Source organism: Vidua macroura, chromosome 8, assembly GCF_024509145.1.
Source record: "Vidua macroura isolate BioBank_ID:100142 chromosome 8, ASM2450914v1, whole genome shotgun sequence".
NCBI classification, from domain to species: Eukaryota; Metazoa; Chordata; class Aves; order Passeriformes; family Viduidae; genus Vidua; species Vidua macroura.
The window spans coordinates 36,445,979-36,518,067 of NC_071578.1; positions in this window are offsets into that span (position 1 = coordinate 36,445,979).

Below are 72,089 nucleotides of genomic sequence, written 5' to 3' on the forward strand. Positions count from 1 at the left end.
TTTCGCTTGTATTTAGCCCACAGGATTTGAGAAAAGGTCCCTGACTGGGTAGGATACCTGGAATAGCCTGAGGCTGGCACAAACAGGTCCCTGAAGCACCTGGATGAGCAGGACAAGGCACAGCTATGGAGAGAGCTGACCAGGCAAGGTGCCCTCCGTGACCTGCTGCTTGTTAACAGAGAGGCTCTCATGACTGACGTGGCCATTAGTGGCCATCTTGGCCACAGTGACCACAAAGCAATTGAGTTGAAACTCCCTGGCTACAGCAGGGAAAGTACCACCAAGACTCCAGCCTGTCATGGGATGGGAGAGCAACTGGGCCCCAAGGGTTACAGTGAGAGAGTCACATCAGGCTGGTGACCTGTCACTAGTGGGGTTCTGCAGGGCTCTACCCTTGGCCCTGTGCTCTTCAGCATCCTTCTCAGCAATGCAGGACTAGGAGATCTTCAAAGTGAGCTTACCAGCACCATCAGACTGGCAGGAGCTGACTCCCTCGAAGGCAGAGGGACCTCTCCTGCACAGAGACCTCAGCAAATCAGGGACTTGGGCAATCACCAAGTGCAATGTGGGCAAATATAGCACACAGGAGCACACAATAATTTCTGCAGGGATGCCCAATTACTTCATGCATGAGTGCCCTTGTGGGTCCCTTCCAAGCCAGGATATTCAATGTTTCCTAAAAAAACTGGCCTCCTTCCTTTACACCACCATGCTGCCTTTTACTGTGACTCCTCTTCACTCAGAACATCTCTATTACATCCCAAAGTCTTCCAACAAGTCTTTGAAAACACTGGAAAATACAACATGACCAAGATCCAAAATTGAAACTTGACAGCAGATACAGCAATAAGCTCTGGAAGCTTTGAGCCCATTTATGGTCACTGTGCTTTGCAAAGAAAGGCACAAAACAACAACAGGTGAGTAGGAGCCCATCAGTCCTGGCACAGCAGCACTCATGCTTGCAGCTCTCAGATGGCACTGCCTGAGCAGCAGCGTTATGAATAGCCTGGCTTTTTTCTTTTACTATTCTTACTGGTGTTCTTATTATGGCACATCAACCAGGGTATAAAAAAAATGAGGACATGATATATCCCGATGAAAATCCTGCTATGGGTTTCAGTTTTGTTAACGCATAACTTGGCTGCACAGAATCTCATCTTTGGGAGCTGCAAAGCCATTTTCTGCTCCTAGACATCCCATCCAACATGCAGAGAGCAGATTTACTGGCACAGAAGGCATTTTGTCATGGGGTACTCCTCACATATTTGCTGCTCTACTTGACCATGCAAATCAATAGCTCTTCACAGAACACACACTGTGAGCAGTTAGAAAACAGAGCATTTTCTTCAATCCAGCACATCATTGCAACTTCAAATTCCTGTCATTATTTTTTCTCAGTTACAGAATTATTCGGTTGATCAATTTTGCTTCCTTGGCATAAACTCATCTACACTTCTACAGAGATTTAATATAGCAAATAAACTTTTTTTGTTCTTGAACTTTTCCACAGAAAATTAAAATATTCCTGAGAGATTTTTTTTTGTCTGTAACAAAATGTGTCTGATTTTTAACCTAACCTTCCTGACCTATCTCCTCAAATATGTTTTTTTCTTTAATTGTTGCTTTCCTTGTTTCCACAGCAACCTTTCCACAGCTCTCATTAAGCCTTTTTTCCTGTTTTCTTCTAATTCTATAAGGAAACCATTACTTTAGAGTTTTGCTTTATTTTGTTCTTTGTGTTGTAACAAATGCAGAGATATTTTTTATTTATGCCTTAAAACAGAACAAGGATTCCAGTGCAATGATCATCTCCATCTCTCTTGCAGTAATTAGATAATTCAATAAAATTTCATTTAAATCAGTAGTAGTATCATCAGCCTGCCATTTCACCAGGCTCCACAACCGTCACAAGCTTTTTACAGTCCCAAGTGGGGCAGGAATCTTCTCTGGGGCCCTTTTTAAATACTTCATTTGAGAACATAAGTCAGCAGGACTGAAGGATGGCATCCATCTCATTTGAAAATTTTCAATAAATATTAAATAGAGGAAGTCTCCAGTGATTACTATAACCGGGTTTGCACCTAGGGGTGAAACACTGAAAAAACATTGCCAACATCACAGTTGAAAATGTTGATGGTAATCCACATAAAGACTGCTCACTCTCACCCAGGTTGTACTATTTCAAAGGAAACAGGTACTATTTCAAAGGAAAACAGAGACTTAAGCCACAAGCTATGTCCATTTATGCTATTATTGCCATCCATTTTTCCCTTTCCTTGTCCTTGCTCCCAATATATTTTCTTAGATGCACTAGAAATTACTCCACAGATTGCTATATGCTTACATGTTTCTGTGCTGTAACTGCCAGAAGTGCATAAAAATATTGGAATAGCTCATTTAAAACAATGGGAAAATCATGTCAGGTTCTGTGCAACTGTTTCCAGATGGCATGAAAATAGACCTTTCCCCCACCTGAGACTGAAACTGAAGTCAAAGACAAGTCTGTTTAGGAGCTGTTTGTAAACTAATCTAGATGGACACGGGGTTGTTCCTCTCTAAGCAAAATACAGTTGAAGTTCAGAGGTGCATCTTTTTCTGAGGCCAACAGGTAACAAACAAATCTTCAGTTAGACTTCATTGCAAGCACTATTAGATTTAATGTTCTGTTTCGTATCAAGAAATAATAAAGACAGGAAGTTTGCATCCAACTGTTTCTGGACATTGTTTACACTTAACCTACTTCAGTTCTGGTAACAGATGTGGAGTGGAGAAAGGTACTGTTCCTGGCACTGTGCATTTTACACACTGTGACAAGTGGCTTTTCCTGAGTAGGAAAATGTGGCTGAGAGCATTAAGCTCAAATTCCAGCTCAGATTTTTGCCAATCATAGCTTTTCTTCCTCTCCTCCATTAAAAGCAAACACAACATTCAATGTCACTTTTGAATTTATTGAAAAACACATGCCTGAGTCTTCCCAAAAGCATTCTCTTTATGGCCTGATTTTTTCTGAACAGGTTGTTAATGGGACCTGTTTGGGGTTTTCCTACCTTAAAGTCAAGTAATTTCTCAGTTTCCAGACCTCCTCATGTTTTATGCCACTGGCATCAAGGGGTAGATTTGCTATAGCAGCTGTTCCTTCAACATTCAGTAGATTTCAAGCTTTTAAAATGGTTATCAGTAAAACCAGAACAAACCTTCAGGACTGTTAATTTCCCCAGTTTGGAATATACTAATAGCTACTTTAAAAGAACATATTCCTATACTATGTGGAGAACAAAAGTACAGCTAAATGAGAAGTTCCATTGAAAGATTCTTCTTTGCAAATACACCTTTCTACTGAGGCCTGACCTTTCAGGAAAGTTACCAATTTTAATGAAAAAAAAAAAAAAAAACTTCACTGACAAAGATCCCTCAGCTCCAAATTGAGGTTTCAGTCCAAACCAGATCAAAAATTTGTGTGCACCCATTCAGAGCCCACACTGACACTCCATGCTGTAACTCGGCCAGGGAAGTGACAGCTAGACCTTATGCCAGCTTATGCCACCTTATTACCCAGCTGTAATAGGAACCTGATGGGAGCAGAGCTTTTAGTGTTTGCAGGGGGCTCATGCTTCCAGCAGAGGTTTAGTCAGCTCTGGCTTTCTGGTTTGCAGAAAAACACACATTTTTTTTCCTGTGGCCCTTAGGAAGTTTTTCTCTTCGGCACCTGTGAGGTTTGGCCAGGTCTGCTCCCTGCTCACCTGAGCGGCTTTCCAGCTTCTCTGCTTGAGCTGCAAATTCTCAGAAGGTTGCTACAAGCCTTTCCTTCCTGAACCTCATCTGCCCATCATTCTAAGAACATGGAAAGCTTCCCTCCCCTAGAAGGCTGCATCCTAAAACATCCCTAGGTGCAGCCCAAACTTTGCTTGAAGGAGAAGAGCAATACATGTAATTTTAAGCACTGGAGCATGTGAGTACTGCAGAACCATGTGGCAAGGAAGATCAAATCTGGCATAAAACCCTACACGCTGGCTGTTACCATAGAACCTCCTGAGGTGGGAGGGACACATCAGGACCCCAGAGTGCAGCTCCTGGCCCCATGCAGGATACCCCAAGTCACACCCTGTGCCTGTGAGCACTGACACAGCTACCAGAGACACCCTGAGCCCAGAAAAGCACGAGATCAAAGTGCTGCCATGTGCCAAATCAGCTGCATGTCAGCAGCTTCAGACACTCCTGACCGCAGCGCACCTGGACAGAGCCAGTGCAGAGCTGCCGGGGTCGCTACTTTGCCAAGGAACTTTCAGTCTAGATTTAGTATCTCCTAGAGACCAGGAATTGCCCACAGTCATAAGTTTTCCCCTTTAATGCCACAAATGGTGTTTTTGATCATGGTCTGATCTTCAAAGTCATGGAGAGTTTGTGAAGTTGGGATTTTTGTTTAGCAAGTCAAAATGCTTGTGCAACTTTTCAAAATTATATAAAAATTATGGACAGGAGAAAACTTACTCCTGACAGATACTGTAGATATTTTCTTTATCTTCATAATAGTAATACCTGTTTAAACACCTTTCATTCTAACTTCAAAGCTTATCTGCTCTTGAAAATTGAATCACAATACCTCAACTGAGCTCTGAATAATTCTTATGAAAATTAACACTTGTCCATCAAAAATAAGGTAAATTTAGACATTTGAGGCTGAATTTCTTGGTACCATCTTTTCCATATAAGCTAATTTTAAAGAATTCTGATTGAATGGTATTGCTGCTTTCCTCAGCTCATGGATTATTCTAGAGATAAGTAAGTCATTTCTTTCAACTGTAACTTGCAAACTTTGGCATTAATTGTAAAAAAATGTAACTTAATCGTGAGAGAGAAGTAGACATGTAGGCTGCTAAAAGCAAATCAGGTGCTGAATAGTAACATGGTAACTTCCTTACAAGCTGCCAATTCATTCTGAGAGAAACAGAAATCAGGTGCTAAGTAATACCTACTCATTATAGCCCTCTTCAGCCCTCTGATGAGTGAGTGACTAGAGAGCTTCTGACTTCTTGTCGCTCTCCCTCAGAGGATGGATCTGAGACTCCAACCCCACAAAGCTTTGGCCTGTCTGCAGGCAATCTACACCTCAGCACTTTGCACATCCTCTTTTATCCTACACTTTTATTGGATTTAGTTCCAATGTTATGGCAGGCCTGCAGCAATCTAAGATACACACATCACAAAATTACAAGTACAGCAAATTCACTGACTTCTTCAAGGAATTTTTGTGCCTAGGTTTTGGTGGTGTGTTCCTCTCTAATCAATGTCATTTGCTCCACACTATTTACTGGGAAGTCCCTGTTTTACAGATTTTCTCAAAGCACTTTTCACAGATTATAAGAAGCTTGGTCATAAACTTTGCAGTTCATTTAAGCCAGTGGTGCCTGAGGAGCTGAGCCTACAAAAGACTGAGCAATAAAAGGTTTTTAACTAACTCCATTAGGGCCGGTAGATTTTTAACTGTGTTCTTTCAGGGCCTTTTAGGAAATGCTCCAGAAACAGACAGGAGAATTTCGCCTGTAATCTCTTAGCAACTACTGAGGGAGCAGCACAGATCTGCTGCAGCGCCCATTTAGGACCAGAAGACATTTTTGAAAGGCATTAAACTCAAAAGGTGACGCTATAAACCAGACTACATGTGCAAAAGTCCATATACAGCCCACTTGGAGATTGACCTACAAATAGCTACACATTGTCAACCATCTGCTTTTCAAATTAGCACATTTACACAAACAGCTTGGTGCTCGTTGATTTCCACTGAAACAATCACTTTTTGAACATCCAGGTTTTCAGAATAAGTCCAATTCTTACCCCCAGCTGCACTGTTAAGGCAAGATTAAGCAAAACTTACCTGCTTTCTACATTGTTTACAAGGTGACTCAGCTGTTTGTATGCAGGGAGCTTTTGTCAGACTTACATAAGGCATGTCGGTTTTCTAGCTTAAGCTTTCAGTTTTATTTTAACATCAGATCTAGAAATAAGTTTAAGGTTAAATCATTTAGTCTTAAAACCCTTATTGTCCTTCACTGGTGCCAGATCACCTCAATACAAGGCACTTAATTTGCTTTGGCTTTCAGTTTTAAATCAATCACTCCAAAAGTTCATACACATTATTCTTGTAACTTCTTTTAGTTAATTATGAAAGACACAATGACAATTAGATCTAAAATAAAAAAAGCTTAAACATTCTAAAGCCATCTGATTTCATTATGCAAATCAGATAACATGTTAATAACAATACATTCCATTTCAGTAATATGACTTGACTTTGTACTTAAGTCATTTCAACTTCATTAATGATGTAGAAGGTGGAAGAGTCAATTTAGGTCATAGTCAGGTAGCACACACATAGGGAAATACACCATAAAGAATACCTGTGATAACAATCAAATAAAACTTTCAATGTATTTATTAGTTGCCCTCTTAGTTTACTGTGTGAAGGGAAGGATGTACTTGCAGCTTTATTGTCTGTGTCACTGTACAACCCATTTTTTTAACAGTCAGCCGTCCTGCCCCCACAAGCTCTTTTGGGGCATTTGAGCTGTTGCACGAAGGAGCTGCTCCCTTCCAGCTGGACAGAGAGACACAGCCCTCCTCCACTCTCAGCTCAGCTCTCTGGTTTGCAGCAGCCAGCACACAGGAGACTGATTTTTCACCAAGCACACGCAAGGCATGTCAGAGGTGCCCGTCTGCCTGCCCAGAGCTGCTGAGGAGAAAAACCAGGCTGGCATCCAGGGCCAGCAGTCCTGGCAATCCTGCCTCTTTGAAGAGACTGGAGCAGCTGAAGGGCACCTTCTGTTCCTGTGGCACTGCCCATCTGCCCAGCAGCGCCTCACATTTGCTCAGCACCCTCCGCAGTCATTAGCACAACCTGCTGAACTCCAGCCCTGAGACTGGTCATATTGAGTCACAAGCAACTAACTCTGCAACTGCCATCTCAGACTTCTGGCATGACCTCATAGGAGCTGCTGCTCAGCTTGTTCAAAGAATGGAACACCAACAATCAGGATAAGAATCCAGATGCAATTTTTCTAAAGGCTTCCTTGAAAGAAGAATGCTCTCTGATGGGAAAGGAAAAAAAAAGGTATTTTGATTTCAGGACACAGGTTCTCTGTTAGCTTGTTTTATAAAAAACCAAAAATAGACATTCAGATTGAAGTAGCATTTGAACTGTCACTTAAATAAGCTGCAAAATCTTTTAATAAACAAGGGCTTTAACTGAAAAGTGTCAATCAGTTTTGCAGTAATATGGTAATTTTTTTGAGTTGAAATGCAATTAAAAGCTCTTACACTAGCAAAAAAATCTTTTCAATATAAGATATAAGATTAAAGTGTTAAAATATGGGGCTAAAATTGACTTATAATCCTTGATTGTACACATGCAGCCTTACTGAAGACCACACAGATGTAAGTCAGCTAAATTTTAGTTTTTATCTCATTTTTCAGGTAATGTTTCTGTGCGATTTTGAAATTCAAAAAATAATGATGGAATGCATGTGATGCATCCTGCATTCAATACATATGCACCTAAAAGTAAGAAACAAAATCAATTACTTCAGTGATCAAAGACTGAACACAACGGTCATGTAAATCTTGTGTCAGCACAATTATAAATATAAATCCTGCCTTCCGGAATAGGAAATACAGAAGAAGATGGGTGTTTGCCCCATCAAGTTGGAAAACCTAAGAGCAAAAGGTGGTGATGAGCAGTGAGCTCACGTGGGCTTAGTGACCTTGCACAGCATAAGCAGCTACCTCCCAGGGCAGCACAAGGCAGCAGCGCAGGCAAGGCGGGAGCGCACACCTGCATGGGTGATGGCACACAAAGTTCAGGGGCCCCCAGGGCAGGGGCACCTGTCCTGCAGCCAGAGCTCATCTGCAGCTCATCCTGACTGGGGATTCTCTGAAGGTAAGCTAAGAAGGCACATCTCCCACGGAGCTAGTCCGTACAGGAACTGAACCCGAGTGCACAGCTTGGCAGAGGCTCCCAGGAGGTTTTACATTGACATGGGTCGCAAGAGCCACAAGTCAGTCCTGAAAACAGCACCATAACTAACACACACTGTTCACAGACAAGAGCTGCTTCTGGGACATCAACAACTCATTTGTTACGTTGCACCTTTTAGGAGCCAATTAAAAAGTTATATCGAGTTACAATAAAAAGCGTATTTCACTATCCACCAGCTTTATTTACCTTTTCATAATATTCGTCTTACTACAACAATTTTGATGCTAGCACGGGAGATTTTCAATTTACTCCCCATTTTATTTAGCATTTGCACTTTGGGGGAACTTTAAAGTCATAGTGAGGATTAGGCCCCATTCCATGAAACGCCACATGTGCTAATCCTTTTTAAAAGCTAGTTATAACTCAGTCTCTGTGGGAGGCAGCCCTTGGCAGGCTTTTCAAGGACAAAGTACTTCCAACACGGAATTTATAATTGTAACATAGTTATTTGTCTTTTGCATCGTAAGAATTACTTTATAATTGTAGACCCTGCATAAATTCAATATGCATTCAGTCTACATAGGTTTCCCTATTTTTGCAATAATTAACAGATTTATGCTATGAACCAAATCTGAACAGGTTCAGCTGAGACCAGTGTAAACATCTGTGACTGTTGAACTTCACTGTCATCAAACAAACAGCCAATGAAAGTTGGCAATAATTTATGAAGGACAATCAATACCTGTATCATTTCCAAGAACAGGTGTAATGTGTATTCAAATCCTGAGGAAAGGCTGTACTTGCTGCAGTGAAAGCAGTGAACAGGGCAGCAGTTGTGCAGACAAACGTGCAGGACTGTCCAACAGAGGGGCACAATTAAAGGAACCGTGGGCAGTCCTCACGTTGCATTTCCAAGCACATCCTGTTTACCAAGCAACATCCTGGATTTTGAATTATCTCATTCCTAGTCAACTCAGAAGAAAATATCAAAACATCACACTGAACAATGCAAAGCTAACTTGAATTTTTAGTGTGAGGACAAATAGCAACATCCACTAGGGAGAAAGCTGAGCAAAGAAATATCACATTCGCCAGAGCTTACAGTCAAGGCAAACAAATGAACACAGCTGTTGTACCACAGAGCAAATATTGCTCCTTTTGACCAAAATACTTGCATAAAGGCATAGATATGATTAAATTATAACTCAGTCACCATTAAGAAAATCTCTAATGCTACTTTTGTTCCACAATAAGAATTCCTGCTTGATGCAGCATCTTACTCATCCTGCTTAGAGCTTCTGATGCAACTCAGTGATCCGAGTGAACATAGGTTTATAGTATCACAAGTGTTTTTACAAATAAGAACATCTTTAATATTGCTATTAAAATCTACTCAATAAGTCGTAGATTTCCCAGAAAGGATGGTGTCTTTACTATTGATTGTCAGTGAAAAAGAAATAAGGACAGATTCTCAATAAGATCTTCCATAAGTTTATATAACTTCTTAGTGGGACAGATTTGCAAAGCAAAAAAACATTACGAGAGTAAGTGTCCATAAGCTTCTTTCTACTAAGTTACTGCGTTATGCTATCACATGGTTTGGTCATGCCACTTGAAATTCTTCATTTTCCTTCCCTCTTACTCTACATCTTAGAGTCTGAACTAATACTAGTAACTTCTCCACAAAGCCAAAAAAACTGGGAATACATATTTAATAGTCAAAGGAGCCAAAGACAACATCCTTAAAAGCTTTGGAATTTTGAGGAGGCTGACAAAACTCTTTAAAGCCACTCCTTGAGTTTCTTCAAATTTCTGTGCAAGTCACTCATCTTTTAAAGGCCATGAACTGTTTACTATTGTTATTTGTGTAAGTCACATACACACATTCTGCTCCATGCTGCCCATGCTACCCATGCTGCTGTGCCCCCCTAAGAGACCTTTATTTCAACAAATACTTGACTGAGCCAGTGGAAAGAATAGTCAAAGGGACAAAAGATTTCACATAAACTGTTAACAAAAGAAAAGTAATATTCAAGCAGTTGTACCAATTGTTAGTAAAATTTACATGGCTGGAAAATTCCACAAGATTTACAGCTCTTCCTTTATAGAATGGGCATCATTCTTTTACAGCCTCATGCCCTGTAACCCTTCCCAAATTCATGACACTAATAATGCTTTAATGCCTACTCTGCAATGTGTGTAATAATATCACGTATGCCCGAATATTTCTCCAGAATACACAGCAGTTGACATCTGCTTTTACACTCTGTGATCAAGGCCCCAGATTATTACAACTGGGATGTGCAGTGCAGAGAAGCAGATCTGTGTGCTCCTGATGTGGTTTAGCCCAGTCTCCCTGCTCTCCTGCGTGCAGGGCTGGGTGGGCTCCCCTGTGTGCCTGCATTCATTCCCTCGCTGCTCCGTGTGTGCCTCAGTTCTGCCTCACCGCCCACTTGTTAGCATTCCCTTTGGTGCTCTGGATTTGCAACCTCCAGCAACAGCCTGGGGAAACACCAGCATTTGAAAAAAAATCTCCCTTTTGGGAAGGAGGAAATCCCTCCCACAAACAGGTGTTCCTGATGGAGCCCAGCAAGCACACAGTTTTTCCTGGCTGTGAACCGCAATCAAACTGACAATTATGTGTTTGCTCATGTCCTTGACAAAAGTTCATTCAGCCACAGCATTAGGCTGATTGTTTTTTCCTGCCACCTTCTTACATATAATTTTAATTTACACATTAATTCTTTCCCTTCGTCCCCAACAAAATTCCTGCAATAACCAGGTTTCAGAGCCCTTGGCAAGTTTAGCAGATTTGTAAAATTAACAGCTGGCAGAGGCATCTACTTGTTATCCGCTACACCCAGTGAAGGTTTCAAGGCCCAAATAGAGCTCGGCAGTGGGAGAGGTGATTATTATTCCACACTGCATGTATCTGCAGCACAGATATCCCCTGCAGAGGAGCTACCTAAGACACAGTACCAGGCACCACCGTCCTTCCAGAGCCGGCACTGTTTACCAGCAATGGCAGCACATGTGCACTGACCAGCCTGGCGCTGGTGTCTGGCCACACAGCCTGCCCAGAGACAGCTGCTAACCTCGGGCAAGCTTCGGGACACTTCCCACAGCTTCTCCCACATGCTGGTCCTGTCAGCTGCAGCACAGCTCCCTGCCAGAACCAGCCAGGAAAGGGTATCCTGTGCTTTTTTGAACAGAGAATTATTATAAGAATTGTTACAGGTGGATGCTACTGGACATTTGGTGGATGTTTTGCAGGCCTCGCAAATTTTCCAGGTTTTGGCCGGGATAGAATTAATTTCCTTAGCATATGCTCATTATATAAACTGAGGAGGGAGCTACCTAGAAGGGGCTGACTGCTGTTCAGGGATGGGCTGGGCATCAGTCAGCAAGCAGAGAGCAACTGTATTATGCATTAATTCTTTGGTTTTGGCAGTTTTTTTGCCCTGAGTTTTATTAATTTTTATTACTATTAGTAGCAGCACTATATGTTGTAATTATTATAATGAATAATTAGTGTCATTATTTTTCACTTTGTTTAAATTACTAAACTGCTCTTTTCTCCACCCCCTTTCTTCTTCCCTGTCTCATCTTCCAGTCCCACAGCAGCAGGGATGTGAGTGAGTAACTGCATGGTACTTCGTTGCCCACCCAAGTAAAATCACAACAGTCCTTTTTTGCTGCCAGTGTAGGGCTTGGAGGTTTGACGTAACAGCAGATGCGAGCTGAGCATGTTAAACCAGATTTGTTATAAGCATCCATTGTATTGGTTTAATAACCACCGGTGCCACTGTTGATTCATTTGCTCTCCGAGCTGCTGTGCTCGCTGTCAGGGTTGTGCTCTGTTACACCTCGCTTGCAGCTGGTGTTTCCTGGGGTGATGTTTATCACCCTTGGGGCCTGCACTAAGATTATCATTTGTGGGGTACAAAGCTGGACACGCCTCTGTGAAAAATGCATTTAAAGACAAAAGAAACCCGGGAAGTTCCTCTTTTTCCTTCCGGCCAGCAAAGAGGTAACAGGGCTGGCCCAGCTCCTGCCACGGGGCGCCCCCAGAGCAGCTGCCGGGCAAGGGGAGAGGAGAAGCTGAAGCGATGCGCGGAATAAATAAATAAATCGACTCCACACCCTGGGGTAGTTATGCAGTGGGTCTGTGTGTCAGTGCCCGGCACAGGTGAGATAGCTCTCCAAAACTTGTGCCCTGAGCCTCAGTCTGACCCACACCTGTATTCCCAAAGACGTTCCATATGCAATACACTGCACAACCTTTCATGCGTATTCAACCCCTGGCCCCGCCTGTCCTCGCTTCTCATGCTAAATGGGTCCACGCCCTTCTGGGCACGCGTGGTTTGCTGTGGTGGTCGTACGGGGGTCTCTCGGTGGTCCTGAGGCTGAAGATTGTGGTCTTCCTCATGATTGAACTTTTGAACTTTTCCTCTCTGCGCGTGCGCTTTTGGTCCTTTGGTGCTTATCTGAGTACGTCTGTCAGTCTTGATAGGCTTGGAGACAGAGGAGCTTCTTTATCTGGGTTCTTTGCCTCTTCTGGTATTGTTCTTTATGCAAGAAGCTTCAGAAATTTGCATTTTCCTATGCCCTTTGTACCAGGCAGAGGTTTCTTAAGTAAAAGGTTAAAATTCAACACATAACTCTACAAGCTAAATTATAAATGCTTAATTCATTTTGTTAACTTAACTCCAAAAATCTCTGTTTCAAAGCCATCAGCCCCTCCCGGCGCACTGCCGTTGTTCTGCCCTGGCTGCTGAGAACCTCACCACACCCCAGCCCCAGCTGCTGCCCAGCCTGGCCAGGGTCAGGCGACCATCTGCAGGTCCCGGGCGAGACGTTAACTCTTTCAGTGCTTCAGTCCTCCCTTGGGTGATAGAAAGGAACAAGATGCACGTAGAGGAGCAACATGAAGACGTTGAGATCAGTGAAGAAGAAGTCAAGTCAAGATAAGAGGGATGAGGAGATGCCTTTAGTTTTAGGCTGAAATCCTCTTGTAAAACTAGGGAGAAGGACTCTTTTTTCCTTATATGGAAAGTATAATAATAAATATATAATATATATATAATACATATAATGTAAAATATATAAAGTATGGGGAGAAGAAAATGTTCAAATTGTAGATATCGAGCAAAGGCCTCCATGCTGAATTAAGCAGATGTTAAAGTAGCTGTGATCCTCTTAAGAAGTTTGAACAGAGAGAACGAGTGATGAAGACCCTGTGCCCCCAGGAAGATATCTCTTCTTAGAGATTAAGATGATTTCAAAGATAGACAATGAGAAGTTTTGCTTTTGAACAGCTCATCTTTAAAACAGTATCACAGTTGACGGTATAAGCTGACATAACTCATAAACTCAGCAGTGGGAAAAGCTTGTGGAAAATGGGAGGGATTTCACGATTGCCAATTGCCCCAGGCAGCTGCTATTCATGGAAAACTGAGAGCCACGAGAGAACTGTTTTCTTGTAGAGAAGTCTCCATAACATTAACAAGAGGGACTTCTCTCCCTAAGTGAACTGAAGAAAGACTATTCTAGAGGTGGTAAACTGACTGGAAATTTTAGGGTTTGTCTCTTTACATTGTCACTGGGAAAGAAAAGGTTGTGGGGGGAGAAGTATCCTGAAGATTTTGTTCTGATTCTTATTACTCTTTCTTTGAGTTATTGTTAATAAATTTTTCTTTATACCCTTTTAAAGTTTTGAGCCTACTTTGCCTTTCTTCTAATCCTATTTCACAGCAGGAAATGAGTAAGTACATTCTACCGAGTGCACTGGTGATTGGCCAGCACTGAACCCACCACACTAATTGCTGCATTGGCCAGGAAATCTTAAATTGGCAAACCAAATCCAGTACACTGTCATTGAAAATTTTAACAGAGGAAGCACTCAAATGATTCTGGCAGTGCCACATAGAATTTGTCCAGTGTAGACAGAAAAAATGCATGGAGTACATTGTACAGATGCACATGGTAAAAATCATTCCTAGGATGCTAAACCCTTATTCAACAGTACTTGTTCAAGTAAAGCATATATTCTTGCAGCTTCTTTACCGTTGGGATCTTACAGTGACAGTAAGTTAAAAGTTTAAAAAAAGGAGTATTATAAAACCTTCTTTGCTTGTGTTAAATGCTAGACTTGGAAAGAAAAATTGAGGTAAGAATTTATGTTAGTAAAAAACCTCAGGACCCAGAGCCCATATGCAAACATACTCAGCACTGAGGGTTGCATTGTTCAAACCTGTAAGTTCATTTTTCTTGATACCTCTCTTGCCATACTAGCAAATCCTCAGTGATCATTTGTAAATTATGGAATCTTATCGCTGGAGAGAAAAGCTGGGAACATTCAGTACTGGTGTTTTCTGACTGAATCCTGTATTTTTACACCACTCCTTGAACATGGCTCAGCACTGATGCACACGGGCAGTGCCACTTCAGGGAACCTCTGTCAAACACCATGGAAAAGCCCTGAACTCCTGCTACTTGCAACAGATCTTCCAAAATGAACCTGAATCAAAACATTTCCTCCAAGACTTAACAAAGCTCATATGCCATGAAGGGACACAAAAATGTCAGGACACAGTGTCACCTCACAAGTTACATCCAACCAAAACATTAACAGCCCATGCCCAAAAGCCTGCAGTTAGCATGCTGCCTCATCCTATCTACTCAGAAAGTCATGATATATAACATTTCTAGTTCTCTGTACTCACAAAAATCCTTTCAGTTCTTGTTTATGGGCTGGCTTTAAACAATACAGAAGCTTTATTGTCACAAATAAATTTTACTGTCATTTTTGCTCAGTTCAAGTCAGGCAATCCACAGGCTGCATTATAATTATGTAAAAGTAGGAGGTTAAAAACTACAGTTCAGGTTAAAGACACTGCAGGTGTGCAGTTTAATGAGTTCTTAATTGAGTAGTGGGAGAGCATAAAAAGGAAGTGCAGAGAGTGATTACAGGGTTCTTTCTGCAAAGGGACCAGTGCAAGCACTGAACTCTATAATCAAGAATAAAGAATAAAAGTTCATCTCTAATTTTCTCTGTGCTGTAGCCTTTGTTCTTCATGCTCAGAATGTAAGATTAAAACTTGTACCATCAAGTTAACAGACAAGAGTAATCTTTTTTGAGATGTACTTGTTTTAAGGCTAAGATTTAGGGAAAAAAAAAAAAAAAAAAGGGAAACTACATGAAAAATAACTTTGATCTGAAAAATACATTGCCTCCACTCCTGTTTGCAAATCAGTCAGGTTCCTCTCTGGCTTCTGCTATTGAATTAACTTCACAGTGTAACTGGAGAGGGAAAAATGGAAGGAAACACCACATGGAAGGAAAAGACAGCTCCTTGGGGTTTATTTTGATCTCCCTCCTCTCTCCAAGAAACAAGCACCACAAAACGCCAAAAGCCTCTTGTCTCTGATCAGGGAAGCCACCTACAACGTAACAGTGCAGCAGTGTTACTGCTTTGGCAGGCACTGCAGGAAAACACTCACATATTTTCATAAATGCTCAGGAGAAATTACATATTGCACCTACCTGCAATCCTGGACATCCTGGACATTGACTTCACTCCCACACGTAAATCTGAGAAGTACTCAGAGCTCCTTCCACCTTCACTCGGGCAGAAGAGTCACTGAAAACCCAGTGCACTGTCACTTAGCACAACTCTATTTATTTCTCAAAATAAGATGACTAAAAACAAGTAAGTAAAAAAATTAAGCATCTTCACTAGTAGTTCACTGCAGTTCAAGTGTTCCTTGAAACGTGGGGGTATTTATACAAATTTAATATTTAGAACTCTGAAATTCATGAGAAAGCACAATATGCCTCAACCTCTGAGGAAATAAGAAATTTTTATACATAAAGGTTTCTTCACTAAAACCTCAGTTTTATGAGAAATGTTTTTTCCTTGTATAGCTACATCAAACTCCTGTAATCACCTTGTATACTACATGGGCTTTATTTTTTTAATCTAAGGATTTTTTCAAGTTATTTTACATCAGGCTTTAAGACTTCAAAGTTTTTGTTGTTGTTGTTATTGTTTTCTCCCACAAACCTTTAACTGCGTGTTGCTGGCAGGGAACACTTAGCTACTCTTCACAAAGCCACAGCAGCCTCAAATTCACCAAGCTGGTTGCAGTTACTGATTTTTCCCCAGTATTGTGGTCTCTGTTTCTGACTCCAAGAGTCCTTTCCATGTTCTGTACAAGCAAACAAGCACGTTTGTCCAAGAGGTGCCCATTGGCATCAGCATTTTACTGCTTTCTGAAATTCCCCCACATACATACTTCTTAAATGAAGGTCGTGTTCTTTAACCTATTATCTGTCCTCATTACTTATTATCTCATGTGTAAAGTAGCATGTGTTCTTTTAAAGCAATTTGCTGATAGTAAAATCTAAAATGGAAATGTTAAACTATATATAAATTATATATAAGCTAAACTATATATAAATAAACTAAAATGTTAAACTAAACTATCAAAGGATCTTGTCACCCACATCAGGATTGCACTTAAACACCACAGACCAATGCTCAGATCACAGATCAGGAAAATTATTGTTATAAACCCCAGCCAGATAAATGAAAAAAAAAAAAAAAGGCAGCTCACAGTAACTTTTCAGGGAGTGAAAGAAATGCATGAGGTCATTTCATGTTGATTGTGCTTGCTGTTTTTTTCCTTGATATTTCACAGTTGTTTCAAATTCAGCTCCAGCAAGTGAATTCTCCCATCCTGGGGATATTGATGCAACTACCATCCAAAACCACGGTAGTAGAAAACAAGATGTCAAGGGTTGTGCCTTCCAAAAGGTATTTTTTCTTTAATAAACTTTACTTCTTCATATCCTATCCCATCTCTGAAGCTGTATTGAGCAAGACCTAAAAAACTAGTACTATACACAGTCTTTTTAAACTGTGGGTTTATATTTCACTATTAAATCAATATGAAGAGCTGATTTTTTTCTCCTTACCTCCAATTAATAGATTGTAAAATCCACATTCATGGAGTTCAGGTCTGAAAGAAAAAAAAAAAAAAAAGCTGATATATCTAGTTTATAGAACACTGGGAAAATTTGTCCTGCCCTTCCTTCCAGCTAAATAAACACCCTCAACCTGTGTATCTCCAAATTCAGGGCTTCCTGCCAACTTTCCAAATCACTAATACATTGATTACAAAAAGCATTGTTAACGGCTCCTGAAATTATGTTAGGTCAGAAATCTGCAACAGTTAAAGATGTCAAATCAGGCACATTCAGAGAAAACAGAACCTGAAACAATAACAGTTCTAGTATTTTGATGTGTTAAATAGTCTAAGGCCAAGGAAGGTTTAGGGGAATAAAGGAAAACTTGGTGTGAAGGTAATTACAGGTAACTGGCCAGGGTCCTGGATGGACCAGCTGGGCTCCATCCAGGGATTCCAGCGGGATTCACTGTGGTGACTGACAGAAACAAGCTGCTGTAAGGTGACCTGTTACTGCAGTTACTACACCTACAAAACCAAACCCAAACAAGCTCCAAAACAGAGAGCTCTTAACAAAAGAGAGCTCTTCACAAGCTGAACCAAAGCAATATCTAAGAGAAATCTAAAAGTCTAACTGCAAAGTTGTCCCTCAAAACCAATTAAAACACTTAACAGAACAGAACCACTGATCTGCTGAATTCACAAGCATCAATCTGTAGGAATTGCTGTGTTTAGTTACACATCCCAATTTAAGAATTCAATAAATTTAATCTTTACTGTGACAACATCTAGATATTTGGAAAATGAGTTATTACTCAATTAATAAACCACAATCTTGGAGTTAAATATGCCTTACACATTCTTATCACAGATGGATGAGTCCTCTTATACATCCTAACTTCTTTCTCTGGTGATGTAACTTCATGCGGAAAAAAAAAAATCATTTTACATAACACATCAGGTTTTAGATATCATCTTCTCATTTTTACTCTAAGACATTATCACTGCCTATTTCATGACATCATATGGTTCTATGTGGCAATGCCTGAAGTGGCACACCATTTATAAGGTAAAATTGCAAATAAAGCCCTTTACATGTAATTTAAGCTTAATTTCAGTAAAGCTCTGTCATCTACTCTGGAATACAGACACACTTTTAGCTCTGCCTTTGCTTTATTTTGTCATCTCACTATATACAGAGATATGGAAAGATAAAGCAAGGGATATCTATTGATATACAAAAGAGGCAAATTTTTATCCTTTCACTTCTATTTTACAGTAGCTGTGCAGAAAACAGCTTCTTAAAGCAAATGTGAATTAATATCCTGAAACTTGTTCTGAAAAGCCACCCTGTACCAGAGATTCCCAGGGATGGATATATCAGAGCTGGCTATTTTTATAAAACAATTATTTTAAGAGGAAATAATTAGTGGGAATATTAGTACTCAACTACTTATTGCTGCAAGGACTATGGCTGCCCACACTTCCATGAGTGAGACAAATTCAACTGGGTAAATATATTAGAAAAAAATGTATAATCAACGAGTGCCAATTTTTCCATATTAACTCCACTTTACAAAAAGGTTACGTTTGTAACCTCATTTTGTGCAGTTACAAAACAGTTTTTGTATTTATTTCAATCAGGCATGTTAATTAATTTCAGCCGTAGACAGTCATGTCACTTAAAAGTTTGTATCACTGGGGTATATATCTATTTTTCTGTATCCCATCCAGATGAGAAAAATTGACAAAATCACAAAAGTGTTGGAATGATAAAGTTTGTCAGGGTAACAAATTATGCACACAGGCAAAAGTGTAAAATATAATTATACAGATGGCAAAATAAAAGAAGGTAATTTACAACTGATGCAGAAAATTACTAGCTTAATAAGCATATCCCATAAATCAGTTAGTTAACAGCCTAATTTATAACTTTCTGGAAAAGTGCAAAGACAAAGTAGAGATTAGAAAGGAGTTTAAGTGCCTCATGTCTTTCCTTTCAGCAACGCAACTACTGAGGAGAACAGTAATAGACCAGCAGCTCAATGAGTAATTTGATGCCATATGATTACCCCACTCCCCTCTGCCCTCATGAGCAACTACTTCTTCTGATGATTGATTCTTTTCAACAGGGAAAATAGGAAAAATTTTGCCACACAGAAATGGCAGAAGTCCATAGGTGTGAGTTATCAGCTTTAAACCTATTATTTTTTACAAACATCAGCAAACAATCCTCAAGCCAGAATGACTGTGGTGCTTCAGTGCATTCTTACAAGTCCATTGGAAAGCACCATAGGAACTGGGACCTGTCTTCTCCCTGCACACCAACAGGCACATCTGAGTATGCTTTTTTGAAAAGCTATACAGAATTAACTATTTTAGTAATACACCTAGAGGGATTTAAAAAAATAAAAAAATAAAAAAATTGGTAACTCAATAGGAATGAGTAAGGTCATGGTAGTTTCTGAGCCCCTAACTTAACAAATTAATCCAGCACAACAAAAAAAGTTAAACATGTCTCTAAGTCCTACTGACTTAATGAAGATTCAGTCACAGGTTTAAAAGGGAAAGGGAAAAGACAAAGACGGTTTTTGTGCACAAGAATGTCTGAGGAGGAGTATAGGTGTTAAATTAAAAAACAAATGCAAGAACACTTGGCACACACAAAGAAATACGTGATAGCAAAGTGTTCAGGAAAGGTTTTAAATTTCCAAGGAAAAAAGTGCTCACCTGTGTGGCATCCTGATAATAAGAAAGAGTTGGGTGGCATAACACAGGAGTAGTACAGGTAGGGATCTGTAGCAGCGTGTGGCTACGGTGACGATCGTGATCCAGGGAGGCCACAATGACGACAGGGAAAACAGACGAGACAAGTCTCTGTTGTTTAGCAGGGGAGTCCATTTTATTCCCCCTCCCCACCCCACCCCGTGCTGGGGGGAGCAGGGGGGCAGAGGCCCGGGAGCCTGGGCAAAGCCCAGAGAGCCCAGAGCCGAGAGCAGAACAGAGAGCAAAGAGAGAGGGAGCAGACCCAGGGCTGTGGGGTTTTATCAGGTTTCCCATGGGAGAAGTCTTAAGATCAGACTACAGCCTCTTCAGAACGGGAAGGCTCCACAGGGATCCAGCATGCAGCCCTGTGTTGTAGATGTCGGCGAACCCAATGGGAAGAATGATGATGTCTAACTCCATTTCAGAAGGCTGAATGATTGCTTTATTATAATTATGTTAAAATACATTAATATGCTATATAAAAGAGGATACTAAATACTACATGCTACTTTCTCTAACTATCATATCTCACTAACTCATAACTCGTGACCCTGTTCTCCAGAGCCCAGACACAGGTGGATCCGACTGGCTGTCAGGCCCAAACAATCCACCATGATCCAACCAAGCACTCACTCTGGGTAAACAATTCTCCAAACACATTCCACAAGAGAAAAACAAGGAGCAGAAGTAGAAATTGTTTTCTCTTTCATTTCTCTCTGTGCACCTCAATAAAAAATCCTGAGAGAGAGAGAAATGTGCTTGCCACAGCCCTGTGACTGGGGTGGTAGAGCTGCAGTGTTTGCTGCAAGGAGGGAAGCTGCAGCCTTTAGAGTCTGTATTAAGGTTTCAGAAACAGTCTTGGCAGAAATGAATAACAGGTAACTGCAAGGGCATTTCATTTGTGACATTAAGTCATTAGACTGATTATGTGTCCATCTGCTCTGCTTTGCAAATTGGCCTTCTGTGTGCATTAGCAATCATAAACCCGGATATGTTGTGACACAGGCTAGGAAATACATGTACAAACAATCATGAGCAGGGCCCCGAGAGCATTACAGCTACTCAGTGTCATAAACACTAATGACTGAATTGTGCAATTAGCTGACTGCAAGTAAGCACCTTCAGAGCAAACAGAGTATGGGACCTACATCGAGGAAATAAAGGAATTTTCAGTGTAAATACGCATAGAGGACTTCAGCCTACACAAACAGAGAGAGCTGTCAGTGAAGAGAGGGCTCAGCATTGTAACTGTTCATCAGCACCACGGTCTTGGCATCACTCCTCACTTGCACAGTGGATTCCATTACAGACAGAGGTACCAGTCATTTGGCTCTGCTTCTCCTTCCATTCACGGGTCTGAACTCTGCTTGTCTCTGTGCAGTAAAACGTAGCAATACCAAAGCATTGCAAAGCTTGCTCTGGCCCTGCCCTGGAACAGGGGCTCCTCTGCTGCAGAGCCACGCTCCCCTCACCCTCCCCTTTGTTTATTCAGGTGCAAGAGTGCTGCACTGTGTTGGCATCAGGTCAGGGAGCCAAATCCATTCCTGCTACCCTTACAGGGATAAGCTTGGTGCAGGTGCTTAAGATTCAAATGAAAACCATGTTCAAGGAGCTAGAACACCTCTGGATGTTGAGGAAGGAGAACCCCTTCAAAAGCCATTTAATGGTTTGCACATTATGACAGCTAATAGTTGAATTATTTACAGAGTGAGCAGTTGTACTGTAACAGTATTTTTGTTAGCTATGTATTCATGTCAAGGGAAACAAAAATAGTACAGTTCTAATGGATACATTCCCATTAGTACATTCTATGTTTTTCTCATTCTGCCCTAAGGCTATCATTATCTATGGTAACGAAGGAAATTAAAATGATTCCTGTTGCCTCTCTTTATTAATATTTAATGATTTTTAATTTGAAAGCTTTAATCCATCCTTTCATAAAAAGGATAAAGCAGTAATTCTTAAAAGCCTTTTGCCATTTTTTTTTTCAATTTTTTTTTTTTTTTTTTTTTTTTGCTTTTATGCAACAAATCTCCAAAAACCACATAGGAATTTTGTTTCTGTTTTATCAGTAATCAGAGAACCAACTATGGGCATGAACCTGAACCTGTCACCAGCACAAGGAGTGATTCAATACAGCACGTATGCATGTTTCTCTATAAGCAAATAACTATGTTGTTTCTTGTTCACCAAAGCATTAAAGCAAAAGCTGTTTACTATAAGCTGTGCTCACTGCCAGGAATAATCTTTCTGTTATTTAAATGAGACTAATAAAGGTAGAAAACATGCTGCCTAGGAGTGGTTTAGGAGGAGAATCCAAGCTTGATGAGTTTTTGTTTTCATCCAGCCAAGAGAAAAGGGGGGGCAAACATGGATTGTGGAAGTCCATCCTCTGCAGCTCGCTCAGGAGCTAAGCTCAGGCTGACCTCAGAAATCACTGCCTGCTGAATCAGGTCATTGCTGGGTGCCAGAAGCAAAGCTTTCCACAGTCTCTCTGGAGATCTGCTGTCACAATTCTGACCAAAAACCATTCACTGCCCCCATCCTTTTCCAGGTGTGTCACATTGTTCCTTCCCACACTGGTCTGGTCTTCGGGGTCAGCACAAGCATCTGCCTTGGTCACTTCAGAGCCACGTGGAAATTAAGTAGAGAATTGAAAAAATAAATCATTCCCCACCACCCCAGCTTAGGAGCTGAAGTAGCTCATTTTCCGATTTCACATTTCACCCATTTTCATTAAATGCACTGCCCTGAAGCCTTCCTAGTACTGCCCAGACATAAACTGAAGTTAGAGTGGCACATATACCTCAAACTGCTCTTCTCCTGGAAAGTGGTATTTGAGTAACACACAGAGAACATGAGAACCATTAGCTATGCCTGGTCCTTCATGTATACTGCATTTCTTCATGACACTTACCAAAACACAATTAGTCAGTATTTTGGAATTTTTTTTAATATATTAAAAATTTTGCATCATGACAAAAGTTTAGAAAAATTCTCCTCTGGCTACAAATGAGCAAACTGCCCTTTCCCTGGATACAGGAGTCATGAAGTGTAGAAGGCAGATCTTTCTGAGTCCTAATCAGAGGGGGCAGGGGTAGGACACACCATTGTCCAACTTCAGAGGAGAAGGTATGTGTAACAGAGGCTGGTTTTAACAGGCAGGGTGACTGCCTCCAACAAATATGTCAGGATATTGATTTGCAAAATTCAAATGTTCTGATTCATCCACCTTTCCCACTGGAACTGTTCCATTATGTATAAACACCCACATATTTGTTTATACACGTATCTTCTGCAGACAAAGAGAAAAGGAGCCTGAAGGCTGGGTCTGTTTTTGAAGTAGAGGAAAGCTGAGTCAGGTCTGCGCTCTAAGAACAGCAGGGTTTTGACCCACACTGTTACCTTACCTCCCCACAGGTCACCTTGTACACTCAGCTGCTGGGCTATGCTGATATTGACTGGAGTTACTTCTTTGAACAGAATAGCTAAGAAAAGCTTCAAGTTCAATTAACTAGCTTCCATTTCATTTATCTATCTTGAATGAAAAAAAAAACAAACATTAAAAACCCTGACCCAATTATTTCATACATAAAAGGAGCCTTTGTAGCAGGTGTAATATTCCTAAGAGGTGATTAATGAGAAATATACATCAGACCTTAACTGGAATGAGGCTTTGATGTTGGCTGGATTACCTGGTGTGCCACTGAAGAAAAAGATCTCAAGGGAAAGAGTGAGCAGGCATTGCACCTCTGCTGGGGGATGCTACAATCAGATAGGACACAGGCTCCTGGGCTGTTGTGTTCAACCCAACAGGCAAACACACACCAGGACACCCATAACCCACAGAGCCAGGTTCCCCCAGCTCTGCCCATAAAGGACCCACCTCCTGATAACTATGGGGAGCTTTGACTCTAGGGAGTTTACTTTAGCACCAAACCCTGTCAGGTTTCACAGTCCTTAAGATAAACCAAACAACATTCTAAACAACAGCTGAGGTAGAAATAAAATACATTTTAAAAAGCCAGTGTCTGAAAAATATAGAGTAGGTTTTTAGTTTCTCCAGCACACTGAACTTACCTGAACCAAGAGGATGTAAACAGATTTCTATGAAATGTAGCATTCAGAAGAGTTGCTTTGATCAGACAGTCTTTAAAAATTCACAGTGACAGGGATATGTGTGTGAAGGCCATTTGATCAGGATGAGCACAGCACTACTGCACAAAATCATCCTGGTTAACCACAGGACCAACAAAGACTCCTTCTCCTTTCCAAAAGCAGAGGCAACTCCTTTTGCCTTGGGGTCTCCAATTTGCTTAAACTTAACTTTGCCATCTTTCTTTCTATTACTTGAGTGGCACAGTGAGAGTTCTCCCACTTTGATTTGTTGTAGCCATAGGAATGGGAGTAACTGTACATTCACACGTCTTTGTGCATATAGCAGTAAGCACAGCAGGAAACTCATCTTTACAATAAAACCTTTCCAAATTCAAAATACAAAATGGCCACATGCTTCACATGCAACGTCCTGGTAATGAAAGAGGTAAATGACTGAAAACTGTAACAGACAAGAAATCGTACATCCTTTTTTTTCATTTCATACTATTTGAAAAGCCTACAAAAAACCACCCAAAATACAGCTGCCTATTGCTGTATCAAAATGAATATTTTTCAAATGCAACAGCATCTGAAAGGCTAAAAGTGTTCTCTTGTTTCAGGCTCAGAAGTGATTTTCATAGTTGAGTATATTACTATTGTTTAACAAGGGAATAAAAGCATTTTCTGGGTGATCATCTAATTCCCTGTGTGACAGCCAGTAAAAATGAACCGAGACACCAGCCCCCAAGGAAAGCAGGTAGGGCTGCCATGCTCCAAGACAGTTCTTGAGCAATTCCCATAAATCAACAACATTGTGCCATGCCTTTATACACCTACTGCAGAATGATTCAAATCTGTGCATTATACCTATTTGTACTTGAACCTGGCTTAAGTTCAAGTGAGTTTAGGAGGGTTGTACTTGCTAAAAACATTAACAGAATATTAACACCCACAGGGCAGCTGAGATTTACATCTTAAAATAAACATAAATTGGTGGCATGGGAGCAAGGGGCAAGAAGGAAAAAAAAAAGAGGAGAAAAAGGAAAAGAAATGAGCTTTGTACAGCAGAACATAATGAAAAAACTTGCCACTGAAGCATCAGCTTGAAACACCGACACCTGCCCTGTCAAACCCCGTTTAGGAACTGTACACAGAAGTAACTAATATTGTACTCATTGTGGACAGTGCTTTCTAACAAAAATGTGAAATGTGTGTGTTGATTTTTCATTGCAACAGGAAGGTACTTCGATTTGTTTCTCAATGTATTTGAATGATTCTTGCATAGAGGTCTCTTTCCTGTGGTGCAATGTAAGAAAAAGCAGTTTGAAATAGAGAATACCAGAATTAAAATCTCCCTTTATGTACACGGTTTCCAGCAGTATTGCAAACATCCTACACAGTTCAAATCCAGTCTAGACACCAGTGTGTCACCCTGATTATCAAGAGTTTTCTAAAGCCTTCTGAGTTTACATTCTTGTAGAGAACTTTCCCACACAACTTTCTGTAAACAACCTATTGTTTTGCATTCTTTCACAGAGGAGGAGAAATTTGATGTACAGGTAGTTTGTCCAGTGTCGTTGGAGAGGTGGCACGTTCACCCTCCAATCCACTGGCACCTTTTGAGAACTATAAAAGATTGGAGTCAGAGAAAATAAATTTGGTCTCTTCAAGGTGACCAAAGCTGTGGTGCGTCATTTTTGCTTGTGTCATCTGGTGACACCAGTGCTCTGCAGAAGCAGGGAATGCCAGTACTGGCTTAAGCTTTGATCCTCCTGGCAAATTTGCTAACAATAGAGTTGACTGCTGCCTGACTGCTTTTATGGATGCTTGTGAACCCCATTGGTTCACCCAGCTTAAGCAATAAGAGAGATTTTGAAATGTACCTGTCAAGAGACCATAGTGTTTTCACTGGAAGAGAAGAGGCTTTCACCTCAGAGCTCCACATGGAACAGAGCTTTAACAATTTTCCTGCCCTGAATACACCCAAGCCTAGAATAATACCCCTCCTTGGTACCAGATGCATTTGCAGACTGTGTTAACCAAGGAGGTAAGGGACAGACGACACTTCTTGAAGACTGAACACCTGAAATTTTAATGTTGCTTTCATAAAAAGTAGCAACTTCATGATGCAGGTTATCAGCTTATCAGCTGTTTTAAAATATCATAAAGGTGCAATCCAAACCCTTTATGAAAGACCAGGACTGAGATTACAAACACAGCACCAGTTCAGTCCCCTAACACAGGTCATTTACGGTACAGTCTTGATCAACACAACTGGGCCATCCTGAATCTCATCTGAGTCTACTTCATCCTTGACATTCTTTACAGAGATTAAACTGGATTCAACTAATGAGGAATATAGTCAGGTTTTTTCATTTGCTTTGCTTACTAATTCTGTACATTTTAAATCCTGCTCTGTAAGTCTTAGTTTCTTCTGTGTGCTTTTCACAGTAGAATTGAAGACAACCATCCAAAATAATTTTTGCAAAAGGTATTCTTTTACACAATTGCTCTTCACCAGCTTCAGTACAAAGCCATATGAGTTAATTTGTGGCTCTTTAACATAAAGGCTGTTTAATTTGACTTAGCTGACTTTGCAATGAAGCAGAAAAGATCACTGCATGATCCATTCCGCAAGGATGAGATGACACAGCTTTCAGCGTATGGAAAATAAGAAGCTGATAAGAAAATGAGGGAAAAGGCAGCATTATCTGAAGTACTGCAGCTGTTCCTAGACTGGAAAAATATATTCCGTGCCCACTGCACTTGAGCTTTCTTTTCCAATTGCTCCTCATATTTGCTGTACCTTCGTGACAGCAGTCTCAAGAATGGGACTAATCTGAGCCCCTACAATCATTCCCCCATCTCTGCCCAGAGTATCGCTCATTAGAAACTCAGTATTTTTAAAGCAAACATGGCCCTGGTTTGTGCCACGGTCACAAGTGTCCAAAAAGTGAAAGTGGTTTAGCAAAAAGCTTATGAGAAATTTTGGGTTAAGTCACTGATCTCACCATTGCTGAGGAGCTCACCAGAGAAGGCCTGGCAAGGAGCCCGTTTCCTTGTGCAGATTCCAGCTGGCTGAGGGCACATCTCCCTTGTCCTGCACCTTCCCACTCAGTATTCACCTTTCACATTCTGCAGGGAACAAAGCAAACACCCCTTTTCAAAATTAAATTACTTGACACACATTATTCTTTTGTCCAGTAACAGGTCAGTGCTCTATACACCAAATAAACCATGCGTCATTTGGCAGCTGTAAAACTACTGCAACCTTAAGCACTATCCTAATTCCCTCCTATTCACTTTCCATTTGCCTTAAAAAAAGGAAAACGTAGTTTACAGAAATTGTTTAGCTGCACCATTTTCCAGATTTTTAGGTGCTTGACTTCATAACATTAAAGGTGATTCTTTCCATGCCTGTGTTTGTTAGTGCGTGAGGGAGTAGGCTGGAGACAAAGAGACCACTCACCCGATGTTCACGTGGCAACAGAGAGTGTTTGTTCTCCAGCTCTTCTCCATAAAGGGCATTTGAAAAACCCGGTCTGCGTAGCCTGTTGGTCTGATCTTTATGCCCCCCAAATCTTGGACCAGTGATACGCCTGAAGCCTTAGGAAAGATGTGATTGGACAAAGCCCTGCTAGTCAACCCTGGGGCTGGTTAATTTGCCTAGTACAAACCAGCTTGTACTGTGATACGTGGCGACACATGTTCTTTATGTTGTGTCCACTTACAACTACGTATCTAAAGAATTCATGGTTAGAATGTTGCTATTAATACATTATCTAGCTCCAAACATCTACAAATTACAACTCATTTTCAGGCCACCTCTTTTAATAAAACAAAATGCTATTTTATGAGGCATCATTAAAAGTCACCACATCTGACAAATGTGATAAATCTATAATCACAGTCTTACAATTAAAACAGAAATTGACATGAAGAACTTATATCCAACATTCTCAATAATCTCTAATCAGTCCATTTGCAGCAGCTTTTTATTGTTGTGTAGTAAAGCTTGCACTTCTGTTTAAAAATGAATTAATTTTGTAATGCATGCATGCAATAAATTTGAAACTAGAAACCACACAGCAGTCAGGAACAAAAGGTGATTCTGTGCAAAGCCTCAAGCTACTGCCACACCACTTTTTCTGAGGTGCTTTTGAAATTAAGGTCCTGCAGCTGCAGGGAGATGCTGCAGGAGCTCCTGGAATACCAAAGCCAGTGCAGGAAGTGACCTGGATGAGCGGTCAGAGACAGGGAGCTGGCACAAATCATCTTGAAGAGCAAGCTACATCACTAATTATGGAATTGTGGTTTTGGTCAGTAATTATAGGATGCAAATTTTTGCCTTTAAGATTATTTCAGTTCCAAAGCCAGGAAGGCCTTAGCACTGTTACACCTTTCATCTGCTAACTGAGGTGATTCTGTCCTGGACCTCTTCACTGCACATTCTGAGTGGCATGTTAACAGAGCTAAGTGAGCAATACTGACGAGCTATCAGTCACCAGGCAATGTTGTTCGGGGGAGCAGGGGATCCAGGTCCAGACTCACTGTAATTAGGGCATTACAAACAGCCAAGGCAATTCATGGATCATCCTGAAGATATTTGTTTTGATGTCCAACAACCTGTTGAGTCATCAAAGCAGTTTTCTTATCACAGCAGTTTCCTGGTTCCATGGAGTCAGGTGTACCCTCATGGATAACATTTGTTCATGGGAGATGCACTTAAGTGCATGAATTTCTCTTCTACAACTTATTCTATCACGTAAATCTTCCAAGTGAAACTTTGACTTCAGTGTATTTCTCAATGGCCACTGATAAAATTCTTTGAGGGTCTCCAAGTAAAATAAAATAATCAATTGAGGAGCAATTCAGTATGCTAAGCATGAGCAGCACAGATCAACTTAAAATACATTTATGATTCCTTCTGGAAAGAAATGGAGTTGTAATTGAAATTTTTTCATTCACTGTCCTGAGAGAGGGAGTTAACCCTGTATGGGTGACCTATACTGCATACAACAGACTCCAGGTCACACACTGAGCAAACATATATCCATTTGGAAACTCAGATTAATTTTAAATGGGACTCTTACGTGGAGATGAAAACTTTCAGTGGAAATCTTACTGATTCACATACACCTTTCCTGAGAATCCCTGTAACCAATACACAGGAATATGATCCTAAGGGATTGGGACCCAGGCCAGAGTGTTAATTTGCGAGTTGCAGCAGAGATAAAGTCAACCCATTTCTGGTCTACCTCTGTACACAGACCCTTTATACAACCCCCTTTTTTCCCTCCAGTAAGAAAAGTCTAATATAAGATAATTTGAGTATGCTTCCTACCTATAAGGAAATATACTTGACATAAGTTCATTGCAACTTCAATAAGGAAAGAACAAGACATGGTCTTGAGCAACAGGAGGAAGGAGACTCCAATAGTTTAACAGAATAGCAATGTTTTAAGAAGGGAAAACTTCACCGTATACCTAAGATAGCACCATCCGTTCAGACCTACCTGTTCAACAAAGAGTTATTGAGCAGTCTAGACATTTGCCTGAGGCAGTAATTTGCCTTCCTACTCCAGGAGACCTGCAGGAGTTCTTAAAGATTTTTATGGACATGTTGGTTCCTGTCACCCCTAGAAAAGACATTTGTCACTTTTCCTGTGCTGCTCTTCAGCTGCAACCTCAAATTTGCACAGCAACAAAGGAGTCTGTAAGTAAGAGCTCTGAAGGCCAACTTGAACAGTGCATTTCAGCACTTACAGGTGGGAAGAGCAGGGCATCCAAAGCATCAACGCAGCCATGGCACTCCAGAGGAAGAGGAATGGGAGCCCATGCAGCACCTCTTTTTCTCCCAGGGTCATATGAGTCCACTCTGTCTCAGCAGTGCCCTTGGTCACTGTGTTTGACCATCAAACCCAAAGCACAGAACAGTGCAACTCCTAAGAAATATACAGAAAATATAATGCATAATACATATGTGTGTGTGTGTGTGTTTGTGTGTGTGTATATATATATATATATATATATATAAAGTTGGATAAAATTAGTGTTAGGATGAGGAGGAACTGGTATCCATGTGGAAAAGAGAGCATGAAAAAAAGTTTCCAGTGAGATGGCAAACTGAGAAAAATATTTATGATATACAATTCATCATGCAGCAAACCCATCTCAGAGGGTGGGAGCACGATAGGGGACCAAAAAAGCACTGACTGAGGTAGCAGACTAAGGCAGCAGAGTGGCATTGCAGAGTGGCTACAGCTCCCATGCTGACACTTTCCAAAGCAACTTTAAGAGCAGACAGCTCCTCACACCACCAGATTCCCTACAGTGTCCTGTTGAAGCAACTGGAGACATACTCACATTATCCTCCTTTAAGCATCCACCTGCCAGAAAAGCTGTGTCAGGTGAGCAACAGGCAGCAGCAGTTTGTGTCCACAGTGATTTGTAACAGGCAGGACACAAACAGCCCTGGCACAGACTAAAAGGCTCTTCATTAAGTCTTCTAGTTGGATTTAGGGAAGGGTTCCTATCTGTTCTTGCACTACAAATCCTCATCAAATCTTGCCGAGCCAGGACACAGCAAATTTACCTCACAACGTCTGAAGGATTAAGGAGCAGGATTTATTCTAGGCATCCATGGGCCAGGAGAGGACCAGAAAAAACAGAAGACCCTTCATGCTCCAAAAAAAAGCCTTTTTCAAGATGTCAAGTGCACAGTGGGCTGTTTTCCTCCGTGACCCTGCATGGGAGAGAAGTGCCAAACACGGCATGTCCTTCCTGGCTGAGTTTAAGAGCTCACCTTGCCATTTGATTTTCACGAGTGTTAAAACAGAAGACCAGCCCTGATGGTCACACTGCTTTAGCATCTGATCTTCGTTGATCTTGGTGGCTTCTCAAGGACTTCATTGAGTGCAAACCCTGCCTGAGGATTTCCCCCAGCCTGAGGAAAGGAGCAGAGGTAACCTTTTCAGCTGCTTCATCTCTTCTGCCTCCTAACAGCCAAGGAGAAAGAGACATTTGTGCAGACTTAGTAGGGGAAAGTCTTAATCCAAAACAAAGGTATCTCAAGGATAAATGTGGGAGATTTGGGTACAGGGGAGTAATTTGTTCTTCACAGACAATTATTGGCTAAGAATCATTTACAAGGAGGATAATGAGACACTGGAGAGTGTGATACTGAATTAAAAATTATAGTCTTGATCTTTATCCTTTTCCATTTTCCACCTTAATAAAATTGCATGGGATTTTCCTAGATAGGAGAAGCCCTTGCTGCTAATTAAATTATCTTTAAACATTTGGAGGTAAGACTATAACATTTGGAGAATTAACACACAGGAGGAGAAGTCAGCAGAATAGCAAGCCTCTACCAAGGCACGATTTTTTCATGTTTTTGCAACCACCAAATTGATGCCTTCGGATTTTAGCTTTTGTATTTTTCATATGTTTGTAATCCTGTAATTCTTTAGCGTATAGTTCTAAACTCCCCATACAGTGCTTTCCAAATTGGGTCAGACAAAACAATGCCTCTCTAGGCCTGGGAGTCAAGGACACCTCAGTGTCTCAGGCCCTGAGAAGTGTAAACAAAAGTGAGTTGGGGAGGTGCAAACTTGGGGTAAATTACTTCATTACCTGAAGCTGTAATTGGAAGGTTAACCCCCAATATGCAAATGGACCAAACTTATAAAAGTGTGAAAACTTGTGATCCATCATCCATTTTTGAGTGTAGCCCCTGGGGGGAGGGGGGGAACTTAATCTGCCCTAAATGTACCTGAAGACCTTTCAATAAATATAATCGCTTTTTAGTCCCTTAATTTTGTCTGGCCTCTGATTTTAGGTAGTCCCAAAAAAATCATCAAAATCCATTTCTATGTGAAAAATACAGCTTTAGGAAAATACTGGTTTTAATAATGTGTATTTATGGGAAACCAAGACCAAATTATCTTGTTTCAAGTAGTTTGGATCAAATAAAATTGCTGGGTGTGATGCCAGGAAGAAATTCTGCTTTGAATTCAACTGTGAACTGCTGCTTTTTACAAGATGCAGAATGGAACTGCCACATCCTCCTATCCCATACACAGGATCAACTCCTAGAGCTGACCAAAAACTTCCCACATTACTTCTTCCCTTGCCTAGCCATCACTCTGTGTCATGGGAGATGGGATCAGTCAACAAGCATTGACAGAGTTCACCCACACTGCTGCTAGCAGAGCTGGCAGCTTAGCTGAAGGAGCTCAAATTTAGCCATCAGCACAGCCAAAGTCAACCCTTTCATTTTTCTCAAATCAGGTTTTTAAATGTTTTAACTAATTGATACGATTCAGGAAGGAAAGATTATGAAATAGATCATTTTTTTTACAAAATAGAAATGCTAAGTGTTGCACAGCTCTGGATTTTGCTGCCAACAGTTTGAATGACAAAATATAGCATGGTTATTACCTCCATCCACAGCCATCAGTACATGCTTGATCCAACATATTAATCTGCTGCTTTTAATTTTGCTATTCTTACTTGTTGCAATCCAGAATCTTCCAAAGTACTTATCTGTAAATGTATACTGAATTGTTAATTTTTCCCCTCCATTCTCCATATGCTTTGAGCACTAGAGAGTCAAACCTTAACTAATTATTGACGTGAAGGCTGGTTTAACAAATACTTTCTTTCTTAAGAACTTTACTTTGCCATACTTTCTATCAGCTTATCCTGGGGCCAGGATGACAAATACCTGCCCACTTAAACCCCCTTCCCCAAAATGCCCCACTTCCAGTAATTGAAGTGGGCCCAGCACCGAGGTCAGGACAGCCAACACAGCTGCTGAACACCCCCAGGAGCTCTGCATCAGGCTTTTACTGCAGCTGCCTGCCTACATGTAACATAGGGCAGAAATGAGATTCTTACAGGCAGTAGAAAATGAACATCATTCCACTTACAGAAGGGAGTGAGATCAATCAGATTTTCTCCCCAAAAAGACACTGTGGTTTTCATCGTTTCTTTTCACAGAGACTGCAGTAAGGCATGCTGCTACAGAGATGCTCTGATGCACAGCTCACAGCAGGCATGTAGGTAACTAGTGGTGCAGAACTAGTGAACAAAGGTGAGTCTGCAATGGATAACTCAGCTGCTTTTAGCTGACAGCAAGCATGACAACACACAACCTATAAAATCTTCATTCTTCTCTAATAACTTTAGAAAAGATTAAGATATTTTTTTTTCAGTTTTAATAAAAGTCCTAGTACACCACGGTTTAGAACATGTGCAGTAAGTCCCACCTCAGTGTGAATTTTTCTGGGAAGTCCAGAAAATATGGGTTAACTGCCTAAATGGTGACACAGTCATAAATGTAATGGAGAGAACAGAACTGCTGTTGTGGTGTTACATTTTATTTAAATGGTATGCTCTGTCTCACCCCTCGAAAATGCACCGTTTATTCCAAGCCTGCGATCCTCCCCTGAAGTATCATGTGTCTGTAATCCCATTGGCCCAATCTCATTCCATGAACACTTTGAATCTCCCTGTCGAGTGTGCCGGTGGGACAGGGTTTCTCTCTGAGCCGGCTCTCGTGGCCGGCGCTCTCTCGGCCCCTCTCTCCCCCTTCCCTTTCCCCCTCACTCCCCCTTTCCCCCTGTCCCCCAGAAACCATGCTGCTCCCGGGGCAGGATCCCATTAATCCCTCATCTAACGAGCACCCTCAGAAGCCGTGTGGAGTCCCCTTGCCTGCCTGCTGCTACCAGCCAACTCACAGCTTGGGGGGCCCCCCGGGGACCCCAAACACGCCGCAACAGGCTGTAATTTCTGATATAATCCTATCAATATGGTCAGTAGATAAAGGTTGCCCCAGGAGTTTTACTTTTTATTTTCATTCTCCTTTTCTCAGTTAGATTTCTTGGGGGTTCCTGTCATTTCCCTAGCTTTTGTAAAACAGACCCACCAAATGTACCTCTTTGCTCATGGAGTGCTACTAACACCAGGTGACAGTCATCAGGCAATCTTTGCTGCAGGCAACTGGTGCAGAACCCAAAATCATTGGCTAACAGTTATTTCAAGGACAGCCTTGCACACAAGCTGAGATGAAATGAAAGAGTAAATTTATTTGAAATTGAAAGAAATGTCAAATGAGGAAAGATGCAGGAGATTCTAGCTCAGTTACACATGCATGAGCTACTAACACAAGCTCTGAAGTCTGGTCTGATCTGACCCTTAACTGCAGCACCCCGAAGCTGGCTGAAACATCTGAGAATATCAATTACTTTATAAACAGTCCTAGTAACTGGTGTAGTTAGGCTCCAAATAGCTCACAGTTTGTGCATTCCTTACTTTGCCTGCCACTTTTGGAAGATGGAAATGAGGAGACACATTGCTCCTAGGAAGTTTGGCAGCTAGCCAGCTCAAGGCAGTGTCAGCACCACAAGCCGGCAATGCCCATAAACTGGAACACAGGAGGGGCTGTTTTTTTCCCTCCCCAGACTCACCAAACTTCCACCTCATGAAGAATGAAGCCATCTGAAAGTGCCCAAAATACTCTGCAATATAACCATCCAGCTACTCTGCAGCAGGCTGAGGCTGGGGGCTTATTTCAGATAAGGAAGCAGAAATGAGACAGATAAAAAGCAAGTAATGGGCAGAGCCAAAAAGGCAGGCCAGGTTTCTCAAATGTATTTTCCGGTGGGCTACACTGTCTACAAGTGAATGATTTACAATCTCATAATGCCAATTTTTTAAGCCAACGATGCCTTTTGTGTCTCTTCATCATGAGGGTTATTATCAGGCAAACTGCATTTGTCATAACTGTTCTAGTCATTATTGCATTCAACTTTATGGCACACTAGCACATTTCTGATAAAGAAAACATATAATGTTCATTGAAAGGGAGCAGTCAAAGGAAAATCCAGTTTTAATTTAGACCTAGCTACTGTTATAAACCAGTTCTGTCAGTGACAGTTCACTGCAGTTCCAGCTTTGTCCTCTGTTTTCTACAATATACTGCAACATAAAATGTCCATCACTGTCCTTTTGATAGAGTAACCAGGTTTGTTATCATTCAGCTATGCATAATTTCATATAAATTACCTGCAATTACCTCTCCACGATGAAAGCCAGTTAGTGGCAAGTAAAACCAAGTCTCAGCAGAGACGTGAAGACTTTCCAGAGGATGCAGCACAGCACCCTTTCCTCTCACAGGGAACTTGTAGCAAGATGCCCAAAGTCAAGTGGGTCTGAAATGCTGCTTTTCCTAGGCTGAAGGACTTCTTTTGAAACTTTCTAAGTCCTACAAACTTGTGTTCCAAAACACAGCATCCATTTCACCAAGGAGGAGCAGGCCCTGGGGAAGTATTTTGCTTGGAAAGACTGAGTTTCATAATTTCGAAAATGCTTTTTACTTCCTCTGCCTCAAAAGAGTTAAGAAACTTTCTGGCAGTGGTCCAGCTACAAAGCAACAAACCACAGCTTGGTGCTCTTGTATCTATATATCCATCCCAACTAAATTCTCTAGGTTCCACTGATTTACGTATGATGTTTGCTACAAAAGCAGCAATTCCTTCTGCCTTCATCTACTTTCACTGCTTAGTAAGAGGAAATTAGGCATCACATCACTCTGCCCTAAGGACTGAGTTTTGGAGAAGCTGCCAATGTACCTGAAGGCATTCCTTGCCCTCTCCTAGGTTATGGATAGAGACTGAAATCAAAGCAGTGCTATTCCTCCATAGGGCCCACCTGAGCTGAATCACACTACAAACACCAGCAGTGGGGGAGGATGATGTGAAGAAGGAGTCAAGACCAATCTAATATTTTTCTTTTACTTAAGTTTTGAAAAGAACACATCACCTGAAAGATCCCTCTAGCACTTCAAGTGCTGTGAGCTCTCCCTTTTCTCATATTTGTCTTGTGCTGTATTAATTAAGAATTCATACTTTTCTTATGCTGTATTAATACCACACTTTGATGCAAATCAAATTGCTTATTTACTGTGCAAAATGAATACATGTCCTGCAAACAGAAGTCGTTTGAACTGGTTATTGAGGGAATTTTTTGAGACCTTTCTTCATCTTGCTGCTCTTGACTCAGTCTTGAGGTGGCATTTAGAAGCATTGATTGTGACTTATAAATACCGAGTGGTATTTAGCTTGCCATTACACTCAAGGGCTGATTTATGTGTTTATTTATTTATTTATTTATTTATTTATTTATTTTAAACCTTGGAAACCTTTTCCCTTTGATTGCCTGTGTAGTGGTTTTTGGTTCACCAATTTGAGATTTCCTGGCTAATGCACTAATTAATGTGGTGGGTCTAGCACCAGCTAAATGCTAGTGCACTCACTATAATATAATTACATATTTTCTGCAGTGAGATAGGATTAGGAGAAAGGTAAAGCAGGCTCAAAACTTTAAAAGGGTATAAAGAAAGCTTTATTAACAGTAACTAAAATAAAGAAGAATAAGAATCAGAATAAAACCTTTAGAACACTTCTCCTCCCCCATACAACCTTTTCTTCCCCACTCACAATGTATAGAAACAATTCAGTCAGTTTATCACTTCTAGAATGGTTTGTCTTCAGTTCAGTTAGGGAGAGGAGTCCCTCTTGTCAATTTATGGAGACTTCTCCATAAGAAAACAATTCTCTCGTGGCTTTTAATTTTCACAAATAGCAGCTGTCTGGAAAATCTGCAATCATGAAGTTCTTCCCATTTTTGCAGCTTTCCCCACTGCTGCATTTATGGGCCATGTTAACTTATGGAGTACTATTTTCACAGTAAACTGTATAAGAGCAAAGGTTCTTTTCATCTATTTCTGAGATCATCTTTATCTTTGAGAACAGGTCTTCTTTCCCTGGGGCAGAGAGTCTTCATCACTCTTCTCTCTCTTTCTGTTCAAACTCCTCATGGGATTATACATCTGTTTACATCTGAAACAACATCTGTTTACTTTGGCATGGGAGCCTTTGCTCATATTTACAACTTGAACACTTTTTCTCCCCATACTTTTTCAATGAGTTATAGGGAAAAAGAGTCTGATGTATCAATTTCATCTTTCTCTATAGGTTTATAAGAGGATTCCAGCCCTAAGATTAAGGCATCTCTTTATCTTTCCCATCTGAGATTTGACTCTTTTTTCACTGATCTTGGTATCTTCATGTTGTTCCTCTACTTGTTCTCACTCTGTCCTTTTCTCTCACTCAAGGGAGGATTGAAGGTTTACAAGCTTTATTTAGGCACTGAAAAATTTAAGATCTCACTTCCCCACTCAGCACTCCTGGGGCTCTCTGGGATCCAAGACTTCTGGACCCAGTCACCTGCCCCTCTAGCAATAAAATCCCCAACGAGGGGTGGTAAGTAGGGAGCCACCCTGGGCATCCTCCCTTTATTTTCCTGGTGGCTTTGCAAAATGCCTCACCCCTAAAGAGCTCTGCCAAGGTGCTGATGCTTTGGTGCCTCTGAGGAAACACAGCGCATCCCCTGCTTGTCCTCCACCAGGGCTCTATTCCTGGGAATGAGCACTTAGATCACAGCCACATTTTTCACTATGTTTCCATGGAACCTAGACTACAAAAATTCTGTGTTATGCCAGTTTTGACCCTGTGTTAGGGTCTTGTTTACACACAAGTAAAATGAACTTGTTATGGATCTGTTATTCTCATTTCCAATTAGCATACTTCATTCTATTACATCCTTTAGGTGTTGTAAAATGATCACTGTTACCAAATTAGATATACCACATCATGGCTAATATCTAGCTGTCCAAAGCAACTTAAGATAATAGGATCATAACAGAAAGAAAAACTTAAATACCTTCTGAAAATCTTAAAAGAGAAACTATACTTACTTCATAAAACATGTGTTAGGCAGTAAAAACCCTTCTGCACTTAAAAATTTTCAGGCCAAGACTTTGAAACTGTATATTCAAGTTCAAAACCCTTTGGTTTTTATTATGCCTTCTCTTCTTCCTCCCCTTTCTTTCTTCTCTCCATCTATGAGCTTTGGTAATGCCGAGATATCATTTTCCTCAAATAAGTATTGAAGTTTAGAATAATTTTCTACTAAAGTTTATCAGCATTTTCCAGCTTCTATTTACTCCTCAGTAGCCTAAAGTTTACTCAAGTATCGCTGCAGATGAAATGTGGAACAAAGCAAGGAAAGAATGGGACAGAAATCTCCTAACAGTTCCTGGCCCTGATATAAAATCTATTTCTGGACTGAGAATAAATAGAGGACCTAAAGAAACCTATTCCCTAGTCAGAAAACAAAGAGGCTGGCAAAGAACAAGGAACCACGCAAACAAAGAACAACACAAACCACTGGTGTATCAGCTTAATTTTTAGAGTGTCAAGTGACGCCTGTGGCAGCAGCCCCGCAGCCCTCCAGGCACCCTGAGCACTGTCCCCAAGCCGGTGTCCAAGGGGACAGCAGGGGTGGCAGTGTCCAGGGACTGGCAGCGGCCGCACTCCTGGCCTGCTTTTGTCCCGTAGGTGTCCTGATAATGACATTCACTGGACCTGATAAAATCAACTGTTTAGGGCGGCTCCCTCTGCTATTTCTTTGTTCCAATTAAATGTTTCATTTTAATTTGAACTGTACAGCAAATGACGAACAAGAAGAGGATGAGAAAATACCATAAGGTCCTGTCTGTGGACAGTAGAGACTTCTTATACAGCTGACCATACTGTCTGCAAATCCAGCTAAGATTTCCAATGTGTTTCCTTATCACAGCCACGCAGACAGTTTGCCAAAGGCTACTTTAATTTCATATACAGAACCATACATTTCTGACACACTTATGAGAAATATTCTTGTCATAATGTATCTCTACATTTATATTTTGCATGCCAAACTGTAGAAAATAATTATTAAAAAATTTATGCCAGCATTTCTGCTTGAAATCTAATCTCTGCAGTGGAGATAGTTCCTCAACAAGGCAAAGGGAAGGTGGATGTCTTTGATATTCTCTCCCTCCTTTTTTTAGCTCTTTAAGATGGGTTTTTAAGGGGTTATGTTTAGGAAGATGTGGATACAACTCAGACAGCAAATATTCCATAGCTGAAAAATTAGTATTAAATAAAATTAGAGAAATTATATAACAAATAGAACTTGTATTCTGCTAAATATCTATTCCTGTGGAGAAGCCTAATGATCACAATCCGTGTCATGGTAACTAGGACTTACTTCTGAGATTTTTCCCAACTTCCTTTACTTATATCTACACTAACTGAATAGCAGTATATCAGGATAAATCTCAGTCTCTCTGCCATGAGTGGATTAACCTTCCTAATTACTGACCGATTTTTCTTTCAGCTCATTTCTCATTCCAGTACCCAGCGATTTCCCTAATTCAGACAATATGGCCTTTAAATGTCAAATCACAAGTACATGGAAAAAAAAAGGGCATTTGATAAATCTGAAACCTATCTGTAAAAACACTGGGCAGAAAGTGGCTGACTCACCAAATCGCCCTCCTCCTCCTCAACTGCAGGCATGGAGCTAGAAGAATCCATGCCCCAGACACACTGTTCAAGATAAAATGACCCAGGACAGATAAATCAAAATGAGCTTCATCACCGTGTGGTTGATCATCGCAGCCACTGAGGAGACAAGCTGGAGGGCACCACTTGACCTGAGCAGCTGTACAAGCTGGAGTCATCTCTGTGGCCAGAAATGACTGAAAAGAGAAATACTTTTCATTCAGCTTTGGTTATCAGCCAAGCTATTTGATTTCAGAGTAGGAATCATTTAGTGCCCACAAATGGGTGCCATACAAACACAAGCCATTTATTCTTCAAGTTTTATTTTGTGTGGACACAATTAACCTCCTGCTGGGGTAGTCAAGTGGGGCGTCTTCTCCAGCAGCTCACTCTTCTGAACTGATTTATATAAACTTCTATGAAAAGAAGAAGAAAAAAACACAAACCTCACAAAAAGAAATCCCTCAAACCAACAAAGTCCCCCAGCATAAAGAATGCAGACAACTAGACAACTTTATCACTATTAAATTCCACATATTATACAGGCTTTCCGTAATATTTAAAAAAAATAAGTAAAGCAGCAGCACAAAGCATATCTCCTCCACTCAACAAATAAAGCACATATTGTCCATTTTGAAAGGCTACACTAAACATCCGCTACCATTACCAAAAATCATTGTCCCAGAACAGTGAATTTTCAGTAGAAAAAAGCATTTATATCAGAAATGTTTTAAACTTGCATTAGAGGAAAAAGAGCTACTACATGTTGTCAGTTATTTCTCAGACATTTCCCAAGGTTTTTCTCTGTATTTGTTATATATCAGTTTACTCAAACTTGATTGTAATATTTTTCCTTTGTCAGTATAAGTGTTCTTTTCATATTTGAGGATATTAAGGATCTCTGGGTGGCATTTATTTTGGAACTCTGATTTCCTCTATTGTTTTTATGAGAAAAATTTCATCAGCGTTTTCTGAGACCTGTAATGTTATTTTGACAGTTTGTGTTTTCCTTAAAATTTGTAAGGACAGACAAGTGATGTGAAAGACACCTATCCATCTGGCTAAGCTCAACCATACAGCACTGTAAGAAAAGATCACACATGAGGAAAATTAAATTGCCATATAGGAACTTCCACTTGGTTAATTTAAAGCATGGGTAAAGGTGCTAAGCAGGGCTTCCTCTAGGGATAAAAAATAAAATTAAGAATAGGAAACAAACTACTGATGGGAAAAAAAAAAAAACAACAAAACCCTGCTTGGATAGACTATTTGCATGCAGGGAAGCAGGAGCAGCTACACTGTGTTTAAAAACTGCCATAAGTTACCAGCTCCAGTAAAACTTGCCGCTGGTCAGAGAAGTGTTTTGCTCAGCTCCTTTCCATTTGGATAACATGGGAGTAGCCAGCCTGTGTGTGGCCCAGCTTTCAGCAAACCCCCAGTGCAAGAAGAGGCCGGAGCAGCACAGCTGGAGCCCACAGAAAGGCGCTGCCCGTGGCACTGGCCCTTGCCACCCCACAGCCTGGTTCCTGCACACCCTGCGGGGCAGGAGTGCCAGGGCGGGAATGCCGGGCAGGGCTCCACAGCTGGAAGGGCTGGGTGACCCTGCACAGCAAATGTTAAATACGGTGCTGCAAAAAAATCAATACCTGGAGAGCTTAAGAGAAAGGATAGAAAATCACTGCTTAGAGCCGGTAAGACATGAAGTCCAAACTCAATTTATTTTTGAAATTAGATTTCTCAAATGCAACAGGTTACATTTCAGCCAGCTCTTATACCCTGGCATTTTCTTTCCACCTGCAGATCTTGCAGAAGGCAGCCAACAAAAGCAGCAGACAGCAATGCTGCTACCTCAGTTTATAGGCACTATTTCCCAATAACTCATTTATTGATCATGGAAGTGGTAAATGTCTGTCTATCCTTGAGAAGAGACAACAACAACACAGAAGTCCTCATAAAATGATTAATGAGATAATACAGTCACCTAGCTAAAGCTATAGAACACAATATTTACATGCAGTCTCACAAGATGAATGGACCCTTCTTTATGAGACTCTCTTAGCTTGGCTGTAACACTGCGACCTGTGAATCCCAGTTTTGATAAATTAACATCCAGATCACAATCCACAGCAAAAAGGATTTGAAACAGCAGCATGGGGCCAGGTACTGAACATAAATCAGCCCAGTTTTTCGGGCATTAGGAGCCAGTAGGTACTAGGCAGAAATCCTGCCATTATAAATTACTCTTGAGTTAAATATAGTGTAAGATATTGCCTGACATCCATGGAGCTGTTCACATGTCTGGGTAAAGCACTACTCTTGCCACTATGCAGCACTTTACACACATCTCGCATGCATGAAATTGTAAGTCTCAGGGCAGATAACAAAGAGAACAGCGATTGACAAAGTATGGATTTATCTTTTAGGATAGATAAAGAACTCCAGGGAATATTTCCTTCTCAGTAGAAGAGTGAGGTAATTTCACAGACAGACAAAACAGACAGAAGAGAAAAAAAAAAAAAGCTTTTGAAGAAAAAGGGGCTAAGAGTTCTCCTTTCTCCAAAAGCAGCAGTGCAGAGGGAGGGAGGCTTTGCCTCCTCAGCTGTGAGACACCTGCTGGAACTCCTGAAGGAGATACCACTTCCCATTTAAGTAAAAAAACAAAATAAGGCACTTAAAGAAATGTAACATTATCACTAAACAACACTTTGTCCTTCACAAATTAAACCTTTCCAACATAGTCCATCACTGCACCATATGGACCTTATATATTTGTTTTGGTCTCTGTTACCTACTTTTAATCTACAGTCAAACAGAATCACCTCCCAGGATTTGACATTTGTACTCAGAGATGGTAGGATTTTACTTATACTACTTTAATAATCCTTTTTTCCATTTCCTGCTTCTGAAATGCAAAATTGCATCCAGTACACGCAGTGTCACATTGTTACTGGTAATTGTACATTTTGCTGCCTCAGCACCTCCAGTAAAAACACATTCCCTGGATCGCATTTATATTTATGAATTACAGTGCAATGAAAGAGCAAAGTATCTGTGGTTTAAAAATTATCTTTAGAACTTTGTTGAAAAGAATACCCAGACTGTAAAACTCCTCCATACCTCTATGACTCAATAATGTAGCTGAGTCATAAATTAATTCTTAATGGTATTTTGCTAAATTGAAAAAAAGACAGTTCCATTACTACAGACAATAACCTGAATGCACTGATACAAAATGACATCCCATTCAGTTATAAAGAACTGAAAGACAACAGTTCAGGTTTAAAATGGGAATATATTTTGAAGATATCCCATTGAAACAGTAGCATTGATGGTGTTGAAAGGAATCAACTTGACAAACCATTCCACAACCAGTGCCACCTATGTATATTGTCTTTGGAATTTTACTCATGGCAAATATCATTACATTTTGTACTTTGAGATATATTTGTACCAAGATATAAAGCACTGAAGAAACTAGATTAGCATAAGAGGATTTCTCCATATATATCCTCTACTGGAATTAAAAGTGAGCAGATAAAATACATGAAAGTGTTTGGTAAATTACCATGACCATTAATCTACCTCTTTTGTACCTTCTGATATTAGATATAAACATATTTCTTGAGGGATGGAGGGCAGAGTAGGGGAAAGACTCTGAAGAAAGCAGCTGTATCCCTGTTTGTGTGGCCTTTCCTGCCAGAAGCACAGCACTGACTGCTGAGAGCCAATCACTAATGAGAAACTGCCAATAATTTTGACATGTCTATGGATTTTAGAGCCTATGACATCGGGTCTGGTCAAAGGTTTTAAATTTCCATAGATCAATTTAAATCAAACACAGTGTTCTGAAAATTTAGAGAAGTCCAAAAAAAAAAAAAAAAAAAAAAAAGAGCAATAACTATGAAGTGCTTAGGAGTTGTAGAGGACATAGACTCAGATTCTGAGTCTATGCAGAAGCTGCACAAAAATATTCAATGCATTATGAAAACAATTTATAACAAATGAACTTGCTTTGAGCTGCTTAACAAACTGTCCAATTTAATAAGGATTCTCCATATCTTAAATATGCATCTGAGGAACTGCAATGTCTAATGCTAAAGTGAAGGCACTGGCAAACAAAGTGTATGAGGAATCTGGGGGAAGGAAGAGAGTAAGCAAGGCATTTTATTATCAGTAATAAAAAAAATAAAAGGGGGGGGGGAACCCTCCAGACACCCAAAACCCCAAAACCAGAGAAGACGGGCAAATGAACGACCTGTACTGCAATATTTTATGCTAAGGAGATGTAAGGGTGGAAACATCTCAGCAAGTACCACAGAATCCATGAGACTTGCAATGCCTTGCTTAGAGAAGCAACAGAGGATTGCTGCATTACCCTATATAACCCCCCTGCTGAACAGGGGGCCCACACTAACCACAGGACGCCAGGGGCGATCAGAAGGTGTAATGAACAAAGCGCCAGCAGGGAGGCTTCAGTTACTGCTCACAAACTGGGCAAAGATCGTTTGCTCAGATGCTACAGCAATGGTGTGAAGGAGCTCCCTGGGAGCTCATGGGCAGGAGGCAAGACCGTAATTGGTCCTAAGTCAGGACTGGTCAATCAGAATCACAGAACTAGAAACAATCACTGCAGAACTGACCACAAAGTAGCTAGCAGTATCTTCTGCAAGAGTAACAATAAAAAAAAAAATTCAAAGGAAAAGCAATCCTTTGATGGCACTTAATTTCAGGAAGGCAGATTAGATAAAAACTAGGAAACTCACTAAAAGGCAGCTAAAAATAAGATTTTAAAGATTTAAATACTAAGAGACACTGCTGAAGGGCAGCTTGCTGAAATCAGCCAGTGAAGGCTGCCATGGCAAGGAGCTGGAGAACAAGCAGTAAACCAACGTAGCTGATCAGCACAGTGTGGGGTTTTTAGAAGCAAGATGACAGACTTAAAAAGCTGAAAATGCATTGAAATGATGAAAATTAAATGGTACATCAAATGCAAAACCACACCAAGACCGGCAAAAACTCAGCCAAGCTAAAAGGAACCAAAATAAAAATGAAATCCTTCTTTATTGGAAGCACCAAAGGCTCATTAGACACTCAACATCCAGGACACGAAGAGCACTCAAAGGACAGAGCCACCACGGGGGAGATGATCCATTTCTTTTCAGTATTGTTCACTGTGAAAGAAATTGGAAACATACATCTGGAATTAAAGCAACTGCGGGATCAGATGTACAGTAAGTAGACAAAATGAACAACAAACCCACTTCACCTGAGTAGTCAAATGAAGTAGAAAATTAGATCTGCTGTGTAGGTAGCCACATGCTTTATTCACTCTGGTATGGCCCAGAAGGTGGGAGCTATTTATATTGCATATAAAAATAGGAGCTGGGATAGAACCAAGGGTATTATGATCTTAGCATCTACCAAAAACATTAGTAAAAACAGGCAGTGACACAGATTAGAACCAAGGAGGTCGTGGCTGGGCACAACATGCATAAAAATGTATTGCATGCTGAGACAATAGTTGGTAGACACTAGAAGCTTACAAAGGCTCACATTTATGGAAAATATTCCTGTTAGGAGTTAGCAAAGAGGTTGAAATCACATGCAGCTCGGAAGAGCCACAGAAATGAATGTAGCTGAAGGTGGAAAATAGGTACTTGCTTGCTGTGCTTTCAGTCTTTCTTGCATATCTACTTACAGACACTGTGGCCAATAGGACACTGAGTAAAATCAATCTTGTTTTGATCCATTAGGGACAAGCCTTTCTTCCAGCATTATAAGCACTGAGCAAAAAGCACATTGGCATTACATTTTTAAAATAAACTGTCTTTTAAAAATGCAGTGTGTGAAAACCTTGCTACTTGTTAGAGTGCAATTTCTATGCAAATAAGGAAAAGGGATATGGTATCCCTAAACTAGGGCTCACAAGTAAAGCTGGGAACATAATTCCAATTAGAACACAAAGATCACAAGCACAAGTAAACCAATACTCTTTATTACTAGTATTTTCTTGTTATTTAGAAGTCTTTATTAATAGAAATTAAAGCAAATAATAATTGAACATAGAGCTGGCCATATATAGCATAGAAACAAACTTAAAGCAGAAGAAATCAGTACCCTGCTCCTATGACATTAAGAAGAGAAGATACCTTCTCTCTTTCAACAGATTTTGTCTTACACTGCCTGGACAGCTGGGAGAAGGTGGTGATTGCTTGTTTTGTAGGGTTTGTGATGGCATGGAAGGGGTAGGGCTTGTGACCAAATTGTTCTACTTTTCTACATCAACTCTAGGCAATCAGCATATTTCAAAGGTAAAAGTTAATATTGAAAAGACTGGTTATGCCCCAAACCTTACACCAGACTAGCTTGTAGAACTAAATCACAGCTAAACCAGGTCCCATTTTATGGGAGGTTTTTGCCTTTTTCAGGAAAACATTGCTATGGTTGTGAAACATAAACTTTAAGAGATTTAGAGATTCTAGAGGAGCTAAGATTTTAGTTAGAGATAAGCCTTACTAGAGTTAATTAAAATAAAGGGATTCTGTAAGTAGGCCTTGATGAAGTTAAGAGTTAGTAGTTAACTAATAATTGATTGCTTGTCAACACAGTGTTTAGTGAGCTGAGTTTATAATGAAGAATATAGAAACTGACAAATAGCTTTTAGGAACATAAGACAATTGTGGGCCTCCTCTGTTCTGAAACCAATTGAAGACAAGGAATGGGAGTTCTACCAAGCTTCATATTTGCATTGAAAAGGTAGAAAGGTCAGAATGAGGAAGACTTCATTGACTTCCTCATTTTGGGACCCCTCCCCATGAAAGGGACCACCGACCCATTTCAAGGAACAAACTCTGCATGCTTAATAGCTTTTGAAATGATTAGCATAGGAAGCGAGGAATGGGATGTACCATAATGATGAATATGTCTTTGTATTTTAAATATTCAATTCTTGTGTGGATAAAAGGACTCAGTAATCATTGGAAAGGTGCGGTGGGTATTTGGGAGCTGTCCCACACGCTGCCCGGCGTCGCAATAAACATACACTTTCTAACTTTAAACTGTTTGAGAGTTTTTGTCCATCACAGTTGGATATCGGTGCTAGATCAATATCCATATTTTTTTTAATAAATCAGTTGCACTGAATTATCCCCACCATCTAACTTTTTCCATCTCTACACAAAGTTTCTGCCAGTTCAGGATTAGGAAAGAGGTCCTATTCACTGCTCTGGTGCAGAATAGAAAAGAGGTTGCTTCTTTGCCTTGAATTCTTCATTATTTACAGGAAGACAGGCTTTTTCTGTTTCAAAGCCATTATTAACTAGAACAATCAAACATTGCACAATGATTTAATTAACAAATTACACATAATTATATTTTAATTTCTCAGTAAAGTGCAGAGTCGAGCTCAAGGCCAAAAATATAAGAACAAAAACAAAAATCAGAAAGCTCTAAAGGAGAAACCATTACCTTTTTCAAACGGTCATGTCCACTTGTGCCCTGATGGATTTCTCCAGGTCAGCAACACACAATGGCACCATCACACCAGAGAAATAATCACTCTTAATTGTGGTGAAGGACTTGGTAATAAAGAGGCATCTAAAGCATTTAATTGTCAGTGTTTCAGCAAAGAACTTGGAGTTACCTCTGGTGCATGTCTTTACCTTTCATTTCAAATAAGGCAGAAGCAGAAACAACGAGTGCAGATTCACATGGGAAGTGTCAAAGTGCAGATACTAAAGAAACACTGCACCCAAAGGAAGAAGTAGAATTGAAGTTATATAGAATTGAAAGCGAGTTGGATTTTGAAAGAAGATGCAAAAAAAGCAAAGGGAAAAAGAATACATTGCTGCTATAGAACAGTGACAAAGATTGTTTATAAAGCAGCATCAAATAAAAAATCTAATAACAAAACAAGCCCTTAGAAATCACCTATTTCCAGAGTTAGTACAGCTGATGCTATAAACCACAAAATAAGCATATATGCATACATACACAGTGATATAAAGACAAACATATATACAAGGTAATCTAGGAAGATACTCTCAAAATTAATCTCGATCAAAATAAAATACATTATCTCCTGCAAGAAGGCAGAAGATGCAACAACTCTCTTCTCTGTGTCAGAAAACAAGCACAAATATTGCTTATAATTTCGAAAACCCCTGTTATAATTTTTTTTTAAATTTATTTAATTTTCTAGAAGCATCAGCAGCAAATCTTTTGTGAAGCGGAAGATATCATCCAGGGATCTCCAGACACCTCATAAAAAAGCACACTTGATCAAGCCCTCAGCACAGGCAGTAAAGCAGGCTCTCATTTAACGGGCAAGGGGGCTGATAGAGAAGGCAGCCCAGGGCAGCCTTTCTGTGTGAGCCCCTGAATGACTCCCCAGGGCATCGCCCTGGGCACTGCCTCCACACCGGGGCAGCTGCTCAGTGTCTCTGTGGGGCGCAGGTGCAGGGGCTGTCCCAGAGCAGCCGGGCAGGTCCGTGCTGGGAGTGCCCCTCCCAGGGTACACAGATGCGCTCCGGGCGCTGCCTTAGGCACAAGACACATCTTGCTATGCTGTTTGGAACAGAATTTAAATATGTGTCAGGCACTCTAACAGTTTTACCGGCTGTCTTGCCAAATGCATTAATGGTCATGAAGTTCTAAGGGGGCATTTCTTCTTTTCTATATAATGGGGATGAATAAAAACTTGGTCTTGATATCAGGAGCCCTATTAATACAGGGATTGACAGGATGGCTGGACACAGAAGAAATATAGGGCTATCCTGATTACATATAGGACTAAATAAGAAAAGAAAATATTCCGGGGTACAATCTAGAAAGAGCAAAGCTCACAGAAAATGTATTACTAACTACAGGCACCTGTGCTAAGTAGCTATGTATATTGATCCCATAAAAATTATCAGAGCATTGTTTTGTTTTTCAGGAACAGCAGGTTTAAAACTGCCCTACCAAATGTAGTAGATGATTGAAAAACTGTTTACTGCTTTCTTAACTCCCAGCTTCATAGCCACAAAGCCAATTTTTAATATTGTCCTGCATAAATAAAAATGAACTCTAAATTAACATTAACAGCTTTTTAAAGTGCTTTAGAGAAACCATATTGATGAACTGCTTTGCAGCTTCTAGAGGTGGTGTCAAAAATTAAAATGTTACTTGTTGTTTGGGTTTTTTTCTGGAGCTAGAACACTTAGTTCCAGAAACATAATTTTGAAGACAATTGTACTCTATGTGACCTTGTCTTTGAGGCTTTACTGGCAGATAATTGTATGCCACCTAGCTAAGTCTTCTTATATCATAATTATACAATCACATAGGATCTCAAATGAAATTAGTGAAATACTATCAACCAAGACAAGAGCTATGAGAATCAGTAGAGCTTTCCCTGTGATAATTTCCTTTCACTAATATTTACTTCCATCACTTAATCTCCAATATCAGGTATCTAAAGAAATAAATAAAATCAGGGAAATGAAGTTCAATGTACAAATATTTTGATTAAATGCCATCTTTGGTTTCAGATTTTTCCCTGCAAGTTGATCACAGTCCTCTGTAGCCAAGAAAGAAATAAACTGACACTGGTGAAGATAAAAAATAGAGACGATAAATTAGGTTGGAAATTAACAAAAGCACAGTTCTATCTGCCTGATTGGTCTCAGACAAATAGGAGAAAGAAATAACTCAAATGCAACGAAGTTCTTCCTCAAGGCTTGCGTAAATTAAAGCTGTTAAATCTATAGAAACATGAGCACACCAAATACTGATAGTTGGATTTGATTGCTAAGAAGAGGAAGATGCAGGAACTGCAAAGCATGGATGATGTTTTCAGGACTCTGTCCCCATGAGTCAGAGATGTTATTAGGTGATTAGTTTTTCTGCTTTTTGTCTTCCCACTGCTCTGCACTCAGACCCCCAAGGCTCAGTAGAAGTACTAACACCCCAACAGGTCTGCCTCACTGAGAAGAACCTACTGTACTTTCCTGTATTTATTGTAAAAAAGAAGTAAATAATCTGAGCAGCAAGAGCTATGAAAACCTGCCATGGACACAAAATGGAATGTCTGCTGTATGTGCCATTCGTTTTGAGCAAAGGGAAGGATCAAAATTTTTCTATCACACATCACCACTGGATTCACTTAAAACTCATTAAGCACATCCTCTCAGGGATAAGCATTAAGAGTGGCTCAAACCACAGTTTCTTAAGATGGAATCACTCTCATCAAGCCACTACTGGCTGGCAGTGTGTGGCAGCTCTCCAAATGACCCATTTTCCCTGCTGTTTAAGCCCATGCCTGATGGCTCAGTCTCTTGGAGACCAGAGGAGAGAGGCAAGCAGAGGGCAGACATTTCTCCCTGCATGGATTCAAACACACCCTCAGGTTCAGGCTCAGCTCAACCAAGCTCCTTATGAGCAGCTGCATGACTCACAACATCCCAGTAGATGCAGCACATTGCCCAGTCATGTCATGCAACAGCGTAACTCCGCAGCTGCCCCCAGTCACACCAGGATTCCATCTATCTGGGATGAAAGTAACAACAAAGGTGAAAGAAAAGGTAGAAAAGTTATCAAGCTATTGCAGTCTTACTTGAGTTTAAGTAGCTGCTAAGTCTCAGCAATTCAAGCCACTTCCCTTTGTAATATTACATTCAGCATCTCAGGACCTAGGATCCAGGTGATAAAGGAAATAATTCCCTTTGAGTGCACAACCTGAAAATTACTTGAAGAATAGCCTAAAAACATTTCCTGCAGGAAGTGCTTGTAAACTGTACCCTGTGCAAATGTTGGTAAATGTTTTAGCAAATGACTATTCCAGAAAATTCAATTGTTCTCTAAAGAGTTGCCTAATTTTAAGATTAAATTAAAGCCACTGAAGTGTAAAATGTAGGACCTGTAAATTTAGCTCAAGTGCTGTAGCTCCATAGCATCTTCCCCACGCAAGAGACGCACAAACAGCCACAGTGGCTCTACCTTCCCTAAGAAAATAAAAGGAATAGCCCTGTTAAGGGGGAGGAAATCATCAAGGCCACCACTGAGGATCTCTCAAGGTCACCAGCCTCTCTCTGCTACACATCGAGAGCTTACCTTAGGCCTCTCCAGTTGTACCAGGTGTCAAGCACTACTGGATCTTTGCTTTGAGAAGATCTGATTTTCAACCTAGACTTTCCAAACATGAGCCGTATCTGTCCATGATATAATTGCCAAGTGAAACAAATTAATTTCAACCTGTTAAATTCAACCAATTTAACAGCTGTCTACATAGAAACATACTATTGACCTTAACCATATCTGATGATGCTGGCTTGCAAAACCTGTTTGATTTTGGACATCGCCTCTTACAGTGTGTCAAGCATCACTGTTTCTGTGTCAGTTTTATAAACCTGAAATAGGAGTGCACTGTATTTTGTTCTTCAAAATGCTTCAAACACTTTCAGAGTAGAACACTAACAATTTCTATGTATTTTTTAGATACTTTCTGAACATTTATTGCATTCTGTTACTGTGTGAAGCAGGTGTTTCCAGACCAGCCTAAGATTCGTTCTTTAAGTTCAGGGGAAAAAAGTGCAAGCTTCACTGTATAAATCTCGGTTTTAAAAATTATATTTAGGAATGTTCTTATCACCACCTAGAGAAATCTCTCTAGCTCAGTCATTAAGTGGTCTCCAAGGAGCTGGGAGGGGACACAGCCAGGCCAGCTGACCCCAACTGACCCATGGGATATCCCAGCCCCTGTGGGGCCACGCTCAGCACACAGAGCTGGGGGAGGAGAAGGAAGTGGGGCCATTGAGACACCTGCCAGTCCATGGGAAGTGGGGAATTAATTCCTTGTTCCATTTTCCTGTATGTGCAGCTGTTGCTTTACCTATTAAACTGTCTGTATTTCAGCACCTGAGTTTTCTCATTGTTATGCCTCCAATTCTGTCCCCATCCCACTGGGAGGGAACGAATGAGCAGTCACGTGGGGCTGATCTGCTGGCTGGGCTGAAGCCAGGACAAGGAGTAAGTGTTTTTACATCTGAAGATGTTAGTTTAGGAAACAACAGCAGCTAATATTTACTGATGTGAACTGCCTTTATCCTAGCAGTTTGCATGAAGATTACACATTCATTTGTGCTATACCTGTTGTTCCTTAGATGTAAATATAAATATATAACATAACAGGAAGACTACATTTTCTATACTGCAAGGTTTTCTTCTGTATTTTGAAGATAAAGTTAATTTTATTTGTTGAATCTAATGAGATCTGGAAAATGTAGTGAGAAGTGGAAGTTTACTTGTGTGGTTGCTAAGCAACAGGCTCATACAGGAGCTGACTGATCATTCCATATAGGACTTTTCCTATCAGCAAATTACCTAGATGAAGACGAAAGCCCTCCTGGTTTCCTTTTCCAGTTTTGCAACTAAAAGTATTTAACAATATTTAGAATACATGGGGCATTCCAAAGATTTGTATTATTTCTGTCCTAGCTATTTAAAACAATCTGGCAGCTTTCCCAAGCAGCAGCATCCATTTCAGACTGCAGGGCACATTCCCAGGCATCATCTAATAAAGGAGCTCATCTGAATCCACTGATCTAGAGTAAACAGACACTCCCAGGTAACTCCTGAGGAAATAATACAATAAACATTGCCTGGCCTCCAAAGCAGTGACTCACCCTTAGAGCACAGCTGTCTCCACAGTGGCTAAAGCAAAGATTTTGTTTTCAAACCTAAGACCCTTCACAATCCTAGGACTGTCAGCAGTGTGCAAGGCTTGCAGTCAGCCATATGGTCACCTCTAGCAGGATAAAACTTCTCTAACTTCAGAGATATTCAACAGGGATATTTAAAATGCTATGCTGGATCAGGGATAAAGACACGCAGTCATGGAAGGCCGGGGTCTGATTAGTTTGCTTTATTCACCTGCACAAGAAGAATCAATTGAAGAATACATGGCTAAATCAGTTTTGTCTAAGTCACCAGATGGTCTTTCTCTAGGCCACTGTGCACCACATAAAATGCTAAATGAAACTTTCTCTGAATCTTTAATGCCCTAACTTTGCCACCCCAACCCCAAAATAAATAAAATAAGTAAACTTAACTTTCCAGAATATTTTGATGTTGCAGGCATTTGCACAATGCTGTAAGGCAACTACAAATATATAACATCCTATCATTCTTACTTTTCTTTGCGGAAGGAATTCTCAGTTTTGTGGCACCCAGCCGGAAGTACGCCTCTCCTCCCTGCTCCTCAGTGTTACCCCAATATTATGTTCTCATAAATGCAAAGGCACATTACCAATGTCACCCTAAGAATGCAGCAGCACACACCCAGCAGGAAGCCTACCCTCTACAAGGGTTAATCAAGTGCACCTCGGGTCAGCCCCATCTGCATCCAGTGCTAATTAATATTTCCAGTGGTGATCTGCATTTGGTGGAAGACATCACATAGAAAGGAGTTGCAGGTATCTGGAACAGAGTAATAGAGGGGGTGAAAAGCTTTCACGAACAATAAAATGTGAAAACAGAAAAGAACTAAACAAAAGTCTTGGCATGGATTAATTCAGTAAATTTCTTTCCACATTTAGTCAGAAAGGGAGCCTCATTTCATTTATAGATGGAGACATGGCTCTGCAAGGCAAGAGTTCAAAGTTTGTATCTAAATTTTGCAGCTAGTATCAATAGTTTCGGGAAGTCGGGAAAAGCATAGCTAACATGAGATTGGAATCAACATTCTGCAGCCCTCTTCTGGTTGAAATCATTCCATGACTTAAAAAACCCCAATCTTCTCCAAATAGTCTAATTTTGCAAAGATAATTGCATTTGTTACTGACACTAATTATCCATTTCTGGTTCCCAAGATAGTTTCTTTTCTTCATAAATTGCAATAGAATAGACTATGTAAAAGCAATAGAATGTGCATAGTTTACCCACTAGAAAAGCCATAAATATGAGACTACTCACTGCAATATTACTGTTGTGCTGCTCTGATTGGAGAGTGAAAGACAGCTTCTTTGTTATTTTAAATAAAAGATAAATAAATTTACACCAAACTATCTTCTTCCATTTCACTCAGTTTAAAGACAATTTCAGCTTACTTTAACTTTTTTATTCTCCTACAGACCATTTTGTCCTTCATCATCTTGTGTTGGCTTTCTGCACTCCTATTTCTTTGAGGAAAGTCAACAGTGTGGCACAAGATTCACCTTTTCTCTCGTTATATAATGAAAAGACATTATGAGTCCTTTCTCTTTTAGCTCTAAGTAGCTGCAGGTAATAGATGAGTCATCAGTGCAATACCATTATGTCAAACCAATGACATTACACTGCACTGTAATTGTTGACATTTTTCTACAATATAAAATCTAGAAGCTTCACTCAAACTGATATTCACTTACTTGAACCAGATAAAGATATTGGACAGTATTATACAGTCATGCTAAATCATTCCAAAAAAGTTAACGCTCTAATGCTCACTGCTGTAAATATCCCTTCTAAGATATCCAGGTGATAACAAGGAGCTGGCAAAACAGCACAGCTCGGTCCTGATAGTGTTTTCCACACCAGCTATTACAATTAAACAACCACTTAGTAAGAATTTGAATACTTAGGAACAGAAAATACAGAGTATTGTAAAGCATTGGGTGGCATGGTCATCATCCAATTGGTGGAAGTGCTACACTGGAAAAGGAAACCAAATTGCTTAGGATATATGGGTGTCGTGGCTCACTTGTCAGCATGCAAGATGGACTGGAAGAACTACAGGAATATAAGAAGTCACTTTTCTTGCTAGAAATTAGAGTTAAATGTTTAGGACAAAATATTAGCTTGAGTACAGCAACAGCAGGAAAAACAAATCACATATAAGTAGAAACTTTGCACTTTCCTATTCAGGTCAAATTGCTTCTACAGAACACACTTTTCTTTCATCCATGAAAATGAACACACAAATAGAGGGCAGCACACACAATCCCCCCAACACCAGGTTTTACATGCTGTGACTCATTTCAAGGCCACCGAAAAGAACCACAGAAAAATGCAACTGTCAGGAAGGCTTGCAGGGGGTGTAGAGCCAAGGAATTATGCAGGTGCCAGCAGGTGAGTGGTGCAGGTGTCCCTCCAAATTGCAGCCTCAGGAAGATCAGGGATCTGACAGGGGAGCACAGGTATGCTCCAAATTCAATTTGCCCATTTTCACAGCCTGTATCAGCAAAGATAAAAGGTTAACCATACCACTGTATTTACTAAAAAATCTTTATGTGTAATTTATTCAATGCCTGCATTATTTTTTACTGGCTTAGCAGATGCAGAACACTGTCTAAGAGGCATAAAGAGCAGTACAACAATGTTCATTAATTCTGTCCAATAACCCACTCAGACCATGCTTTGTGTCCTTGAGTAAAGCATACAAATGAGGCTGGGGAGTGGAAAAAGCAAGTACAGAAGTCTGACAGGGAGCCAAAATCACCCTCTGCAATCCAAACTCTTAGGTGTTTAATTTACTCTTATGTGTAAATCAGGTGCAACCCAGAGTTCACTTTGTAGAGAGGAAGGGTGGGGGGGAACCCCCAAGAATTTTGAGTTCATATGTATAAAATAACTGAAGATTTTTCCATGTACTTACCTCAACATTTTCCTCTAACTTCCAAGGACTGGTAGTTACTTCAATGTAGGTGGTTTGACTTCAAAACTCTTTTCACAAAAATGATTATATACTGCTACTTTACTGTATTTAAATCCCTATGAATTGAGTTAGGAACATCTCCATAAAATTACAGCATTAAATTGTTATACTTCATATTTTAAGAAAATAAAGACAGCAGGTCCTAAGATCACTTTACTGTGACAAATTGTCTCTTTCTGCTCCCTTGAAATTGGCCTGTGAGACTTATCAAATCCCCAGCTTTGCTAGTGCTAGAAGAATTTATTTTAAAATGCACACTATCATTATATACTTACAGAGAGGTATATTTTAGGATTATGTAAGTGCTTGATAGATAATTGGTTCTGTCTTTTTGCAGCATCTTAAGTTTTCCAAGGAAACAGAAAGATTAAAACTGCACAAAAAATCTGAGTAATCTTTATAAAACAACAGTAGAAGGAGTGAATACAATTTCTAATTAAATGAATGTGACTTCTTAAAATTGTCAATCAAAATTAATTTTTCTGCAAAATACAACAGGAATTGGTTTTTTTTTGAAATATCACTGGTGTCTATGGGTTTGTAGGGCTCACAATAAGCAATGTGGACCTCTGCCAGTAAATAGCTCAATCCCAAATTTGGGATTATTACACCTTAGAGTTTGCTGTGATCCCCTTGCTCGGCTTGGCCAGAGGGAGCTGGCAAAATAAGGGACAGGAATAATGGTCTAGCCTGGAAAATAAAAACTTTAATAATGAAAATAACAAACGTGGAAACCGCAGAGTACAGAGACTAGAACCAAAGACCCATGGGCGTGGCAAACGCAGCCAGGTATAGGCAAAGGTCTAATCATGAACGTGAACTCAAACATGACCCTATTTGAGCTAGCCATTGAGCCAGCTGAGAATAAGAACTAGAAACTTGACCATAGGATGGTTCTGTTAGCACACTACTATTTCCCATGACCTCACTCTTCCCAATGTGGCCTGGTCAGGTCCCCCCTCCCCTCAGTACCCTGCCTCCCATGGTCTGTGGCCAAAGTCTTCTGCAAACGCAGCTGAGGCAGAAATCTCAGCTGGATGCGATCCCATACAGGATGTTACAGCAACAGGTCCCTGGCTCTCATAAAACAGCTACAAAACCACAGCAGGACTAGCATGGGGCTTCCACAAGGTGTTACTGCCCTTGCGCCCAAGGGGATGGCAACCAAGCACTCCCAGAGCCAGCTGCCCTGGCAGCACAGAGGTTCCTTCTGAGAAGTGACACCTTCCAGTTCCATGGCACAGATACATTCCTCGGATACAGCACTGCAGCTTGGCCTAAAGCAAGGCACCAGATCAGACCTCTTCCCCTCCTACAGGTACAGAACACCTGGGGAATTCCCCCCCCTGCCTGCTCAGCAGAAACAGTACTCTCAGATTGTACAAAAGTACAAAAGCCCTACCTAGAGCACCAGCCTGCTTTAGGCAACTTACCTCCTTCATTCCTTGTACAGTTTCTGCAGAAGTGAAGCCCTTGCCTAACAACAAGTTTTTAAGCAAGGAATGAGTGTCCCTTGTTCCTACACAAGTGGTCATTCATGCAGGCAGGTGGCTGATCTGTGGGGATAGGGAGGAGTGTGCTAAAACCATCCTGGAACATCAGCCCGTCAGCTCCTGGTGGGTTTTTCTGACTGTGCTACTTATGTGCAGCTTCCTACGGAGATGGGAAAAAACCTCATTCCAGCCACTGAGTCCATCTCCACAAAGACACAGATACGCTCTGATCTCCTGCTCAAATTTCCCCCAAATATATGTATTTATAGTTTTGATTGGTCTTAAAAGTATTGACTGTGCAAGTAGGCATGTTGACACTCAATTAAAAAGGAGGAAGTTTAAAATCTTGGGAAACAAGGTAAGATTTTGAGGAGCTGTAAAATATGCGTGTCTGAAAATTATTTTTGTCCAGACAAAAATTAATCAAAAAAATTCTGTATCAAAAATTACAATGATTGGATGATGTAATATGAATACTTTTTTTAAAGGAGTACAAATTATTTACAAAAGATAGTTTTGAACAGAGATCTTTAAAATCTTCTCATTTCAAAAAATGCCACCAGGGTTTCCAGGAGTTGATTTTACTGCACAGAAAGAACTACTCAATTGTAAGCTAACAAACACTTGAAAATACCTCATAGGAAGCAGAATATCCTTACAATCCATAAATGGACTCCATAAGGATTTAGCAAGAATGTAACATACCTAGATTGTGAAATATAGCAATCAAGAGAGATGAAAAAGACATTCTGGCATATTTAATACTCTTTATGTTACAGTTTACAGTTGTGCTACAACTGGGCTCCAAAGGGAATGTCAGAAGGATTGTGCACTCTAAAAATCGAGTAGAAAACATTTTGCTTGGTGGTCTTAGCACTTTCATTAAAGCTTCCCAAGAGCTTCCATGTGCTGGAACAGCCATGTAAACTTGATAGATGTGCATTAATTCTGCCTTACCCTGGGCATCCAACTCACCTTGGATTCACAATGGTTCAAGTCACACCAGAAGTTCAGAATCAGCTATTGACAGCTAGGATTTTTTTTTTGTTATTCTGCATACAGATCTTTTTCCAATAGGAACAGCTGGAATCTCACCAGTTGCCAAGTAATTTTGCTCAGTTCCCTCTGTGAAGGCAAAACTGCATTTTGCAAGTGTTTGTTAACCTTTTTTACCACTCCTCCCTCTAGCACAGAGCTAGTTAGCTGTGGTAACTTTTGCTTTGCTATTATTCTTGTTTGATATTGGGAGCACATGTTTTTCATGTTACAAATCAATTTCAGTTTAGTAGAAGTATATGTGAATTTCCCACTTAATACTCCCAGTGCAAAAGTCCATTTAAAAAGTCTTTTTTTGAAGCAAGTCAATTACCTCCAACATGATAACACTTTCAACAATCCCCTCACTCATCACCTAGGATGTTTTCCACGGTCAGCACATTTTCTAGCAAGCGAGTAATGAGTCATAAGCAATTTATTAACCTTCATTATCAAAGTAACACTGAAAAGTCTAATATCATTAAATTTGATTTGATAAAAATGTCCTACATTCCTGATCCATATAATAAAAGGGATCATAGGTTCTGATGTTGCCCAGATTTCAGTTTAACCCAACTATTTATGTCAGACTATTTTTTTAAATTTAGTTTTATTTTATTTCATTTTATGTCTTGTTCTTAAAGACTTTTCATTCCTTTCTCTTTTCTGTTGCCTCCCCAGCTCACAGGAAAAGCAGACCTGAAATCTTCCTTCAGGATTAACCTCTGTCAAGTTCTAAACACAAAACGCTTCTAAAAAAACCATTAAGCCACTCAAAGACAAAGTACTATAAAACAAACAAAAAGGCATTCACTGAAGAGGATATATTAAGGAAATTCTCATGGAGGCAGTTTGTGTCAAGTAAATAGAGAGATTTTTCTTAAGAGTTATTGTTTCTGTTCCTCTGCAGCAAGATTTCCAAGAACTAGCATTTGCCAAGTGGATGTATTCCCTTTTCAAATCCTGTGCCAAGTGCCCTAAATTAGCATCAGTTATAATCCCTTTAAAACAAACAGCAAGTGGGACAAGAACAAAGGAGCGCCCACACAGTGGTCCCCACTCAGACCCCTATTCCCTATCATCTTTTGTCGACACCAATACACTCCCAAAGCCATTAATTGAATGGATACATCCATCTGGAGATGAGAAGAGAGCCTGCAGTGACAAAGAAGGAGTAGGGCTGCCACGGCCGCAGTGTGCAGCGGGAACAGGTGGAAATCACTGCCCGGCTTATGAAACACCTGCTGCACCATGAGGCAAGGTGTGAGGACTACAGCAACTGGACAGATTGGCTGAGAATTCTGTTGTAAAATGTTTGGAGAAAATAAGAAGTAACTTGATAGAGATGTAGCAGGGTCTTGTCCACGTACCTTCATAACCACTAAATTAAATTTCATTTCAGGAAAACTAATACTGAAAATTACCATCAAAAGTAGTAAATGCCATTGCCAGCAAAACAAACAAACAAAAAAAAGAGCATAACTGTTGCATCTTTTTTTTTGTTTTGTTTTCATTTAAATGAGAAAATAGACTTTTGAGTGTCTTTAAATCAGAAATCACTCCGTTCATCCTCCCTCCCAAAATCAACTACTCACAGAGTACTGCCTCTTCCTCCAGCCAGCCCTCATAGCCAGACCTACTATTCCCTTACTTACATTACTGGTATGCTAAGCTCAGATAGGAGGCTTTAATGCAGCACATAAACCCTGTGATGGGGCTCCGATCATACTACTACAAGTGTTCAATTCCATGCATGCAGTTCTAGCAAGCAGGAGAAAGCAAAGGGAACAGCAATCACCAGAAACCCTTTGGAATATTTCTGCTACCGTGCTGCTTGTAACCCTTTAGTTACTGTGTGACTGCACAAGTCTGCAGAGAATTCTGGGCAGTTATTGTTCCATATCTGTGGAAGGAAGTGCAGGCTGTGCACTTTGATATGGCTCAGGCTGTAGCTTTGAACTCATCAGGTCTCCCATGAAGAGGAATATCTTGCCAGATTGATGTGACATCTAAACCTAGACACAGAACGTGATTTTCAAGTTATGAATCTGATACTTTCAACAGGGTGAATATTTTCAAAAGCATGATAATAAATGTTGGCTGAGGAAGCAGTGTCTCTTCCTTTCATGGATTTTGTATCATGAAAGAAATTTAATTTTTAAATTAAAAATAAGTTTGTTACTCAGAGAGAGATAATGAGCTGATCAGCAGCATAAAAATAAGATCTTGCAGCAGAAATGTTCTCTATGCAGGAAGAAAAAAAGGAGTAAAAAAACCCTTCACATACTGTAAAGAATGTATCAATCAACACAATAAGAGATTAACAGTGGGAGGGAAAAAAAGGAAATTTGGGACTCCAGCAGAAATAAAAATGTCCATAATGATGAATACTTTGGATACTTACTGTCCCTAATATTCCCACATTTATGTGTTTTGGCAGAATGCAATGTAAGGAAAGCATAATTCAGCACCAAGATCTACACATAAGGAGGAGATTAAAAATAAAATTAAAAAAAAAAAAAAAAAGTCAGACAGACATAGCCAGGATGCCAAGATAACAAAAGCACTGTTGGTGGGAAGAAATCTTAAAAAAATTGTTTTTAAGAAAAGCAAAAATAACCCCTCCCCTCAAAACCCAAATCATGCTGTTTCTGTTGGCACTGCAACAGCAACATTTCAATTATTCACAGAGGGAACCAGACTACCAGGATAAGGCTGAACTGCAGCCAGAATTAGAAATTTAGTCTCATCCCATAAGGACATATCAAATGTGATGTTATTACACATTATATGTTCTATATACCCTCATTCTTCATTAAAAAAAAAAAAATACTTAGGGATACTACTAGAAGAAAGCACTGATCATTAAGTGAATCTATTTGACATTTCCAACCAAAATTCTCAGTGCACCAGCTGCCAGCTTATGAACTGCTTTAAATACCTAGCAGGGTGTTGTCTCTATGAGCTCGTCTGTAACCTAGTTTCTGTGATGGGCAATTTTGTGGCACTCAGTTTTCTGAGAGTATCTACTGTAAGAACAAATAACAATTCTTCAGAAGATTTACTCATTTGACCTTGAAGTTGTGTTTTGTCTTAGCCACTGAAAATCATCAAACCCAACCACTTAGAGTACCAAAGAAACGGCTGCAGAATTAAAATTCTATTTATTCCATGCTAATTTCTCAGTGGATCACCACTTGCAAACACAGTTCATATGAATAAAGCTCTTCTCCAAACTGTACTGCAACTTTAAAAGGACATAAATCATCATTAAAAAAAAAAAAAAAAAAAGGAACAGCAAACATGAGTATGGTCAGATTAAATGTTTTTTCTCAACATTTTATGAATACCCTTAGGCATCATTTACCCATCTATTGTTTAACAATGCGAAAGGACACTTGGGAATTCCTTAGACTAGACACAGACTCAGCGCCAGTCAGGTGATGTTCAGATGTTTATTTAAATTTTACTGCATCTCATAAGGAAAATCAGTAATTTTTAAGGGTCACTGTATGATTAAATTAGATTTGACAAATTCTTCCCTCACACTCCTATTACCTACAATTAATGACAATTCTGATAACAAGTGTTGTGACTTCATTGGAAAAAATAATTTCAATTTCAGTTGAAGCAAGGTGCATTACTAACCTAGCAAAACTAATTAATTTTGCTCCAAGCATTCTTTACAGAGATGCTTGTTTTGAGCAATTTTCAGTTTAATGAACCAGCTTCAAGCAGGGGAAATGCAGCATTAATGAAAGGAAAACTACTTGCTTTTTGGTTTGTTTTGACAAGTTTTTGTTTTGGCCTTAAGATGGGTTATTTGAAGGCAATTCAGTTCTGGTGTTTGTGTGCCTCTTGAGCAGTAAAGGCTGCAGCTAGGAGTGCCTACCTGGTTTCTCTCCTTCCCTCTACAGGAAAGAGAAACCAAACCTTCCGTTACCTTACAGCCCATAAGACTATCTAATAAATAAGTGTATTTATCAGCCCTACAGACTAACAGAATTGGGGAACACAAACAGAGCACGTGGGAAAAGATACAGAAGGAAAGGGTAGCAACCACTCCTCTTCAAGTATCCTTCCATCAGCTGAACAGCATCTTCTCTCTCAAAGTCTCCTCCTCTGAAGGAAACAGTACAGAAATTCTACTCAAGATGCTACCAAGATCTACCTTTACACTGAAAATCAACCAGCCACTTTACCCTTGTCCTCTTAAAAGCATGACAGCTTTGGACCAAGTAAAACCAGCTGAACTCCTACAAATATAGGCCAAGTCTTCCATGAGTCCTGCAAAAAACATCTGAAACTTTAACAGAACTAGATCAACCTAGTCATGGTCTGGATTGTGATCTTCCATTTGAGTATGAGGATACTGATACTCCTCATAGGCATTGCTGGGTACTGAATGACATCTTATGATACTGAAAAATAAAGGACTTTGAGATAACCTCTTTGGTACATCTCAGTGGTACCAGGAGAATTTACAATAGTAGGTGCCATACAGGCTCAATCTTCTATGTAGAAATCCGGAGGGTTATGTCTTGTAATGCAAGGGAGATAACTTTTACTATGAATGTTTCAGATATCAGGAGACCTGCAGGAGCAAAACTTTAACATCAAACTCTGTGCTCAAGAGAAATCTTCATCTCAAAGAGAAATCCTCAGATTATACAAGTTGAAGTAATTGTAACAAGGAAATAGAGGTCTACAATATACTACAGTAAAAATTCACGGATTTTCACCTTCTACAGAGCACTTTCAAAAAGACATTATTACTGATGCTCAAGAAAAGTACTTGCAATCTGATGAAAATGAAAGTACACAAACCCTTTACACCTTTCAATATCTTTGCAGTGGCAGAGTCAATACCAGTGGGTTTAGTGTTCGGCGGTATTGCTGGCTAAAGCCACACAACAGGCTTATGTAATGAAGAGTTAGTGCCACAGCCCAGACAAATTACCTCCTCTCTCACTTTCCCTCACAGGACAGAGACAGAAGTGGGCTTTGTCACCTCAGCAAGCACACTGCAGTGATACAGAGACAGAAGGCACATTATGAAATAGTGATGTCCTGGTACATACAGAGACTCAGCCTTGACCCCTTACTCCACAGCAAATCCTTGGTTATTCTCCCATTTCTAGCAGAAGTACAAGTATGTGAAAGAGTGAGGAATAAAACCAGGGGAAACCCGCCTCCCCCCCCCACCTATGATTTACTGCCAGCCCCATCATAGCCCCCTCTCTTTTAATTCTACTTAGTACAACTTCCCCGATGGGCTGCAGCACCATTATAGCAATTGTCTGTCATTTCTGTTGGAGCAGCAGAGTAACCCATTTCAGAGACAAACTTAGCAACTATTAATTACTAACCTTAACAAGTAATTTCAAACCATTTTCTCAAGGAAATAAGGATATGCAATCACTCCATCATATCGCTGCCACTTCCCCACTACATTTTCAGTGAATTTCAACCCACTTGAGATACAGATGGAAGTTTGTATGGATTAACCCCAACACCACCTGTGCAGCAGCATCTGGGGTTTTAGTGTTGTTTTTTTCTGGTTTGCTTTAGTTTGGCTTTGGTTTGGTTTTTCGGTGTTGTTGGGGTTTGGTTTGGCTTGGTTTTGTTTTTGGCTTTTATTTTTTTCTTTAACTCCAGGAAATCACCTGGGTTGGTTTGGCTTGGTTTTGTTTTTGGCTTTTATTTTTTTTCTTTAACTCCAAGAAATCACCCAATAGTTTCCTCATGTTCCTTTACGCTGCTGATGCTGGTTAAGGTAGTGTTTGAGAAAACAAGTTGGGCAAGGGAGGTGTCTAAGCTTGGAAATGCAGGATGTGGCTGGGGGTATGTATTCTATTGCCTTGTGTTAGAGATGTGGCAATTGTCTTCTGTTAATTGGGCAGTTTTTCTTTATCTCTTCCACAACCAATCCTCCCTCCAGGAGATCTCTTCTGTTCATGGGCCACTGAGTGTCCCTGTATGACTGATAAAATTCCATCATCCCACTGGGAGATGCTCTGCCCAGGGGGAGGAGCCAAGCATTCCTACCTGAATATAATCTGAGATCTGGAACACCACAGGCAGCCTTTGCCCACTGGATTCCCAGAGGAAGTCCAGGACCATCTACACCACCACTGGACCTCCAGAAGAAGACTACACCCTTCTACAGGATCACTGCTTCAATAGAATCACACCTATCACTCCAGGAGCACTGCAGCCACCATTTAATCAGACTGCTGCCAACACCCTGACCCACAGGGTGTCAGGTCATATTCTGACTCTGTCAGTGGTTTTTTTGTACTATTGCATTTATATTCTTAATTTTCCTATTAAAGAACTGTTATTCCTACTCCCATATCTTTGCCTGAGTGCCCCTTAATTTCAAAATTATAATAATTTGGAGGGAGGGGTTTTACATTCTCTATTTCAAGGGAGGCTCCTGCATTCCTTAGCAGACAGCTGTCTTTTCAAACCAAGAAAGAAGGAAACCTCTTATCTCACAAAACAGATCTTCCAGATGCCCAAGAGCTCACAGCCTATTTCTGCATACTGCACCCACACTCTGCAGGGTGGTATGTCTCAGTGGTACACAAATAGCCAGTAGAAGAGCCCATTTAGTTTCTGGTTGTTGCTCCAAACTAACACTGATTTACAAGCACTGCTGTTTAGCTTTTGCAGAAGAGATACTAGGATACAGCCCCAGCCCATAGCTGGCATGGGGAGGCAGCAGAGAGTGAGGGCAGGAGGGCAAGTAAATTATTTGATTTGTTCATGTCTGAGCTGTGCTGCTGATTTTCTGCATGGGTGGTCTTACAGGTAGAGCTACTAATCTCCCTCACAGTAAGTACTCAGATCTGTACCCACGCAAATACTTAGTCTGATTTCACTTGAAAATCCTGACAGGAGTGATCTGGAATGGACTCACTAAGTGGCCTTTTTCCAAGTCCTGCTTAATTCCTCTGCATTTAGCAAACAAACCATAAGGCCACTTTCATCCATGCTTGTCCTGTAGATCCTTCAGCTCTCACTTCATGGCTGAATGAGCAGTTCAACATACTGGTCCCTAGCCCTCACTAAGGTTTGTGAAACTCTTTGCTCCTCCTCTGATTCTTCTGACTTCTTCTAGAAGCTGTTCCCCATGACTATTGTTTAGCTTGCAGCAGCTACGCCAGTTCAGTGCTTTTGAAATTATGGATTCTCTTTACAGGTTACCAAAATTCCACTAGGAATACATACAACACTCTAGTTTTTGTAAAATTTTTCTTTATTTATGTTTACTCAGGGAAGTTAAGGATCTCTCTTCAAAGTAGAACAAATGCCTGTTTCTGAAGATATAAATTACTGTCTAATGATTTCAACATCCAAAATGCTACACCTAAATGAGTGGCTATGTGTATTCTGAATTCAGATACTTTTCTATTTATAGAGCATTTATTTATGTCTGAGATGCATTTAAATATAAATTGCAGTACTTAATGCCAAGTTTTATAACATGTCATTCACAATCCATTAAGTATTTTATTACATATATTGTAGAAGAAAGAAATTTATAGTCCCCATTTATAGTATTAATAAGGAATGATGAAAACCACAATAAAAATGTCTTGCTTTTTGGGTTATGTGGAGGTTTACTGCTAAAGCATAGTTACCAGTCATGTTTTAATGCTTTACTATAATAAAAGATATGATCAGAGTGCAGTAATATATGTAAAATTAAAAGAAGCCCTACTAAAATGACAGAGGCGTTCCTATTCAGACACAAACAATTACAGGCTTAGCACATTCTCAGTTGCTTTCTAAGCTGTAGGAGCATGTGGAAATAAATTTTGCTTTGTTAATTTTAAAGCATTTGCCAGGTGCTTCTTCATAGAAGATTTCCAAAACATACTTCAGTTTGTTGATAATGTGGGAATACATACACAAAAACTATTCCTTGCATCCATTTTCCTAGGTCATCTCTGACCAACTATGTTTCTTTTCCCTTGCTTTCTGTCTGTAAAAGTCAGGGATCAGCAAGGAAATAAAAACTTTCCTGTTCATGGTTTGTTTGTTTGTTTTGTTTTTTTTCCAGTTACCTCTCAAAATTTCATTTCCTATTACCAGCTAGAAAAAAAATCTTATTTTGGTGAAAAATTTCTTGTGTTATGCTGTCCCTGGAGATACTATCTTCACAGTTCCTCAGTGTCTTGCCAAACAAGCAAAGAAGAGAAGACAATCCTCTTTGCACAGTTATGGGGGAAAGCTCATTGTTTTAAAAGAAAAAAAAATATTTTGAAAAGCCAATAAGCACTTTGAAAAAAATATTGCCATATGTTTTGATGATCTCTCTTCTAGAACCAAAACTCTGGGCAAGACAGAGAGTTGAGAATGTGAAAGGATATTTTTTTATCAGTTCAGGTCTTGACCTGACTCCTAGTCTGTCTTGCCCTTTCCAGATGCTTTCACATTGCTAAGTCCTCAGTCAATCTGTGTTCAGCTGCTGTTATTTCAAACCACACAAGCCTGAGTGAAATTCAAGCAAAGCACACCAGAACAGGTCTCCATAGAAGTCTCTGACATTAAGTTACTGTCTCAGATGGTTGAATGTTTATGGGAAGTGGGAACCAAACCTTAACTCATGGCATTACCTGCATCAGTCTTTCCATTTTCTGTCTCTGGAATATTTGAGTGTCTCTCACTAGGGCAGAAGATTTGAAGACAGCATGACCCTGAAGACAAATGATCCCATATAACAGAGGGAAAAGAGAGGCAGAAGTGACTTGCACAGAGTAAACACTACCTCTGTGATAAAGCATAAAGATAATGCTGATCTCTGTAGCACTATTTTTTAACTAATGCACATAAATGCAAAACTGCTTCCTTGGAGACTTAAAAGGAAAGTAGGCAATCCTGAAAGGTCATGAAGCATAAATCCTTGGATTTCTAATGTTATGGTTTTAAGAATCTTTAAAGGTATTAAAGCAGTTTTCCTAACAGAAAACAGTTTGAAAGCATACCTTTAAGCTAAAACAGACCTTTGTGATACAAAACCATCAGAAGTTAAAACACACACCCCTGAATTCCATCATTGGAATTTTTTGTTGCTTGGTTTTGTTTTCTTTTTTTAGCGCCTGAATCTTTACCCTTTCATTAAGTAAAGGGTAAACAAAGGCACAGCGAGACCAAGCAAGTATACCAATCTTAGAGTGAAGTAAATAAAACCACAGAAACACCAAAGTCCAAGTTCTTAGCCATACACACTATTCAAGAATCAAACTCCTAGCCTTGCTCCAACTTACCTACCAGATTTATTTTTACTGGGGTGTACTAGCAATACTATTGCCTTTGCAATTTTGTAGATAGAATGAGAAGTTGGAGAACTTAATCAATAACATTTTCTTTTCCAACTTGCCAGGTACATCTTATCTTTATGTAGTAACAGAAAATATTTATTTTAAGTAAAGACAAAAATTACAACTTATAAAGAGATTGTTATATGGAAATACATCACTGCCTTCATACTGGTACCACCATGATAGCTATTTCAGCTTACCCCATTAATCCTACTTTCTTTATCAACTTCTTAAGAAATTCCATTTGCTATAATGTTCCTTTAATATTTCCACTGGGTTGGTACTTGAATTTCCTTTGTCCAGTCTGTTTCCTCTCTGTTATAAGATGCCCTTGATCTGTTCCAGCTTACTTCCTCTCATCCTAAACTTTTGAAATCCATTAACATCTTAGGCTATCCAATTCCATGCTCACACAGATCACTCTCTAAAGAGAGGGCTTAATCACAATTAAATGCTTTTCTGGGATGCATCAAACAAGTAGGCTGCTTCCTAAATAACTTAGCATACAACATGAAAAAGCAATTACCACAGAAGAAGAAGACAAAGAAGATGAAGAAGATGAAGAAGACAAAGAAGAAGAAGATAAAAACCAACATCCAAAAAAAGAAAAAAAAAACAATAGCTTGGTTCAGTGGCTACATCTCAGCTTCCTATGTACATTCTTCCAAACCTGGATGTTACAAAGCACTAGAATGAGAGCTGTGGAAGTGAACTGCTTTCCTCTCCAGGTCAATACAAGGTGTATCATGCTCTGGCAGTGATTTATTTTCTCCCCTTCATTCTCCTCTGGCAGTGAGTACATTCTGTGCAGCAGAGATCACACAACCCACATCATCCCAAACAGCTGCAGCTTTGTTTGTGCTTGAGGGCAGTGCCTGTAATCACAAAGGCTTAATTAAACATCACCCCTGTACACGTCAGTAAATTCATGAAATACAGTGTACTACCTCCATGCCTCTGGTTAACAGCAGTTGGAAAAGGTAATAACAAAAAGCCCACATTAATCTCTTTGCCCTTGCTCATTTAGTGGTACTGTACCTTTAAATTTAGCCAAGTCAACCCTCTTTCCCCAAGGAAAGAAGGCTGAAAAGCCTGAACTTCTTCCAGAAGACCCCCACAGGACTCCGTGGGGAAGACTTCTTGAGGCAATGTTTCTATCATCCTTTTGCAGCTAGAAAATGCCAGAAGATAAGCTATTGAAATTCACAGTGCAACTCCTACTTCGTGAAGCCAGTCTCTTTCCTACCCTGAACAAATCATGTCAGGCACAGAAAAGCAAAAGGATCCAAAGGACCAAGCCCTCCAGTGGCAATCCTACTTGAGTTAAAGCTCAAGGAAGAAGCAGGCAGGAATGATTTCTCACAAGGTGGGCATTAAACCTGCACAGCAACAACAGCACTGAGAGATCATTCAATTATCAGGGGGTGCAGTTAAGTATCATTCTTCCACAGCTATTGCCTTGGTCCTGCTCAATGATTTCTCTAGTTTAAAGGAGAGAAACAAACAGGTTGTCAGGAATTACTTTAGTAATTTCTCGAGGCAGGGGGTGGGGGGGGGAGGGAACCTGATTCAGAGAAAAGACAGGAAAACTCAGTAGAAGGAAAAGGCAGACCTCTCTTGCCACACTCTCATAAGAGAATCTTCATTCCAGTAGAATTATTATCAAGATACAGAATAAAATAAGTCAGTCAAAAAGTTCTCTTTTTTTTCACCACTGGTTAGGACAAGAGACGAGTTTTGTGCAAATGGTAAATATATCCATTGCACAAGACTCTCACTCAAACATTGCACAGGAGTTTCCATAATTTCCATCTGTAAAAGGAGAAAGCATTCATTCATTGCCTTGGGTCTATTAGGATGCAGAAGAAACTATTCATTCTTTTAAAAAAACTCAAAATCTTCTTTTATTTTAACTAAGAATTATGCTTCAAAATGTTACTCCTCTAGAATGCTCTAGGAGCACAAACTGTAATGGGGATCACAAAGAACAGCTATATCCTATACCAAACAACAGCCTCTTAACCAACCCCGCTGATCTAGAGATGTAAAAAGGGATAACAAGAAGAAAGGGAAAAGCTGAAGTAATAGCTGCTCTATAGCCATTTTCTGCCTTGGTGAGCCAGGGAAAACCAAGAATAAATAACTGCAGAAGGCAGTCTCACCACCATTTCAAATGCAACATATCCAGGGTTTTGCTTGTAATCCTGCAGGATTTTGCACGCGACCAGTCTCATTACTATGATTATGAAGCATGGACAGACAACTCTTCAGCTAATTAAAGTTGAAAAGAAGGTATATTTATTACAGCACTGGACACATGGAGAGTAACCTCCCAATGACGTGTAAAAATGTCAGAAAATCCTGCTCTTTATTTATCCAAAATGGTTTCACATATTCAGATGGTTTCCAGGACAGTTTCTACGATATCTATTACATAAACATTAGCTCTCACCTTGTATTATAATTAGCTGAGTGTCCATAACAGCTGCACAACTGTCCTCTTTAATTGGGTTGGTGGACTTCTGAAGAGGAAGCACGACACCTTCCTCATGGTAAACTCTTCAACCATGTCAAACTAGCAGGGCTCCTTGGCCTGCTGGTCACAGTCCAAAGCTCCTCTCATTCTTAGAAGTCTGTGCTGTTTATGGTTCCTGCACTCTTACGATACTTCATATATCAGCTGTCATTCCCAGCCTTGTTTCAGTTATCCCCACTTGGTATCAATTTGTTTCCTTGTTAACCTCTAATCACAGTATATGATCTTTGCTAACTACATTTCTAACTTAACCCCTTAATTCATTTAAGCTCTTAATTAAAATATATATAGTACTCACTATCTTAATTGCATTCCTAGCTCAACCCCTCGAATCAATCAGAAATGCAGACCTAGGCACCAGTCCTATTCCACAGGATAGAAATTCGCAGAACTAGTGTTAAGAGAGCTGGGCACACAAGGCAACACCCATTTTAACAACATTAATCTCACATGCATTATTTAAATTCTCCAAACTCCACCACAAGAAGTAGGAATAAGGGCTTCAGGGCTTTTCAGAGCACATCCGACAGGAGCAGTACAAGGACAGGTGTCCCATGCTCCCTTTGGAAGTTGGCAGGAAGGAATCCCAAATCAACAGCTGATGGTTCTGCTAACTAGAAGACACTCTTCCATTTTAACTCCTCTCCTGCATCATTTTAGCTCTATTTCTTCCAATTAAACTTTTTAATTTTGGGGCAGTGTTAATGAGATCCTTTCCTGAACACCTGCAGTTTTCTCAGGGATCTGTTCTCTCCTTTAAAGGTTCCCCTTGCAAGTCGTCACCCTCAAAGCTGCACATGAACGAGATCCCCTGCACTTACAGAATCCTTCTTGAGTGCAATTGGCCCAATTTCTGACTTAAAAAAATCAAACAAAAATGAAACAAATGAACACCTAAGCCCAAACACTGCAGAATTTCCTGTCACTCATACACTAGGCAAGCTCCTCCGTTCTCCTCATGGGTCACATAATCAGGGGGTGTAAGTCATGTGGGCAGTACCAAAGTTAGGAGCCATTTGTTGGTCACACCACCATTCATAATACTCAGCATTCCTGGGCCTTCTTTCATTTATACACCTTAAAATACATAAGCACTTAAATCCCAGCCTCCTGATTCCCCAGTGTTGTTAAGAGAACTCCTTCAGAACAGACAACAAACTAGCTGGCCAGAAGCCTGGGTCCCTGGGAAAACCATGTTAATAAATATGAAAAGTTGGAGGAAGAGGGAAAAGAAAAGGAAAAAAGAAAATAAAAGAACATTGACTTTTTTTTTTTTTTTTTTTTTTTTTTGCTGGAGTGTTAAACGTGCTGGCTTCTAAACAAGGCTACTGAGAAACACCTAAAGGTCTCTCCACTACCTCTCTCCAAAAGAGATTTCAGCTTTGCCCTTGCAGCAAATATTTTTCATTCTGGTCATTCTGCCTTTATTGATGAAAAAAGTACACACAACTATCAAAAAATTACTACTTGAAGTATATGACTTGTGTCACCAGAGACACGGTTCAGAGCTCTCTCTTATCTCCTCGTTTCATTGCTTTCTGGATGCATATTTAAGCCTCTGCCCAAGTCAGACTACTGACACTGGTGTTATCTGTACTTTCTGAAGAGTTATTGTGTTATCTGTCCAGACTGCATTGATTAAGGGATGTCTGGACTTGAACATGATTGCATTAAGGCAGATAATGGTCTTAATGAGAAACAGATTTTATTGCTCTGGACATTTCTTTCCCTTCCCTATCTCCTTACTTACAAGAAAGGACATGCATTCCATTTATTTTTTACTGAAAAATAACAACTTGATTTTGTAACTGAAAAATGGTTTAAAGCCATAGAAAAGCGTTAAATGGTTAAAAAGACATTTACTAAAACTAGATTATTAATTCTACGTTTGAAGTAACACAAAATTAGTAAGGATATGCTGATTCATAAGGATAGGATATAGCTGATTAGTAACGATATAGCAGATTAGTTTTCTGCCTCTTCAAAAAGCAAACAAAGTGGCAGAAAGTACATGAAGAAATGAAGTAAATATGAACACTATCAAAACACTGACCTTTTAGTTGAAACAGTTTAGGAGCCTATGGCACTCATATCTAAGGAATATAGAAAATCACTCATTTTAGAACATTATCTGAAAATGACCACTCAACAACCTATTAGCTATTTTGCTCTTTAATCTAGCATTATGCACATTACCTTTTTCTAAGCATCATGTGCATATCAGATGTTTACATGCAGAGATGGGGAAAAAAATGCATCTCAAATTTTAAAATGTAAGAACTTGTTCACTGGCCATGCAGAGTAGTCATGGACAGAAAGGGATGAACCATGTAATTGCTTCTCAAGCAATACATGCTAAATAAAACAGACTAAATCCCAAACCAATAGTGGATCAAACATGTAAGCCCAGGGCTTTAAGCTCCCACTTGTTCTATATTTAGGAACAGCTGTGCATGTGCATACAAAGTATGTTTCCCAAAAATATGTGCTGATCAAGTTCCTAATTACAGGACATTAACAAATACTCTTAAAAAACTTTCTCTTTGCATAAAGTAAAAAATACGCTATTTCAACTTTATGGCCCATAAACAAAAAACCCCAAAACGTACTTCTGTTTTCAGGCCAAGAGAACTGTTTCTTCATTGACAAGAGACTGACAATATAATGTATTTGCAAATTAATGTAACAATGTCCAGAGCTAAAGTACACCAAATCGTGGACGAAAAATTGTCTTCTGTTTTGAACTGCAAAGGTGTTGTACAATC